The sequence below is a fragment of the Apium graveolens genome, chromosome 9 (assembly GCF_009905375.1).
Source record: "Apium graveolens cultivar Ventura chromosome 9, ASM990537v1, whole genome shotgun sequence".
Classification (NCBI taxonomy): domain Eukaryota; kingdom Viridiplantae; phylum Streptophyta; class Magnoliopsida; order Apiales; family Apiaceae; genus Apium; species Apium graveolens.
In genome coordinates, this window is record NC_133655.1 from 209178360 (window position 1) to 209250448 (window position 72089).

Consider the following 72089-nt stretch of genomic DNA (forward strand, 5'->3'; position numbering starts at 1 on the left):
GTAATAATTATAAGCCTGTTCCTAATGCTCCTAGAAAAACATGTCATAACTGTGGAAATTCTAACCATCTGGCTTCTTTTTGCAGGAAAAATAAGAACATAAACTCCTTACTTTCAAAGTCAGAAGTTAAGAGTCAGTCTGTTAGATATATTCCACAAAATCCTTGTTTTTATTGTGGTAGTTTATGGCATTCCATTTATACTTGTAAGGAATATAATAGTTTGTACTATGATTATTATCAAATAAAGCCTTCTTTAAAGAAAGTTAGCATTATTCCTTCTAGTGTAAGTTCTGATACAAAGTCTGATAGTGTAAATGCTGATAAGAAAAATGTTAACATAAACTCTGATGCTAAATCTGCTGCAAATATTAACAAACTTAATAAGGCCAAAGGATCAAAGCAAGTCTGGGTCCTTAAAACTAATCATTATTGGTCCTTGTGATTGTAGGGCAACAGGAAAAACATCCTAGTTCTGGATAGTGGATGTTCAGGACATATGGCTGGAAATAAAGCCCTGCTATCAGACTTTGTGGAGAAAGTTGGCCCAAGTGTTTCTTATGGAGATGGAAACATGGGAAAAACTTTGGGATATGGTAATATCAATCTGGGAAATGTCATCATTGAAAAAGTAGCTCTGGTCTCAGGATTTAAACACAATCTGCTGAGTGTTAGTCAAATCTGTGACAGAGGTTATCATGTGGATTTCTTTGAAGAACACTGTGAAGTTGTAAGCAAATCTATAGACAAAGTTGTTCTGAAAGGATACAGGCATGGTAACATTTATGAAGCCAAGCTTTCAACAAGTTCTGATGGTTCTGCAATCTGTCTGTTAAGTAGAGCATCAATTGAAGAAAGCTGGAATTTGCACAAGAAACTCTCTCATTTAAATTTCAACAATATAAATGAACTAGTCAAGAAAGATCTTGTGAGAGGACTGCCAAAATCAATATTTGCTCCTGATGGCCTGTGTGATTTATGTCAGAAGGCAAAACAAAGAAAATCTTCTTTCAAGAGCAAGACTGAATCATCAATTCTTGAGCCTTATCACCTACTACATGTTGATCTATTTGGTCCAGTGAATGTCATGTCTATGGCAAAGAAGAAATATGTTATGGTCATAGTGGATGAGTTCACCAGATACACATGGGTGTATTTCTTTGACACAAAAGTGAAACTGCATCTATTTTGATTGATCATGTCAAGCAACTGGATAAATTGGTCAAAGATTCTGTGAAGATCATAAGAAGTGATAATGACACTGAGTTCAAGAATTTGATCATGGAAGAGTTCTGCAAAGACCATGGAATAAAGCAGGAATTTTCTGCTCCTAGAACTCCACAACAAAATGGAGTTGTTGAAAGAAAGAATATAACTCTTATTGAAGCTGCACGAACTATGCTTGATGAAGCAAAGTTGCCAACCTACTTTTGGGCTGAAGCTGTGTAGACTGCTTGTTTTACTCAGAATGCAACACTCATTAACAAGCATGGCAAAACACCATATGAGATGGTGAAGAAAAAGAAGCCAAATCTGAAGTATTTTCATGTATTTGGATGCAAGTGTTTTGTTCTTAAGACTCATCCTGAACAGCTATCCAAATTTGATCTAAAAGCTGATGAAGGAATTTTTGTTGGATATCCACTTTCCATAAAAGCATTCAGAGTCTACAATTTAAGAACAAGGGTTGTCATGGAATCTATCAATGTCTCTTTTGATGATAAGAAGATTACAGGACTTGAAGATTTCAGTGATCATGATCAGCTGAGATTTGAGAATGAAGTTTTAAATTCTGATACTGTAAATCCTGACAGACTAAATCCTGATACTGCAAACTCTGATGAATTAAACTCTGATGTTATTGAAACTATAGTGACTACGCCAAATAAAGATGCACCTTTGTAGGGGGAGCATACTGAAGATATAACCACAGTTCAAGAAGCATCAGAACCTACAACAGTCTCTTCAAGTTCTGATAATTCTGGAAGCTCAAGTGCTGATATTTCTGGAAACTCAAATTTTGAAGGATTCAACTTAGAGAGCATAATTTCAGGGGGAGAATCAGAAAATGTTGATGAAGACAGCATGGATCATGGGGGAGCATCCAGTTCTAGAGAAAATCTTTCATCTGCAAGGAAGTGGACTAAAGCATATACATCTGACTTAATTATTGGAAATCCTGATGCAGGTGTCAAAACTAGAACAGCTACATTAAATGAATGTCTTTATCACACTTTTATCTCTCAGACTGAACCAAAAAAAGTGGAAGAAGCTCTTCAAGATGCTGATTGGGTGCAAGCAATGCAGGAAGAGTTAAATGAATTTGAAAAAAACAAAGTCTGGACCCTAGTGCCAAGACCAAAGAACATATTTGTTGTTGGTACAAAGTGGGTGTTCGGAAACAAAACTGATAGTGATGGCATAATTATAAGGAATAAAGCAAGGCTGGTTGCAAAAAGATATTCTCAACAGGAGGGAATTGATTATGATGAAACATTTACACCAATTGCTAGATTGGAAGCCATAAGGATATTTTTGGCTTATGCTGCTCACAAAAAGTTTACAGTCTTTCAAATGGTTGTGAAAAGTGCTTTTTTCAATGGAGAATTGGAAGAGGAAGTATATGTTGAACAACCTCCAGGTTTTGTAGATTCTAAACTTCCAAATCTTGTCTACAGGCTTGATAAAGCACTCTATTGCCTTAAGTAAGCTCCAAGAGCATGGTATGAGACTTTAGCTCAGTTTCTTCTGGAAAGTGGATTCAACAAAGGAACTATTGACAAAACATTGTTCTACCTCAACCATGGAAAGGACTTACTTTTGGTGCAAATATATGTTGATGGTATTATTTTTGGTTCTATAAATGACAGACTTTGGAAAAAGTTTGCCAAATTGATGCAGTCAAGATATCAAATGAGTATGATGGGGGAACTTAGCTATTTTCTGGGCCTTCAAGTCAAGATAAATGAAGAAGGCACTTTTATTTGTCAATCCAAGTACACCAGAAATTTACTGAAGAAATTTGGAATGCAAGATTGTTCAAGTGCATCCACTCCCATGGCCACTGCAACAAAATTGGATAAGGATATTGGTACATCAGTAGATATTACTGATTACAGAGGTATGATTGGCTCACTACTCAATCTAACTGCCAGTAAACCTGATATCATGTATACTACCTGTCGTTGTGCAAGATTTCTAGCAGATCCAAGAGAACCTCACTTAACAGCTGTGAAAACAATTTTCCAGTACCTTAAGGGTACAGCTGATCTGGGATTATGGTATCCTAGAGAATCATACTTTAAGCTAATAGGTTACTCAGATGCAGATTTTGCAGGATGCAAAATTGACAGGAAAAGCACAAGTGGAAGCTGCCAATTTCTTGGAGGCAGATTAGTTTCTTGGTTTAGCAAGAAACAGAAGTCAATTTCCACATCAACTGCAGAAGCAGAATACATTGTTTCCAGAAGCTGTTGTGCACAGATTCTTTGGATGAAGAATCAGTTACTGGATTATAGGTTTGAATTTTCTAAAATTCCTATTTACTGTGATAATCAAAATGCTATTGCTATAACAGGTAATCCAGTTCAACACTCAATGACAAAGCACATCAGCATTAGGTACCACTTCATAAGGGAACATGTGGATGAAGGTACAGTGGAATTGCATTTTGTTCCAACAGATCAATAACTACCAAATATCTTCACAAAACCACTGTGTGAAGCTACTTTTACAATATTGGTAAATGAACTTGGAATGGTTTCAGGTTCCCTCTCTAAATCTGCTTAGTTTATGTTCTGATACATCAGATTTTATGATTAGTATTTACAGATATTACTATCTTTGTGTATTCTGTGCTTAAATTGAAATTTGCTTAAGTGCTGTGTCACACCCCCAACTTAAACAGCAAAATAAATATAGCTATTACATCATTCTAATGAAGAATACACAACCAAATCCAAGATCTTACAGTTTAGGATTTGGAACAGCCCAACACTACCAACTATTACATCTGATTTACAAATACCGAGTCCTCACACAACTATTATTACTTATTCTACCTAAGCTCGAACATAAGCATCGGCATCACAGGTCTTACGGGCAGTCTGCTTGAATCTAACCATAGCTGCTAGCTGTAATATCAGGGTAAAGCAAGGAGTGAGCCAAATGCTCAACAAGTGCTAACAGTACGACACAAAACATAAATTGAGATATACTTTTAAGAATGACAATGGAAAGACATAACCAAAGGTAACGAGAGATAAAACTATGTGAGATGATATCATTTTGCTTGTATCAAATAAATTTTAAAATCATGTCTTAATCAAAATCATTTTATGACGCTACGGATTACAACCGGTGATCAGCCGCGAAGTAATCCCGAACCTCGCTGGGTTCTAAAACATTAACGGGAATCCCTAGGCAACTTTTAAGCCTAATATAAGTGTGGAAAGGACTCGCGTCTCAGTCCAGATCCACTATTCAAGAAAACATTTATCCCCCTTTGGGACTGAAAACCCACATTTTATTTATTTCAAAAGCTGATGCCGAATTGTAACAAAATCTCTTTTAACAGTAAATATTTTTACTAAGGGATTATAGATCAACTCGAAACATGGGAAATATGGTACTAAATCTCAGGGCCATGATTCACAAAACTTTACTCTATTGGGGTAACCAAAAGGGTTTTCATATGTCAGAATTTGGACAGGAAAATATGGTGAGACTAATGGATAATATGAAGGGGTAATACCAAACTGGGCTCAAATCAATGGTTTCTCGTCAAGGTACAGATGTTGGATCATTAAGAAGATAAGCTTCACGAATACTATGGGTGTTAAGGTAATGATCTCTAGCTCAGGATGTATATATATATATCAGAATTGTCAAGCTTTAGGATAGGAAAGAGGGTATCAATCAATGAGGAATCATGTTGGTAAGTTTCTGACTATCAGAGTTCAAGGTAAGGTTCTATACGGGTTCAAGTATCAGGATGAGATATCAATACTTAGGAATCATCAGCATGTTAATCAAGAGGATCAATCAAGTAATATAACAACTCTTTATTTTATCATGGCATTTAACTATCATGAAAAGACTTTTGAACTACTTGCAATACATACTCGAGGGTTCATGGCATTTCTATATAATTCAAAGATAAGCGAGAGATACGCTTAATTTAAACATATCAAAATGACTCAGGATAATTGCATCGATATATATGAACTGTTTATAGTAAATACGAAGGTCAAGTTGAATCACTTGCCTTGAGATAGGCTGGTCTGGTCTGACTGGTAGGAGCAACTGGAGCTTCACTCGACTTTTATGGAAAGTTTTCCCTCGTCTCGAGATCCTACATAAATAATAATCCTCATTATAATATATTTTCACTAACTTAACCTATTTACAACTTGAAATTAAACACGGATGGCACTTAGGCCTATACGCACTTAATTTATATTCACTTTTAAATTACAATTAAACACACATAGCCACATATTCAAATATCATATATTAACACCAAATAACACCATATATACCGTAATGCAACACTAGGCTTGGATGATCTCGACTCACCACTTAAGTCACTTGGTCGCTAAACTAGACAAAGTCTTCAAATTTTGGCTCCCTAACTCGATGTGCCTTTCCTAAATTATCCAAAACCTATTGACCCTCACTTGTGCCTTTTGCTCTACTGACCTTATACCATCTTACAACTATGGTGGTTGACCTAATACTCACTTCTAAGTGTTCTAAAATTATGTGATAAGTGATAGTGCTCACTGGTGCAAATTTCAGAATGACAACTATAGTTTCTTGAGTGCATTAGGCACTCTTAAACTACAAGTTTTAATTCAAAACTTTTACACAAGACTCTCCTGACCTAAGGGCATCTCACAATCTTGATGTGGCTCAAGGGCCTGGCTTGGGCCTTCTTAGGCCTAAGCTAAAAGTCCAAGGTTCCCCTGCTTTTCTGGGCAGAAAACGCCCTGACTTGAATTAACTTGTGACACATGGTTCTAACTCATATCCTATGAACTATGGCTGGAAACACTTCTCTAACACTCCCTCTAACTAAGGCCCAATAGGGCCTAATGAGGGCCTACCCATGACATGGTTAAATCTCCCTATTTTTAAGTTGCAACAAAACTGTCCCCTGCTGGACAGATTTTGTTATTCTACTTGTGCACCTAACCAAATGACATGCAAACCTCCAACCAACTCCTAAAACCTTTTGTATACTCCCAATACTAACTTCTGGTGGCTTGGGCCTCAAAGTGCACACCAATGACATGGTCAAAACTCACTCTAAACCTCAGGGTACTAAACTGATTTTCTGCAGAAACTATAACTCTCATTCTCCAAGGTTTTTGACTTGACAAACTCAACTAACAACAACTCAATACTTAAACCAAGACTTATACATGGTATTCTACTGAACTAACTCCCTTATTCTCAAAATAACCTTGGTGAGATCATCCTTACCTAAGGTACAATTATGGCAAAACAAGAGAATCTACACTTCACAAATCACAAATCTTCATGCTTTTGAAACAACAAGGTATACATTTTTATAAAAGATAATCACGAATTATTACCATGCAACAAGAAGCATAAATCAATATTAACACAGTATACCTACTGAAATTAAGGCTCACTAACAAAATCTTTCCAAATGATCAAAATCTTACAACATTCTAAGAGAAATCCTCATGCATGCATGCCTTCGGGTTTTTCAAACCAAAACAACACATTTCCTACATATATTCCATCTTAAAATTGACATGCAAGCCTAGCATAAGGTATACCTAGATGATCACTTAGCATGCAAGGAGTTTTATCAAATTTTCACCACAAAATTCAAGTCATTATCACATAAACATGCAAAAATTGATCAAAACAACAAGAATGATTTCGAGGACCATTCATTCGGCTCCTATATGGTCATGGCCGAATGAAATGGATGGAAATGGCCATTAAATCATCAAGAGTTTCCTTCTCATGACTTGGCACTTATCCATTCATTGTAGTCCTCTCAAAAACAACCTTAAATCCATAAGAATCAAGATTGTATTTTGAGTTTCACTAAAACCTTTACATGCAACCTTTAAACTTAAACTTTCTACTCAAAACTCTTTGAAATATGACTGATCATGGTATGGGAAGTAACATTTATTTGTATAAAGAGTAGAATCTTGGTCGAGGAATGAAGAAAAAATGGGGAGGGGTGGTTCTCGGCTAAACCCGAGAGTGAGAGAGGGAGGGCCGAGAGTGAGGGAGGAGGAGGGAGAGAAGAATGAGTGTGGTGTGGGTGATGAGTGAAAATGATCATGTCTTTGCTTGTTTTTATGGTATTTGATTTGACAAAATTTGAGTGGAAAGGAGAATTGACAAGTCTATCCCTCCACTTATACTTGGTGCATTTTGCATGCAAGGGTAAAGAAGAAAATTGGCTAGAGAAATAAGAGTTAGTGGGGTTGGAATTGTCCTCTTTGTCCTTGAAAAGAATGAGAGGGTGGTTTGCATGCAAGGTCTTTCTTGTAATTTGCTAAATATGACAACTAAAATTTATAATGATTTATTTTTATAAAATAAAATACAAGTTCAAAAATTATAAAATTTATACCATAAAATAACTTGGATTTTTAGAGACTTTATAAAATTATTTTCAAAATTTGTGAACAAAATACCTTTTAAAAGAAAATTTTTCCAAAGCTTAGAATATTCCTTATAAATCAAAAATAAAGAAATTAAATAAACTCTTGCTTTGAAAAATCATATACTACACAAAGCGAATTTATAATGCAGAAATTTTCACTCACACTAGCGTACAATCATTGAATATATTTTCATTTGACTTTAATATTATACCAAATCCACAAATAATATTACATAAAATGCCGTTCGTAACATCCTCTCCCCCTTAAGGGATTCTGTCCCCAGAATCTAAGAGAAAAGATGAGGATGCCGGGAACGCATATCAGACTCTAACTCCCAAGTCGACTCTTCGACCTTAAGGTTCCTCCAAAGTACTTTTACTAACTTTACTGACTTATTTCTAAGACTCTTTACTTGCCAGTCGAGTATTTTAACCGGTTGCTCCACAAATGACAGGTCTGCCTGAATTTCTACATGTTCATATTCTATCACATGGCTAGCGTCAAGATTGTACTTCTTAAGCAACGACACATGGAACACATTATGCACATGCTGATACTGAGGTGGTAAGGCCAACTCGTAGGCCACCTTTCCTACTTGACTCAAAATCTCAAAAGGACCTATGTATCTAGGTGCTAACTTCCCTTTCTTGCCAAATCTCATCAACCCTTTTCTAGGTGACACCTTCAGCAACACAGCTTCGCCAATTTGGAATTGAACGTCCTTACGCGCTGGATCCGCATACTTCCTCTGTCTATCTTGAGCAGCAAGCAACCTTTTCTGAATTAACTTGACCGAGTCATGCAACTGTTGTACCAAATTCGAGCCGAGAATTCTTCCTTCTCCTACTTCATCCCAACTTGTTGGTGATCTACATTTTTGCCCGTACAAAGTTTCGTATGGTGGCATGCCGATACTGGAATGATAGCTGTTGTTGTAAGAGAATTCAATCAACGGCAAATGGTCATCCCAACTTCCTGCAAAATTGATTGCACAACTGTGCAACATGTCTTCAATTGTTTGAATCGTCCTTTCACTCTGGCCATCAGTCTGCGGGTGGTACGCCGTGCTCATATTCAACTTTGTGCCAAGACATTCCTGAAATCGCTTCCAGAATCTCGAGTTAAATTGGGGATCTCTGTCTGAAACTATTGATACGGGTACTCCATGCCTTAGTACGATTTCGCGCACATACAGATGAACCAACTTGTCCAGTGACGACTTCTCATTTATTGGAAGGAAATGCGCCGACTTCGTAAGACGATCAACTATAACCCATATTGCGTCATGTCCGGATTTCGTTCGCGGTAGTCCTACTATAAAGTCCATAACGATATTTTCCCATTTCTATTCTGGAATCTTCAGGGGCTGAATTAATCCGCTTGGTCGTTGATGTTCTTCCTTTACTTTCTGACAAGTATAGCACTTCGCAACCCATTCTGCCACGTCTCGCTTCATATTTGGCCATCAAAAGTTCTTCTTTAAGTCTCGATACATCTTGGTGCTTCCCGGGTGGATTGAAAATTTCGAATTGTGGGCTTCATGGAGGATCTCACTCTTTAATTCAGGTACATGGGGAATCCATATTCTGGATGAAAACATTAGTATCCCTTGCTCATCCCTTTGAGTATTAATCTCCTCTCCAGATAACTGATTCTTCTCTTTTTCCATTACTTCCTCTTAACACTTCTTTATCTTTTCCACTAGTGTTGGCTGAAAGGTCATTGCACGACAAACTTCCTTAACTTTTCCATAAGCACAAAGTTCCAATTCCAATTTTTCGATTTCTTCAGATAACTCTTTTGATGTTATCATCATATTCAATCTCTCCTTCCTACTCAGAGCATCGGCCACTACGTTCGCCTTTCCAGGATGGTAATTTATCGAGCAGTCATAGTCCTTGATCAATTCCAGCCATCTCCTCTACCTCATATTGAGCTCTTTCTGAGTAAAAATGTACTTTAAACTCTTGTGATCCGTGTAGATTTCACACTTCTCTCCGTAGAGGTAATGTCTCCAAATCTTAAGTGCGAACACTATGGCGGCTAGTTCCAAGTCATGCGTCGGGTACTTTAACTCATGCGGCTTCAACTGTCTTGACACATATGCGATCACTTTACTATGTTGCATCAACACACAACCCAAACCCTTATGTGAAGCATCGCTGAATATTACAAAATTCCCTTGATCATCTGGAAGTACCAACACCGGAGCTGTTACCAACTTCTGCTTTAACTCTTGAAAGCTATCTTCACATTCTGCACTCCATTCAAACTTTTGATTCTTTCTGGTTAACTTGGTCAATGGCGTGGCGATCTTTGAGAAATCCTTGACGAATCTTCTATAGTATCCGGCCAATCCTAGAAAACTTCGCACTTCCGTAGGAGTCTTTGGCCTCTCCCAACTCATAACTGCCTCAATCTTTGCCGGATCCACTTTAACTCCCTCATCTCCAATAACATGCCCCAAAAATTGAACTTCCTTTAACCAAAACTCACATTTGGTAAACTTGGCATACAACTTCTCTTGTCGGAGTATCTCCAATGCTATCCAGAGGTGCTGCTTATGTTCTTCTTCCGAATTAGAATAAATAAGGATGTCATCAATGAATACCACGACAAATTTATCCAAATACTACTTAAATACCCGATTCATCAGATCCATAAATGCGGCCGGAGCGTTGGTCAATCCAAACGGCATTACTAGGAATTCATAATGCCCATATCTGGTCCTGAATGCGGTCTTAGGAATATCTTCTTCTTTGATCTTTAATTGATGGTATCCCAATCTCAAATCAATCTTCGAAAAGCATTTTGTTCCCTTCAACTGATCAAAAAGGTCATCTATCCTTGGTAGCGGGTAGCGGTTCTTGATCGTTACCTTATTCAACTCCCGATAATCTATGCATAGTCGCATACTCCCATCTTTCTTCTTTACAAACAGAACAGGTGCTCCCCATGGCGACGCAATTGGCCGTATCACTCCCTTATCCAATAATTCTTGTAGCTGGCTCGCCAACTCTTTCATTTCTGCTGGTGCCATCCTATATGGGGCCTTTGAAACTGGTTCCGTGCCTGGAGCAAGGTTGATTTCGAACTCAATTTGTCGATCTGGTGGTAAGCCTGGTAGTTCGTCGGGAAACATATCGGGGAACTCGTTAACTATAGGAATATCTTCCACGCTGGGGCTGCCTTTTTCCGAATCCACTACATAAGCTAGGAATGACTCACAACCTTTTCTAAGTAGCTTCTTAGCCTGAACAATTGTAAGAAATAGTTGCTCTTGCCTCTGCCCCTTAAATACTACCTTATCTCCACTCTTCGTCTTTAAATACACTCTCTTGGTCTTACAATTTATCTGAGTGCTATTCTCTCCTAACCAATCCATTCCTAAAATTATATCAAACTCTTCCAACTTGAAGAGTATCAAGTCGGCTGAGAACTTATACCCCAAAATATCAATCTCACACTTTGGACAAAATTGATTCACAGGAATCTTCTCTTGGTTCGCAATTACCACATTTACTACCTCACCCATAACCATTTTATCACATTGGAGCTTATCAACAAAAGATTCTGATATGAAAGATCTTGTTGCTCCCGAATCAATCAATACTTTAGCTTTGACATTATTGAGTAAAAGTGTACCTGCTATCACTTCCGAATTTTGTACAGCATCCTTCAATTTCAAATCAAATGTCCTTGTTGTTGCTTGCGGGGTTGGGGCGGGTGGTGGAGGTAATGCCAATACCTCAGCTGGCACGCTTGCACTGGTACTTGCCACATTCATCAGAGCTTTGACTGGTCCGGTTGCCTTGCACTCCCTAGCTATGTGTCCAGTCTTCCCACACTTGTAGCACGTAACTCCTGGCTTCGGCATCTTGCACTCATTTTCCAAATGTCCCTTCTGATTGCACCTATAACAGGTCATGCTCAGCTTATTGCATACTCCGGGGTGCCTTCTTCCACAGTGCTTGCATTCCGGTCTCTGGAACCTATTTTCTCCAACTTGCCCTTGGCTTGCCTGGTTGTTCCCTTTTGATTCTTGCCTTTTGCCCGAATTTCCCTTCTTTTGAAAATTTCCGCCCTTCTGGAAACCAATCCTCTTTATATTTCGATCTTGCGAACTTTCGGCTTCAGACTTTTCTCCATAAAATGGAACCTTCCTCTTCTTGTTATCCCTCTCTTTCCTTGACTGCATCCCATTATTCTCAATCAGAGCAGCTTTCTGTACTACTCCCGCATAAGTTTCAAGCTCAAACATAGCCACCCTATCTCTGATCCAAAGCTCCAATCCTTGCTGAAATTTCTTTGCTTTTTCCTCCTCAGTGCTGGTATACTTTGTCACAAACCTTGACAACTCAGTGAACTTCTTCTCATACTCCAATACAGTCATGTTCCCTTGCTTCAACTCAAGAAATTTTAGCTCCATCTGATTCTGCATGTACTTAAGGTAATACTTGTCCAGAAATAACTTCTTAAATCTCTCCCAAGAAACCTGCTGAGTGACTTCCATAGCCTTTACTGATTCCCACCAATAGATGACTTCTCCCTTCAAGAAGTAAGTAGCATACGGCATCTTCTGATCGTCTCCTAACTGTACCAACTCAAAAGCCCTTTCCATCTCCTTGATCCATGTGTTAGCTATCACTGGATCAGTGGTATCATGAAATACAGGTGGATTCACATTCTGAAAAGCCTTGAAAGTGATAATTTGTCTAGGTGGTACTGGTGGTAAAGGTGGTTGGTGTGGCTCACAGTTATCTTGGTTTTCAATTCGTTGTTGAAGAGTTAGTTGTTGTTAAGCTATAGCATTGGTTTACTGTTGCAAGGTTTCCAGTAGTCGAAGAATATTTGGGTCTGTGGTGGAGGTGGTTGTTGGGTTCTTCTTTTTGGGAGGCATGACCCTGAAATAAGAGTTGTGTCAAAACAGATATGAATGATAAAATGATTCGAGGGTATCGCATGGCATTCTCATTTACATATGGGGTCAAGTTTCCAAATTAAGCAGATATGATGATAAAAACATAAAATAATAGTTGAGAGCAAATGGAACAATAGCACATAATTATTGAAATTTTAAAGGTCACAGTACATAGGATTGGGACATAGTCTGTTTCTAGGAATAACAGGCTTATTTAAAGGAAAAACGGAAACAACTGGGGATTCCATAGAGTCTGATAGTATAACAACAAGAAAGGTAAATGGAAAGAACTAAGGCTCCACTCCATCTGAACGGGGCTTGGTAGTCTTTTCCTCTCGAAGCGTCTTCACAATGCTCTGGAGCTCATCCGCCACCGTCTGAATGACATACTGGCTGGTGTGGTCCTGGTGCGCTGGCATCTCCTCAAGCTTAGTGTTAACGTACTGAACCAAGGTCTCAAGTCTCGCAGTCATCTGCTCCTTGGGCTTCCCTTTGTAGTTTCGGCTGTCCGGATACACGTTCTTCAGTCGGTCTATCAGTCGGTCGTACTTGCCCTGAAGTATGTCGAACTCGCGCCTCAACTCAGCATACACGGAGAAAGCAATAGTGTCGTCCGACCCAGAGGATGACGAGGAATGCGCCCTTTGCTGACAACCAATAAGAGGAGTATTAATAATAATTTACTTAACCTACTCTCTCGCATAATATCTATAACCTACACACAAATCCTATAACCTATTTGGGCTGTCCAGGGACTCTAAACCGTAGCTCTGATACCAAAACCTGTCACACCCCCAACTTAAACAGCAAAATAAATATAGCTATTACATCATTTTAACGAAGAATACATAACCAAATCCAAGATCTTACTGTTTAGGGTTTGGAACAGCCCAACACTACCAACTATTACATCTGATTTACAAATACCGAGTCCTCACACAACTATTATTACTTATTCTACCTGAGCTCGAACATAAGCATCTGCATCACAGGTCTTACGGGCAGTCTGCTTGAATCTAACCATAGCTGCTAGCTGTAATATCAGGGTAAAGCAAGGAGTGAGCCAAATGCTCAACAAGTGCTAACAGTATGACACAAAACATAAATTGAGATATACTTTTAAGAATGACAATGGAAAGACATAACCAAAGGTAACGAGAGATAAAACTATGTGAGATGGCATCATTTTGCTTGTATCAAATAAATTTTAAAATCATGTCTTAATCAAAATCATTTTATGACGCTACGGATTACAGCCGGTGATCAGCCGCGAAGTAATCCCGAACCTCGCTGGGTTCTAAAATATTAACGGGAATCCCTAGGCAACTTTTAAGCCTAATATAAGTGTGGAAAGGACTCGCGTCTCAGTCCAGATCCACTATTCAAGAAAACATTTATCCCCCTTTGGGACTGAAAACCCACATTTTATTTATTTCAAAAGCTGATGCCGAATTGTAACAAAATCTCTTTTAACAGTAAATATTTTTATTAAGGGATTATAGATCAACTCGAAACATGGGAAATATGGTACTAAATCTCAGGGCCATGATTCACAAAACTTTACTCTATTGGGGTAACCAAAAGGGTTTTCATATGTTAGAATTTGGACAGGAAAATATGGTGAGACTAATGGATAATATGAAGGGGTAATGCCAGACTGGGCTCAAAGCAATGGTTTCTCGTCAAGGTACAGGTGTTGGATCATTAAGAAGATAAGCTTCACGAATACTATGGGTGTTAAGGTAATGATCTCTAGCTCAGGATGTATATATATATCAGAATTGTCAAGCTTTAGGATAGGAAAGAGGGTATCAATCAATGAGGAATCATGTTGGTAAGTTTCTGACTATCAGAGTTCAAGGTAAGGTTCTATAGGGGTTCAAGTATCAGGATGAGATATCAATACTTAGAAATCATCAACATGTTAATCAAGAGGATCAATCAAGTAATATAACAACTCTTTATTTTATCATGGCATTTAACTATCATGAAAAGACTTTTGAACTACTTGCAATACATACTCGAGGGTTCATGGAATTTCTATACAATTCAAAGATAAGCGAGAGATACGCTTAATTTAAACATATCAAAATGACTCAGAATAATTGTATCGATATATATGAACTGTTTATAGTAAATACGAAGGTCAAGTTGAATCACTTGCCTTGAGATAGGCTGGTCTGGTCTGACTGGTAGGAGCAACTGGAGCTTCACTCGACTTTTATGGCAAGTTTTCCCTCGTCTCGAGATCCTACATAAATAATAATCCTCATTATAATATATTCTCACTAACTTAACCTATTTACAACTTGAAATTAAACACGGATGGCACTTAGGCCTATACGCACTTAATTTATATTCACTTTTAAATTACAATTGCACACACATAGCCACATATTCACATATCATATATTAACACCAAATAACACCATATATACCATAATGCAACACTAGGCTTGGATGATCTTGACTCACCACTTAAGTCACTTGGTCGCTAAACTAGACAAAGTCTTCAAATTTTGGCTCCCTAACTCGATGTGCCTTTCCTAAATTATCCAAAATCTATTGACCCTCACTTGTGCCTTTTGCTCTACTGACCTTATACCATCTTACAACTATGGTGGTTGACCTAATACTCACTTCTAAGTGTTCTAAAACTATGTGATAAGTGATAGTGCTCACTTGTGCAAATTCCAGAATGATAACTATAGTTTCTTGAGTGCATTAGGCACTCTTAAACTACAAGTTTTCCTTCAAAACTTGTACACAAGACTCTCCTGACCTAAGGGCATCTCACAATCTTGATGTGGCTCAAGGGCCTGGCTTGGGCCTTCTTGGGCCTAAGCTAAAAGTCCAAGGTTCCCCTGCTTTTCTGGGCAGAAAACGTCCTGACTTGAATTAACTTGTGACACATGGTTCTAACTCATATCCTATGAACTATGGCTAGAAAAACTTCTCTGACACTCCCTCTAACTAAGGCCCAATAGGGCCTAATGAGGGCCTACCCATGACATGGTCAAATCTCCCTATTTCTAAGTTGCAACAAAACTGTCCCCTGCTGGACAGATTTTGTTATTCTACTTGTGCACCTAACCAAATGACATGCAAACCTCCAACCAACTCCTAAAACCTTTTGTATACTCCCAATACTAACTTCTGGTGGCTTGGGCCTCAAAGTGCACACCAATGACATGGTCAAAACTCACTCTAAACCTCAGGGTACTAAACTGATTTTCTGCAGAAACTATAACTCTCATTCTCCAAGATTTTTGACTTCACAAACTCAACTAACAACAACTCAATACTTAAACCAAGACTTATACATGGTATTCTACTGAACTAACTCCCTTATTCTCAAAATAACCTTGGTGAGATCATCCTTACCTAAGGTACAATTATGGCAAAATAAGAGAATCTACACTTCACAAATCACAAATCTTCATGGTTTTGAAACAACAAGGTATGCATTTTATAAAAGATAATCATGAATTATTACCATGCAACAAGAAGCATAAATCAATATTAACACATTATACCTACTGAAATTAAGGCTCACTAACAAAATCTTTCCAAATGATCAAAATCTTACAACATTCTAAGAGAAATCCTCATGCATGCATGCCTTCGGATTTTTCAAACCAAAACAACACATTTCCTACATATATTCTATCTTAAAATTGACATGCAAGCCTAGAATAAGGTATACCTAGATGATAACTTAGCATGCAAGGAGTTTTATCAAATTTTCACCACAAAATTCAAGTCATTATCACATAAACATGCAAAAATTGATCAAAACAACAAGAATGATTTCGAGGACCATTCATTCGGCTCCCATATGGTCATGGCCGAATGAAATGGATGGAAATGGCCATTAAATCATCAAGAGTTTCCTTCTCATGACTTGGCACTTATCCATTCATTGTAGTCCTCTCAAAAACAACCTTAAATCCATAAGAATCAAGATTGTATTTTGAGTTTCACTAAAACCTTTACATGCAACCTTTAAACTTAAACTTTCTACTCAAAACTCTTTGAAATATGAGTGATCATGGTATGGGAAGTAACATTTACTTGTATAAAGAGTAGAATCTTGGTGGAGGAATGAAGAAAAAATGGGGAGGGGTGGTTCTCGGCTAAACCCGAGAGTGAGAGAGGGAGGGCCGAGAGTGAGGGAGGAGGAGGGAGAGAAGAATGAGTGTGGTGTGGGTGATGAGTGAAAATGATCATGTCTTTGCTTATTTTTATGGTATTTGATTTGACAAAATTTGAGTGGAAAGGAGAATTGACAAGTCTATCCCTCCACTTATACTTGGTGCATTTTGCATGCAAGGGTAAAGAAGAAAATTGGCTAGAGAAATAAGAGTTAGTGGGGTTGGAATTGTCCTCTTTGTCCTTGAAAAGAATGAGAGGGTGGTTTGCATGCAAGGGCTTTCTTGTAATTTGCTAAATATGACAACTAAAATTTATAATGATTTATTTTTATAAAATAAAATACAAGTTCAAAAATTATAAAATTTATACCATAAAATAACTTGGATTTTTAGAGACTTTATAAAATCATTTTCAAAATTTGTGAACAAAATACCTTTTAAAAGAAATTTTTTCCAAATCTTAGAATATTCCTTATAAATCAAAAATAAAGAAATTAAATAAACTCTTGCTTTGAAAAATCATATATTACACAAAGCAAATTTATAATGCAGAAATTTTCACTCACACTAGCGTACAATCATTGAATATATTTTCATTTGACTTTAATATTATACCAAATCCACAAATAATATTACATAAAATGCCGGTCGTAACATGCTGATTGTTTTTCTGATATGAATTTCTAAACTCTGATAGTGATATGCATGTCTTCGTGACTATTCAATCCAATGAGGATAATTGTGCTAGATGCTGAACTAGTAGTCTTTAATATTCTAAAAATCCCATGTTTGAAGTAATTGTTTATGTGGAAATCTTTTAACACAAGCAAATTCTGATATTGAGCTTAGTTAAGTTTACTTTGTGTATCTTATTACTAAGTCAAAAACTAGAATAGTGCTACTTATATGTTAAGTTCTGATGTTAGTAAATCTGGTGAATGTACTAAGTGCTGATAAGCCTCACTTATCAAAAGAAAAAGAAAAGAAATAAAAATCAGGTACTCATTTGAGATCTAGAGTAAAAATGTGGAAGGGAAGACCCAAGTGCATTGCTGGTATTAAGTTATATGCATTAGAAAAGCAAAATAAATATTTTCTTGGTGACTTTTCACACTCTATGATTACTGGAGAAATACTCTGATAATAGCATAAATTCTGATAAGCAATCGTGACTCACTTACACTGAGAAGCCACTGTAAAATGGAATTTCAAAAGATGCATAAAATGAGCACAAAACAGTTGAGGTGGACTCATGCATGAACTCATTCTATAGTAGACTTCAGAATAATGACATATTTTGAGCAAAGTTCTTAGTTATTCATTATTTAAAAGAAGTACTTAAGTGAATCAGACTTTAATCTTTATTTGATAGTTAGCTTACTGCACACACATACACTCCATATGAATAATGAAAATTACTGTGGTGATAAATTTTATTTTAGATGAACAGGTTAAATGTCAGTTGCATAAATTCTGAGGATAAGTTGTGATGAAAATTCTGATGATTAAGTTCTGAAGAAAAGAAATTAGTATTTGTGTGAAGAATTACAGAAATAGGCATTCACTTTTCGAGTTAAGGAGTCATGTTCTGATGACTGTTAAGTTCTGATATAAGTTTAAGTTCTGATATTAAATCCTGATTCTTTACTTGACTTATTTGTGGTTCAATCTGAAACAGTCATATTTAAAATCAGAATATGTTTGGGTGAGATATAAACAGTCAACATAATTTGGGTTAATGGTACTCGTATATGAACATTAATTTTTACTTGTTTCGTGTGCTAATTAACTCCTGTTTTAAGCTTCCAATGGCTTTCATTATTACTCATCGGTCTAGGGAGACGAGACTTTACTTCTTTTCGTTTCACATTCCATGCATCCCTTGGTCTTCCCTTGTCTATATAACTGACCAATAATCCTTCAGTACAAATCAAGCCACGGACTGGGATTTTTGATGATGGTGGTGCTACTGGTACTCCAAGCATCATATTTGAAGTCAATGATGTTGAGCATGTGGTTACTCCTGGAGCAGTTCGTAAAGCTCTCCTCTTACCAGAAGGCTGTACTTTTTCAACAGTGGAGGATCCTGTTCTTCAGCAGCTCATGGCCTGTTTGGGCTATGAGAAAAGTTTGGGCAAGCTTGGACAGTTGAAAAGGGCAAATATCAGGAAGGAATGGAGCTTTTTCTTCGATTGTATCACTAAGGCATTCGCCAATAAGTGCTCCAACTTTGATGCCATTCCAATTATGAGTTAGCAAATCGGGTATGCTCTTATTCATCAAACTCACTTTGATTTTGCAAGTGTTGTGCTAGGATTCATAGGGGATAGGATGACAGAGGATAGGAATGTAGTATACTTTGCTAGATTCTGTCAGCTTATATATAATTTTTGTTGTGCTGATGAACCCCAACCTACCACTGATTCAATTCCACCTTTTAAGCTTGTAAAAAGGGCTTTTAATGATTTGTTAAATGCTGACATTAAGAAGAAAGTGGTTAGACCCTTACAGATACCTCAGTCTGTAAAACAGATTCTTGTAAATGCTGATCCTCAAACCTACACATCTGTTTTCCCTGATGTTCAACCCACCAGCACATCCCAACCACCACACCAACCATCAGAACATACCACACCTACACCTCAAACTTCCCAACCTCAACCTACTCAACCCTCCATCAGGACATATTTTAAACCATCACAGACATCTCAACCTTCATCATCAGCACATCATGTGAGGCATTCATCTTCCAAACCTAAGAGGACAAAGACTGTACCTCAGACACAACAGAAAAGAAGGAGGATTATTCTGAGGGACGAGTCAGACAGTAAGGAACAGGTTCCTGTATCAGGACCTGTTGTTGTAGAAGCTGAGAAGGTCTCTTCTCAGAAGGATGTTGAAATTGGGAGTTCTAGGCCCCTAAAAAGGCTTAGAAAGCTAAATTCTGATGATGAAGCTCCCAAATCTCTAGTTCTGCAAAGAGACATAAAAAGCAAAGAGCCAGGAGGGCTGTCGGTGTATCATCACATTCTGAAGAAACTCTGGAAGAAGGAGCTAAGGAAGGGGGTCAGGAATCTTGTAATATCCGGGATATATCATATAATTAATTTTGCTATTATATAATTATTATGTGTGTTTAGTATATATTCTGTGAGCTAATTGTTAAGTGTTATCTGTACTTGAATATTCAAAAATAATATTAATTGAGTATTTTAATTTTTATATGTCCAAAATAAAATATAGATAATTGTCATATCTTCCTAATTATTTTTATGTTGGTTTATGGATTTATAAGAATCATATGAAATTTCTAAAATCTTTTTCCGGGTAATTAAAATCTATTTTATAAAAACGGGAACCAACCGACGTCACCCGTTATTACGTTTTTGAAACCCGAAACTCTTTCGAGAACTCCTTCCTAACCTAATTGTAATATTCCGAGCATATTCCATGTTTCGACTTTTTCGATCCGGCGTACGGTTTGTCCTGCGCGGGTCCCGGCGCAACATTTTCGATACAATATTCGTTTCGGTAAATCAATAAAATCCGTATTTTCGATAAACGGGAGCTTTTTATTAAACTATCCCAATTATCACTTCGTAATACGTGTAACCAGGCGCTGAGACCAAGACTGCGGTACAAATTGTACTGATTTGGATAATTATCCCGAAAACCGATACCGTTTGGATCAGTTTTTACAAATAAACGTACCGTTTTATATCCGGAATGATCCAACGGGATACTAATTTTCCGTAATTATAAATAGCCTTTTACCGTATTTTATTTCGTATCAAAATCATTTGCAGACAGATAATTATATAATTTTCAGAGAAAAGCCCTAATTACATAAACTGTTCTAAGAATCAAACAGTAAAACGAAGGCGTTACCGATCTCTGTTTTCAAAGCTTGAGTAACCAAAACGAAGGATTTGAAGTGTTCTATTAGATTCTGAGCTTTGTTTCACTGCAGAAATCAAGGTTATTTTTCTAAAAATTTATTTATTTTTGAATTTATTTTATTAAAAATATGAATTTTTGTTCGGATGATTGTTTGTATGATTTGATAATTGCATGTTGTAGAGCTTGTTTTCCTGATGATTTTCATATGTCATACGTCTGATTTGGAGTTCAATAACATGTTCAAATTTGAGTTTGATTTTCGAATTTTAAAATTAGGGTTTATAACCCGTATGAATGTTCTTAATTGAAATTTGGGGGTTTCTTATTCTGTGATAGATTGATATTGTGTTATAGTGGGTTGTATTCTCTGTGAAATTTGTAATCTAGTCGTATAAGTTTCATGAACCAACGAGGTCTGTAGAGAAGGGAGTTGTGTTTTGAAGTTTTCCGATGTTCGCCGGAAACTGGAAAACTTCACGGCCAAATTCTGGCCAACTCAGGGATTGTTAGGATGAATTGATTGCATGATTGTGTTCCTGATGTTGTGTAGATGTGATCTGGAGGTGTTGGTGGGGTGAGGACGCCGGGAACGTGTTCTCCGGCGAACCCGACTGTTTTCCGGCGAAGGGTTGGAAAATTACAGTTTAGTACCCCAACTTTTGAAAACGATGCAGTTAGGTCCCTGAAGTTTCCAGAGTTTGCAAAAGTTGGATTCCTGTTTTAAAAATGTTTAAAAATCATATTTCCTATTTATTTTTATTATAAAAATTCATTTTTAAATTCTGAAAATTCTAAAAATTATTATTTTAATTCTGAAAATTATTTTTAATTCACAAATAAATCTAAATTAATTAGTTAATTAATTTCAGTTAATTTATAATTGATTAATTGGTCAATTAATTCGAAAATTAATTGATTAATTGATTTAATTAATTATTAATTGATTTTAATTAATTATTTAATTAGATTTAATTATTTAAAAATGATTTAAAAATTCTGAAAAATAGTTTCGAGCTTTAAAATATTATTCTAAATTATTTCCAAGGCTCGATAATTATTCTAAAATTATTTCGGAGCCAGAATGGGCCAACCGAACCCTGTTTATTAACCCGAAATTGATCCAACGACCCGTTTTAATTCCGAAAAATGTTTTAAAAATCATTTTAAATACCAGAAAGCCTATTTATGACCCGAGACTTCTTTATAAATAATATATCATTGATTACGTGATGTATTATGTGCTATATGTGACTTGTTAATTGACTATCGGTCTATATATTCGGTGTTTACTTGATTATTGCATAACTTTCAATCCGTTAATCGGATTTGGGTAAAACGAAGGGTAGATAGAAGTATGTGTTGAATAGAATTCCATGAGTAAATTATTGATAGATGCTTATGATATGTGAGCAGAAGAGGCAAGACGTAAGAAAGGGAAACATATAGTTGAAGAGTAAGACAGTTGTGATTGGAAACGAGTGCAGTGTAGTAAGCTAATATCAGGCAAATGTTCTGAACTTTCTCGAGATATTGTAGTACTTGATAATCCTGTGATATTGCAAGTGCTTTGATGCACAGAAACCTAAATCCTGATTTCAGTTATTATTCTTGAGCCATGAATCATATTCTTTCTAATCCATTGATTATTGTATACCCTAACAAGAACCACAAATCTACGATACTACTCCACAAATACATACAAACTAAATACCAAACACTAAAATGAACTATTATATACTCAACCCATGGTATCTTATACTTTGAAAGACCAAATCCTTGAAACCTTGAAACGTTGATTCCTTTATTATCCAATTCTTTCATTACCCAGCATCCAAGCTTTTAAATTGCCTTATTGATCCTTACAAGGATTGAAACCCTTTCATTGTTAAACATTTATTGTTGTTAATGATTTTGGTTATTGTTTATTATTGCATATTCTGTTATTATGTTAGAATTGGATTGTTTTTATAAAATTGTGGACCAGATTCGTGGTCAGACCATATAATGGTCAAGTTAGGCCAATGTGTGCCTTGGATCCAGTAGTTAGAGCAATGTTGTGTGCCTTGCTTGGGGTTAGTGCATGACTGATCAGCAGCCTAACCTTGGTTTTTAAATTAAAAGTATAATATCCAATTCTAAATCATAATCCATTGTTCACTTGATATCATAACCATATTCATCTGATGATCATTATTCTCAGTTTTGTCATTTTGACTTGCTGAGCTAGTTAGCTCATTTGTGCAATGTTGTTTATATTCTTTCCAGTTAAAAAAGAACCAATTGGTAAAGAGGATCCCCAGTCCAGCGCGAGAGCTAGGGGTTCAGGTTGAGAAAGCGGAGCTAGTAGGCTTCTTTTGGAATAATTTAAGTTTGTAAAAGTTTGTAATAATGTTTAATACTCAGTTTGAATTTGAAATAGTTGGGATTTGAACGATTTGTAATATATTAGTTTGTTTGGCTTGTGTGCATACTTTAACCTGTTGCGGTCCGTGGTGGTTGGTAAGTAGGGTCATTGCATATATTATTATTATCTTTATTATTGTTATAAGCAGGTTATAATTAAGGTGTGTGTGTGGACCCCAAACTTCTGACCCGGGTTTGGAGGTCGCCACAGGTTTGGTATTAGAGCTACAGGTTATAAGTCACTGACACAAGCCTAGATTGACAGGAATGGGTAGAGGGATAGGATTAGAAGTAAGGTACAGGATGATAGAACGTCGAGAGGTTGAGTGTTATGGTATAGCCGGTATTAGTATAGTTTGCGTCGTGGTACGAGATTCTTATATTACGATATCATTTCAGATAGCTGAGATGGCCGACTCTTTTATTCCCGTATCAGCTGATCACTCAGAGCCTTCAGTTGGAGCACTAGCATCGGATCCACATCCTGTGATTCCACCAGCATTGGCTGTTCTACCTCCACCGGTGTTGCAGCCCGTACCATTGCAGGCTATTCCACCTCCAGGCATGAGGCCACCTGTCAGAGGACCCCCACCTGCTGATTCAGGCTTTACTAGTCATTCAGTCACAGGAGTACCTTTCCAGTTCTCTTCCTATCCTGTCCCATATCATCAGTTTGAGGCTTGCCTTATGGAGCAGCGATTCCTACAGGGTTAGATCCAGGAGTTATTGCATATCATGCGTACCAGAGAGATGAGGAGTGGTGAAAGGCGACTTAGGGAGAGGCTCCAGGCGTTTCGTAGAGCAGCTGCTGTGAGTATTGCTGAGGCTACACATGAGGACATCACCCCTGATTTCCTAGTGGAGTGGGCTAAGTGGGTTCTAGAGGAGCTTGAGGAGATAGGAGGTCCAGATTTGCCATGAGTTAGAGATTCTGAGATGGAGATGCGGAGCAGTGTTGTTATGATTATGTAGTATGGACAGCAGTGTGTAGTGTGTATCAGTAGACTTTTGAGTTGTATCTATAGACTAGCGATGTTGACTAGTGAGTAGGATACTGTACCCTTTTTGCTTTTACTTTCGAAGCGTCTTTACGCTTGTACTACCTAAAACTTTTGATTTATATATCAGTACCTTTTCCTTTCCAACACTGTCATTTACTTTATTGCACCTATTTTACTTTACCTTATTTATTGCACCAGTGTACCCTGTGATACCATGTACCCTGTTTTCCATAGCTGTTTATATTCTGTAAAGAAGCATGCAATTTACTTAGTTGCAACTGTTTTCAAAAAGAGATATTTTTATTTTACAAAACTTTTCTTTTATACAAAGATTTGATTCAAAAGCTAAATAAATTGATTGATTCTTTACAGAAAATGCCTCCCAGAAGAAATACCCGCACCAACACCCAGAATGAAGAAACCAACAACAATAACAATAACAACCAAGATGAGACAAACCAGAATGTGAACCCAGGACCCATGGACCCAGCAATAGCCCAAATTCTTCAAATCTTGGCCCAACAAATAGTTCACCTGGCACAACAACAGCAGAGACAGACCAATCCCCAGGTAACTTTCAAAACTTTTCAGGCAGTAAACCCACCAGAATTCAAGGGTTCCTTAGAGCCAATTGAAGCAAATGTGTGGTTAAAGGAAATAGAGAAGGCATTTGCCTTGGTAAAAGTGAAAGAGGAGCAGAAGGTTGAATTTGCAAGTTACTATTTGAAGAATGAGGCCACCTATTGGTGGGAGATGGTGAAGACATTGGAAAGCACAGATGTTATTACTTGGGAAAGGTTTAAGGAATTGTTTTTAGAAAAGTATTTTCCTCAGTTTGTTCAGGATCAAATGGAGCTGAAGTTTTTAGAATTAAAGCAAGGGAACATGTCGGTAACAGATTATGAGGGGAAGTTTGAGGAATTGTCAAGGTATGTGTCGTCGTATGTTGATACTGATAGAAAGAAAGCTAAGAGATTCCAGCAAGGCTTGAAGCCATGGATCAGAGGGAAGGTAGCTATTTTTGAATTAGATACCTATGTCGGGGTTGTACAGAAAGCTATGATCGCAGAGACAGAGAGTGAGATGTTCCAGAATGAAAAGGAAAGCAAGAAAAGGAAAGTTGAGGGAAGTGAGGGTCAGTCACAAACAGGGAAGTTTCCAAATTTTAAGAAGGGCAAGTTTCAGCCAGGGAGAAATTTTAATTTCAGGAGACAAAATGCAGGAGACGGAGGCCAGGGCAATCGTCCAGCTAATGTGAATCAGCCGAATCAGTTGAGATTAACTTTTCCAGATTGTCAAGTATGTGGAAAGAAGCATGGAGGAGTTTGTAACAAGTTGAATGTGGTATGTTTTAAATGCAACCAGAAAGGGCACTACTCGAGGGAGTGCCGAAATCAGCCAGCAAGAGAGCCAGCGAATAAGGATCAGCCTATCCGGAATCCAGCAGTGAAGGTTCCAGTCATTGGATTTACATGCTTTAAATGTGGGAAGCCAGGACATATGGCCAGGGATTGCAAGACACCAGCCCCAGTCAGTAATGCATTAAGGATTATGGGATCTACCCCAACAGTGAATGAGACTCCGAGGGCTAGAGTTTTTGACATGTCGGTGAAGGATGCGATCCAGGATACGGATGTCGTGGCAGGTACGCTTAATGTGAATTCTTTATGTGCCAAAGTGTTAATAGATTCGGGAGCAACTCGATCGTTTGTTTCATAAGATTTTGTTAGTAAGTTAAATTGTCCAGTTGAGTGTTTAAATGAAATAATGACGGTGGAATTAGCAAATCAAGAACGTGTAACTGTTAACCAAGTTTTTGGGAATTGTGAGATTGAGATTTCTGGTAGTAAGTTTTGTGTAGATTTGATACCGTTTAAGTTAGGAGAATTTGACATTATATTAGGGATGGATTGGTTATCTAAGCATGATGCTCAGATAGATTGTCGAAATAAGAAAGTAATGGTGAAAACGCCAGACGAAAGAATAGTAACGTTCAAGGGACAGAAGCAGGTAAAGAAGTTCTTAACGATGATTCAAGCCAAGAAATTACTATGAAAAGGATGTGAGCATTTGGTAGCATATGTGATCGACAGAAGTCAGGAGCCAGCAAAACTTGAAGATATTCCAGTTGTAAATGAATTTCCAGACGTATTTCCCGACGAGTTACCAGGACTTCCTCCAGATAGAGAAATTGAATTTGCAATCGACTTAGCACCTGGAACCGAACCAGTATCCAAGGCCCCGTATAGAATGGTGCCCGTTGAGATGAAAGAATTAGCAAAACAATTGCAAGAGCTGTTAGAGAAAGGAGTAATTAGACCCAGCGTATCTCCGTGGGGTGCACCGGTATTATTTGTCAAGAAGAAAGATGGAAGCATGAGATTGTGCATCGATTATAGGGAGCTCAACAAATTGACGATTAAGAATAAGTATCCGTTACCCAGAATTGAGGATTTGTTTGACCAATTGAAGGGAGCCAAGTATTTCTCCAAAATCGATTTAAGATCGGGATATCATCAACTGAAAATCAAACCAGAAGATATACCAAAGATAGCTTTCAGAATAAGGTATGGACATTACGAGTTTTTAGTGATGTCTTTTAGATTGACCAACGCCCTAACAGCGTTTATGGACCTGATGAACAGAATTTTCAAGGAATATTTGGACAAGTTCGTTATAGTATTTATAGACGATATTTTGATCTATTCAAAGACGGAGGAGGATCATGCGGAACATTTAAGGACAGCTTTGGAGATTTTAAGGAAAAGGAAGTTATATGCTAAATGTCGAAATGTGAGTTTTGGCTACAGGAAGTTCAGTTCTTAGGACACATAGTCAGTAACGAAGGGATCAAAGTGGACCCGGCAAAGATCGAGGCAATTACGAATTGGAAAAGACCGAGAACACCCACTGAGGTAAGAAGTTTCTTGGGATTGGCAGGATATTATCGACGATTCGTTCAGAATTTCTCAAGAATTGCAACACCATTAACAAAGCTTACATGAAAGAATGAAAAGTTTATATGGAATGATAAGTGCGAAGAAAGTTTTCAGGAATTGAAGCGGAGATTAATCACAACACCTGTTTTGTCACTTCCAGACGATCAAGGGAATTTCGTAATTTATAGCGATGTTTCTTACAAAGGATTAGGATGTGTTCTTATGCAGCACGATAAGGTGATTGCGTATGCGTCAAGGCAATTGAAACCACACGAACAGAAGTACCCTACTGATGATTTGGAGTTAGCAGCTATAGTTTTCGCTTTGAAGATTTGGAGATATTATTTGTATGGAGAAAAGTGTGAGATTTTCACGGATCACAAAAGTTTGAAATATATATTTACCCAGAAGGAACTTAATATGAGACAAAGGAGATGGTTAGAATTGATTAAGGATTATGATTGCTCGATTAATTATCATCCCGGTAAGGCAAATGTTGTAGCAGATGCGTTAAGTCGGAAGGAAAGGTTAAATATGTTATCCGTACCTGAAGAGATATATAAAGAATTTCAAAAATTGGAATTGGAGATTAGAATTTGCAAGCCTGAGAAAGCAAAAGTGTACGGTATGATTTTCCAACCGGAGTTATTGGAGAAAATAAAGAAATGCCAGAAAGAGGTAATGGATCAAGATATAAATAGTTTGGTAGGTGAGGAATTATGCACGCAACAAGATGATCAAGGTATTCTTAGGTTTTCCTCAAGAATTTGGATTCCACCGGTGACGGAGCTGAAAAATGAAATTTTACAAGAGGCACATAGTTCAAGATATTCCATTCATCCAGGGAGTACCAAAATGTACAGAGATTTAAAGAAGAATTATTGGTGGCCAGATATGAAGAGGGAAATTGCGGAATGGATTAACAAATGCTATACCTGTCAGAAAGTTAAAGCAGAGCATCAGAGACTAAGCATATTGCTACAGCCATTGGAGATTCCAGAGTGGAAGTGGGAACATATTACCATGGATTTCATAGTTGGATTACCAAGGACAAGGGCTAATCATGATGCCATTTGGGTTATAGTAGATAGACTTACCAAGTCAGCTCATTTTTTTCCTATAAATGAAAGATTTTTGCTCGACAAGTTAGTTCATATGTACTTGAAAGAGATCGTAGTTCGTCATGGAGTTCCAGTGTCTATTGTATCTGATCGAGATCCAAGATTTAATTCAAGATTTTGGAAGAGTTTTCAAGAATGTTTGGGAACAAAACTGAATATGAGTACAGCCTATCACCCCCAAACGGATGGCCAAAGTGAAAGAACGATCCAGACAATCGAGGACATGCTACGTGTTTGTGCTATTGATTTTGAAGGAAGTTGGGACGAGCATTTACCCATGGTAGAGTTTGCTTATAACAACAGTTATCACGCCAGCATTGGGATGCCACCTTATGAAGCCCTTTATGGACGCAAGTGTAGATCTCCAATATATTGGGACGAAGTAGGAGAACGCAAAATACTCGGACCTGAATTGGTGCAGCAGACAAAGGAAGTTGTTGAAATTATCCAGAAAAGATTAATAGCCGCACAAGATCGTCAAAGGAAATATGCAGACCAGTCAAGAAAAGACATGGAATTTGAAGAAGGAAGCTTGGTATTATTGAAAGTATCACCGTGGAAAGGACTAACGAGGTTTGGGAAGAAAGGGAAGCTAAACCCAAGATATGTCGGACCTTTTGAAATCCTAAAGCGTATTGGCAAGGTAGCTTACGAGTTGGCGTTACCTCCGCACATGGAGCACATTCACAATGTTTTTCACATATCAATGCTTAAGAAATATAATCCAGACTCCGGGCATGTAATAGAATATGAGCCAATAGAACTTCAAGCGGATTTATCATATGTAGAGAGTCCGATAGAGATTCTAGAGAAAAGAGAGAAAGTATTGAGAAATAAAGTGGTAAAGTTAGTAAGAGTATTGTGGAGAAACCCAAAGGTTGAAGAGTCAACCTGGGAGTTAGAAAGTGATATGAGAGAAAAGTACCCTCATTTGTTTTCTTAGAGATTCTGAGGACAGAATCCTTTTAAGGGGGGAAGGATGTAATATCCGGGATATATCGTGTAATTATTTTTGCTATTATATAATTATTATGTGTGTTCAGTATCTATTCTGTGAGCTAATTGTTAAGTGTTATCTGTACTTGAATATTCAAAAATAATATTAATTGAGTATTTTAATTTTTATATGTCCAAAATAAAATATAAATAATTGTCATATCTTCCTAATTATTTTTATGTTGGTTTATGGATTTATAAGAATCATATGAAATTTCTAAAATCTTTTTCCGGGTAATTAAAATCTATTTTATAAAAACGGGAACCAACCGACGTCACCCGTTGTTACGTTTTTGAAACCCGAAACTCTTTCGAGAACTCCTTCCTAACCTAATTGTAATATTCCGAGCATATTCCATGTTTCGACTTTTTCAATCCGGCGTACGGTTTGTCCTGCGCGGGTCCCGGCGCAACATTTTCGATACAATATTCGTTTCGGTAAATCAATAAAACCCGTATTTTCGATAAACGGGAGCTTTTTATTAAACTATCCCAATTATCACTTCGTAATACGTGTAACCAGGCGCTGAGACCAAGACTGCGGTACAAATTGTACTGATTTGGATAATTATCCCGAAAACCGATACCGTTTGGATCAGTTTTTACAAATAAACGTACTGTTTTATATCCGGAATGATCCAATGGGATACTAATTTTCCGTAATTATAAATAGCCTTTTACCGTATTTTATTTCGTATCAAAATCATTTGCAGATAGATAATTATATAATTTTCAGAGAAAAGCCCTAATTACATAAACTGTTCTAAGAATCAAACAGCAAAACGAAGGCGTTACCGATCTCTGTTTTCAAAGCTTGAGTAACCAAAACGAAGGATTTGAAGTGTTCTATCAGATTCTGAGCTTTGTTTCACTGCAGAAATCAAGGTTATTTTTCTAAAAATTTATTTATTTTTGAATTTATTTTATTAAAAATATGAATTTTTGTTCGGATGATTGTTTGTATGATTTGATGATTGCATGTTGTAGAGCTTGTTTTCCTGATGATTTTCATATGTCATACGTCTGATTTGGAGTTCAATAACATGTTCAAATTTGAGTTTGATTTTAGAATTTTAAAATTAGGGTTTATAACCCGTATGAATGTTCTTAATTGAAATTTGGGGGTTTCGTATTCTGTGATAGATTGATGCTGTGTTATAGTGGGTTGTATTCTCTGTGAAATTTGCAATCTAGTCGTATAAGTTTCATGAACCAACGAGGTCTGTAGAGAAGGGAGTTGTGTTTTGAAGTTTTCCGATGTTCGCCGGAAACTGGAAAACTTCACGGCCAAATTCCGGCCAACTCAGGGATTGTTAGGATGAATTGATTGCATGGTTGTGTTCCTGATGTTGTGTAGATGTGATCTGGAGGTGTTGGTGGGGTGAGGACGCCGGGAACGTGTTCTCCGGCGAACCCGACTGTTTTCCGGCGAAGGGCTGGAAAATTACAGTTTAGTACCCCAACTTTTGAAAACGATGCAGTTAGGTCCCTGAAGTTTCCAGAGTTTGCAAAAGTTGGATTCCTGTTTTAAAAATGTTTAAAAATCATATTTCCTATTTATTTTTATTATAAAAATTCATTTTTAAATTCTGAAAATTCTAAAAATTATTATTTTAATTCTGAAAATTATTTTTAATTCACAAATAAATCTAAATTAATTAGTTAATTAATTTCAGTTAATTTATAATTGATTAATTGGTCAATTAATTCGAAAATTAATTAATTAATTGATTTAATTAATTATTAATTGATTTTAATTAATTATTTAATTAGATTTAATTATTTAAAAATGATTTAAAAATTCTGAAAAATAGTTTCGAGCTTTAAAATATTATTCTAAATTATTTCCAAGGCTCGATTATTATTCTAAAATTATTTCGGAGCCAGAATGGGCCAACCGAACCCTGTTTATTAACCCGAAATTGATCCAATGACCCGTTTTAATTCCGAAAAATGTTTTAAAAATCATTTTAAATACCAGAAAGCCTATTTATGACCCGAGACTTCTTTATAAATAATATATCATTGATTACGTGATGTATTATGTGCTATATGTGACTTGTTAATTGACTATCGGTCTATATATTCGGTGTTTACTTGATTATTGCATAAATTTCAATCCGTTAATCGGATTTGGGTAAAACGAAGGGTAGATAGAAGTATGTGTTGAATAGAAATCCATGAGTAAATTATTGATAGATGCTTATGATATGTGAGCAGAAGAGGCAAGACTTAAGAAAGGGAAACAGATAGTTGAAGAGTAAGACGGTTGTGATTGGAAACGAGTGCAGTGTAGTAAGCTAATATCAGGCAAATGTTCTGAACTTTCTCGAGATATTGTAGTACTTGATAATCCTGTGATATTGCAAGTGCTTTGAAGCACAGAAACCTAAATCCTGATTTCAATTATTATTCTTGAGCCATGAATCATATTCTTTCTAATCCATTGATTATTGTATACCCAAACAAGAACCACAAATCTACGATACTACTCCACAAATACATACAAACTAAATACCAAACACTGAAATGAACTATTATATACTCAACCCATGGTATCTTATACTTTGAAAGACCAAATCCTTGAAACCTTGAAACGTTGATTCCTTTATTATCCAATTCTTTCATTACCCAGGATCCAAGCTTTTAAATTGCCTTATTGATCCTTACAAGGATTGAAACCCTTTCATTGTTAAACATTTATTGTTGTTAATGATTTCAGTTATTGTTTATTATTGCATATTCTGTTATTATGTTAGAATTGGATTGTTTTTATAAAATTGTGGACCAGATTCGTGGTCAGACCATATAATGGTCAAGTTAGGCCAATGTGTGCCTTGGATCCAGTAGTTAGAGCAATGTTGTGTGCCTTGCTCGGGGTTAGTGCGTGACTGATCAGCAGTCTAACCTTGGTTTTTAAATTAAAAGTATAATATCCAATTCTAAATCATAATCCATTGTTCACTTGATATCATAACCATATTCATCTGATGATCATTATTCTCAGTTTTGTCATTTTGACTTGCTGAGCTAGTTAGGTCATTTGTGCGATGTTGTTTATATTCTTTCCAGTTAAAAAGGAACCAATTGGTAAAGAGGATCCCCAGTCCAGCGCGAGAGCTAGGGGTTCAGGTTGAGAAAGCGGAGCTAGTAGGCTTCTTTTGGAATAATTTAAGTTTGTAATAATGTTTAATACTCTGTTTGAATTTGAAATAGTTGGGATTTGAACGGTTTGTAATATATTAGTTTGTTTGGCTTGTGTGCATACTTTAACCTATTGCGGTCCGTGGTGGTTGGTAAGTAGGGTCACTGCATATATTATTATTATCTTTATTATTGTTATAAGCAGGTTATAATTAAGGTGTGTGTATGGACCCCAAACTTCTGACCCGGGTTTGGAGGGCGCCACAAATCTCTGATCCCAACAGAATCAATTGTTGTTGAATTACTTGTTTTAGCACAACCAGAAACTACTCAAGACAGACTGCCTACTCCTCCTGTGTCTCCTGTAAATGAATCTGTACATACTGATTGTGCCTGAGGTTCTGTACTTGGAAGCTCCGCCAGCTCAAATCACTCTACCAACAACCCCAATTCTGGATGCTGATTTTAATGAAGATATTCCTACTACACCTATTCTGAATCTGGATGATGAAAATCAGGTTTTAGGTGGGCATCAAGATTTGGCTGTTGATCATAACTTAGTTGGAGATCAGAACTTAGAGGCTGATGTTGAAGCCTCAATAGCCACTCATACTATTCTTTTATCAGAAGAAGCTAATGATTTTGATTCTATAAGTTCTGATGCTGTTAATGATGAAGTTACTAGTGAAGCTGCTGCCACTGTAGATGCTGATGCAGCTGGTCCATCTGGGCATGCACCTCCACAAGCTCCTTCAAAAGCTGATCTTGTTAAAAAGTTTATTAGAGGAGATGCACCAGTACCTTGGAGTGAAACTCCTAGAGGAAGGGAGTGGACCAAGGAATGGAACAAAGTTGATTTCATTCCTATTTCAAACATATTTGCTGAGCACTTGGCAAAGGCTGATGAGATGCTAGTCAATGATGATTTCAAGATACAACTCAGGGTTACTGCACTCAGTACAAGACACCTTCAAAGTCAATAATTTGTAACTCAGGCCAAGGTAGACAAGATTCAAGAATCCTTAAATCAGCAAGATATGGTTGCCAAGCTGGACAAGAAAAGGTTTTTCAAACCTACCTTTGACAGAATTGAGTAAATTGAGAAAAATCAAGAGAAGCAATAGGCCCAGCTTGATGATATTCTTAAGAATCAAGCTTCTCAGCAATCTCAACTCAATGAGATCCAATCCTCAGTGGAATTGCTTGTCTCTCTTCTTTTACCTGCTGATGCCAAAAATGGGGAGAAAGTAATTGTTAGGAATGTATGTGCATTAGTTTGATGATATGTTTAACAAAATACTTAAGTAGAAATTTAGTGTCTGTAGCCTCAACAGATAAGACCACTTTGGCTATCCGTTGATGGTGTAGCTTTACTTAGAAATAAGTCTAGTGTTGTAGCATATTTCAGTCTCTGTATTTAAAATGTAATTCTTGGAAGTTGAGAGAAACTATGAGTCATGTTGACTACTAGATGATATGCAGATAGGAAGGCCAATTGTAAATACTTCATGCCTTGTAATTTTGTATAAGTGAAGTGGTATCAACGGATGACTTAAAGACCTTCAACGGATGAGAAGCTAAGCTTCAACGGATGTCTCTAAAGCTTCAACGGATAAAGTCATCAACGGATAACATCCTTCAACGGATGAAAGCTTCAACGGATAACATCCTTCAACGGATGAGTGCATCAACGGATGAAAGCTTCAACGGATGTTCTGATGATTAGCCGTTGATAAGGGGTAGTTGTACCTACAAACAGAGGCACATGGGTTGATAGAGACAACTGAGATGTGGTAGCCGAATTTCAGGAACAACAGAAAAAGCAGCCGTTCTTCTTTAGTACGAAGATGCAATAGTCAACAAAGTACTGGAGTGAACAGGAAAAGAAGCAAGTGAAGATCGTATTTTATTACTGTATTTTATATTGTTCTTCACTTGTACACTTGGTAGTATATAAACCAAGTAGAAGCTAGTAATTAGAAGAGAGATTTTTCAGAGCTGTTTAGAAAAATATTGAGAGAAAATTCATCTAGTTTGTACTAGGATGCAGCTGTGATCAACATTGTTTAATCACAGATTTTCTAAAATACCATCTCTGGTGGAACAACAAATCCACCAGAAAAGTTTTTAAGGTCTGTTGTGTTCTTTACATTTGTGCTTGAATATATATTTGTCTGTATTAGCTTAAAGCAATTCACACACTTGTTCTTCTTGAACACACAACTTTCATAAACTGCTCAAAACTTGAAAAAGTTTTGAGATTTACATTCAACCCCCCTTCTGTAAATCTCATTGTTAGTCCACTAGGAATAACAATTGGTATCAGAGCAGGCTCTTGACATACAAAGAGTTTAAAGATCTTGGAATCTAACAAAGATGAGTAAGAAGGATATTGGAGTAAAAATCCCAGTTCTTGACAAAGACAGTTATCACCATTGGAAGGTGAAAATGCACCTTCATCTACTCTCCCAAGATGAAGGTTATGTAAACTGCATTGAGAATGGTCCTCACATTCCCCACAAAGTAGCAACAGTTGCTACAGCCACAGTTGCTGTTGGTCAATCCATTCCAAAACCTAGAGCAGAATGGACAATGGAAGACACAGAAGAAGTCCACAAGGATAAGAAGGCTATGAACATTTTGTTTAATGGTCTTAACATGGATATGTTTGATAATGTGATAAATTGCACAACTGCCAAAGAGGTTTGGGACACAGTTCAACTACTGTGTGAAGGTACAGAACAAGTGAAAGAAAACAAAATGCAGCTTCTCATTCAACAGTATGAATACTTTCATTTTGAAGAAAATGAATCTTTAAATGAAACATTCAATAGGTTCCAAAAGCTGTTGAATGGACTGAAGCTGTATGGAAGAGTGTACCAGGTGAAGGATTCAAATCTTAAATTTTTAAGATCCTTGCCAAAGGAATGGAAACCCATGACTGTCTCCTTAAGAAACTCTCAAGATTATAAGGACTTCACTCTTGAAAGATTGTATGGAATCTTGAAGACTTATGAACTAGAGCTGGAACAAGATGAGGTATTGGAGAAGGGGAGAAAGAAAGGAAGTTCAGTTGCATTGGTAGCTGAAGATGAGAGGAAATGCAGACAAGAAACTGCGAGATCTACATCAAACTCCAAAGATGGTATAAGAAATCAGGAATCAAGCAAGGGGAAAGAGCAAGTTGCTGAAAATGAAGACAACTCCAGCCAAGATGACTCAGATGGTATTGATGAGCATCTTGCATTTCTGTCCAGAAGATTTGCAAAGATGAAATTCAAGAAAAACACTAGAGCCACTAAACCTCACAAAAACACTGTGGACAAATCCAAGTTCAAGTGTTTCAATTGTGGTATAAGTGGACACTTTGCAGGTGAGTGCAGAAAGCCAACTTCTGAAAAGAAGAAATTTGAACAAGTAGATTACAAAAAGAAATATTTTGATCTACTCAAGCAAAAGGAGAGGGCTTTCATTACTCAAGAAAGGGACTGGGCAGCTAATGGAGATGAAGAGGATGAAGATGTGGAGTATGTCAACCTTGCTCTCATGGCTGATTCTGAAGAAAATGAAGTTAGTTCATCAAGCAATCAGGGAAATGGAAGAAATCTATGGTACTTGGACAGTGGTTGTTCAAGACACATGACAGGAGATTTCTCCCTGCTCACAGAGTTCAAGGAAAGAGCTGGCCCTAGCATAACCTTTGGAGATGACAGCAAAGGGTTTACTATGGGATATGGCTTGATTTCAACAAGGAATGTCATCATTAATGAAGTTGCATTAGTTGATGGTCTCAAGCACAATTTACTGAGCATCAGTCAACTATGTGATAGAGGGAATACAGTTTCCTTCAATTCTGAAGCCTGTGTTGTCACTAGTAAGAAAGACAACAAAGTGGTTCTAACTGGAGTTAGAAAAGGAAATGTGTACATAGCTGACTTCAACTCTACAGATGCAGAATCCATTACTTGTCTCTTCAGCAAAGCAAGTTCAGTTGAAAGTTGGCTATGGCACAAGAAGCTATCTCACTTGAATTTCAAGACAATGAATGATCTAGTCAAAAAGGACTTAGTTAGAGGAATCCCTCTAGTTGAATTCTCAAGGGATGGTTTGTGTGATGCTTGTCAGAAAGGCAAACAAAGGAAAGCATCATTCAAAAAGAAGCTTGAAACAACAATTGATGAACCATTACAGCTGCTACATATGGATTTGTTTGGACCAGTCAATGTATTGTCTATTGCAAGAAAAAGATATTGCTTAGTGATTGTAGATGATTTCTCAAAGTTCTCATGGGTCTATTTTCTTGGATCAAAGGATGAAGCAAGTGAAATCATTATCAATCACATCAGGCAAGTCAACAATCATCCTGACTTGAAGGTTAGAAATATCAGGAGTGACAATGGAACTGAGTTCAAGAATTTGACATTAAGGCTGTTCTGTGAAGAAAATGGAATCATGCATGAGTTCTCAGCTCCAAGAACACCTCAGCAAAATGGGGTTGTTGAAAGAAAGAATAGATCTTTAATTGAAGCTGCCAGAACAATGCTTGAAGAATCAAAGTTACCAACATATTTCTGGGCTGAAGCTGTTAATTGTGCCTGCTTCACTCAGAATATTTCTTTGATCAATCAAGCTAAAGGCATGACTCCTTATCAGTTGTTCAAGAGAAGAAAACCAACTCTAAACTTTCTTCATGTCTTTGGATGTAAATGCTTTATACTGAGGAATCAATCTGACCATAAAGGGAAGTTTGATGCAAAGGCTGATGAAGGGATATTTGTTGGTTACTCAGCTGGAAAATCTTATAGGGTCTACAATCTAAGAACCAACATTGTTATGGAATCTGTGCATGTTGTGTTTGATGATAAAAAGATTGATGGACTAACAGATGAGGGACATAATGAGAGACTCAAATTTGACAACATTGAGATATATTGTGATGATAGTGAAGAGGAGACTGATGGAGATGACACTTCAAAAGGGATTCAAAACATGCCCCTGGATAATGCACAAAATACTGCATCCGTTGATAGAGGCAATGCAGTATCCGTTGAAAGACATAGTGCATCATCCGTTGAAGTACAAAATGAAGCATCTGTTGATCATAGTTCATCAACGGATAATCGATTTACATCATCAGTTGATAGAACTCCAAGTTCCCTACAAAGGACCAACAACTCAGGGGGAGTTTCAACTAGTCAACACTCTGTCTCACATCATGACAATACTGAGGCCACCTCATCTAGAGCACATCTTCCACCACAAAGGAAATGGACCAAGAATCATCCCTTTGAACTGATCATTGGTGATGCATCATCTAAAGTGCAAACAAGAAAAGCCACTCAAGATGAATGTCTGTATAGTAGTTTTCTGTCTCAGGAGGAACCTAAGAAAGTGGAAGAAGCTCTATTGGATCCAGATTGGATATTAGCTATGCAGGAAGAGCTGAACCAATTTGAGAGAAACCAAGTATGGAAGCTGGTACCCAAACCAAAGAACAAGAGTCCTATTGACACAAAGTGGGTATTCAGACACAAGATGGATGAAAATGGCATTATCATAAGGAATAAAGCCAGACTGGTTGCTAAAGGCTATTCTCAGCAAGAGGGAATAGATTTTGATGAAACATATGCTCCTGTTGCAAGACTTGAAGCCATCAGAATATTTCTAGCCCATGCAGCCCATGCCAATTTCAAAGTCTATCAAATGGATGTCAAGAGTGCATTTCTAAATGGGAAATTAGAGGAAGAAGTCTATGTAAGTCAACCTCCAGGATTTGAAGATCCAAATTTTCCAGACTATGTGTATTATCTGTTGAAAGCACTCTATGGACTGAAGCAAGCACCTAGAGCCTGGTATGAAACCTTATCAAAATTTCTTTTGGAGAATCACTTCACTAGAGGTACTGTTGATAAAACTCTCTTCTTTAGGGATGTTAATGGCTCTAGTATACTTGTTCAAATTTATGTAGATGACATAATATTTGGCTCTATAGATGATAAACTTTGCAAAAAGTTTGCTAAGCTAATGCAAAGTAAATATGAAATGAGCCTAATGGGAGAACTAACCTATTTTCTTGGTTACAAGTTAAACAAGTTAGTGATGGAATTTTCATTAGTCAAACTAAATATATTTATGATCTTTTAAAGAAGTTTGACTTAATGGAATGTTCATCTGCAAAAACTCCCATGGCCACTGCCACCAAACTTGAATTAAATAAGACTGAAAGGTCTGTGGATATTACAAGTTATAGAGGCATGGTTGGTTCACTTTTATATTTAACTGCTAGTAGACCAGATATAATGTTTGCTACATGTCTTTGTGCTAGATTCCAAGCTGATCCTAGGGAGTCTCACTTAATTGCTATCAAAAGGATTTTCAGATATCTCAAGGGTACACCAAATTTAGGTATTTGGTATCCTAGAGAATCTGGCTTTGATCTAATTGGTTATTCAGATGCAGACTATGCAGGTTGCAAAATAGATAGGAAAAGTACAACAGGCTCCTGCCAATTCCTGGGAAACAAGCTTGTATCATGGTTTAGCAAAAAGCAAAATTCAGTCTCTACTTCTACAGCTGAGGCTGAATACATTGCTGCTGGAAGTTGCTGTTCTCAAGTGTTATGGATGAGGAACCAACTCCTTGACTATGGACTTCATGTTGATAGAATTCCTATATTTTGTGACAACACAAGTGCCATAGCCATAACAGAGAATCCTGTGCAGCACTCAAGGACCAAGCACATTGATATCAAGTACCACTTCATTAGGGAGCATGTCATGAATGGTACAGTGGAACTACATTTTGTTCCAAGTGAACAACAAATTGCTGACATATTTACCAAGCCACTTGATGAATCAACATTCACAAGATTGGTAAGTGAGCTAGGTATGCTTAATTACTCTTAAAATTCATGTCTTTATTGCAATTTGATTTGAAGCCTGAAATATATTAGTTGCCAAGAACAAATTTGACTTTTAACATAGTTTATTCCATCAACGGATGTTCCCTATCCGTTGAAAGTCAAAATTGCTCTATCAACGGATAGTCATTATCCGTTGAAAGACAAATACATTTCTGGAATTTTTATCCGTCAACGGATAAAACTGAAGTACCTTTCAACGGATGACAATTTGCCTTATCCGTTGAAATGTCACATCAATCGATTCAGGTGTTTAACAGCCGTTGATTCTATTCTCTTAACCGTTGATACTCATACATACATCTGTATGTATTCGTTTTAAAGGTAGTTTTTAGAATACTTACAGTTTATTCTTAAACGGCTGAAATTCACTAACGCATATTTATTGATAAATCTTTCTTTTATATTTTTGTTTATTAAATTGAGAAAGCATATAAGTCCTTCTGATTGTTCATTTTTACTTTACGCTTTCTTGAAATTTCAAGCATTTACCATTTTCTCTCTGCAAAAACTTCAAGTTATTCTCTGCAATTTCTACTCACAAAAATGGCACCAGTCGTGAAGATTATGTCTCAATCTGGGTTCATCTATGAAAAGAACAATTTCATAGCTTTGGTAGAAAAGAATGAAGCCCACTCAGACTATCACAAAATGATGGACTTCATCAAAAACTGTAAATTTAGCTATGCAATGCTGGAAGCCCCAACAATTTTCTGTGAAGTAGTTGAGGAGATTTGGACAACTGCTGAGTTCAACTCCATGGATATGACTATCGCCTTCACTCTCAAAGGTAAAATTCACTGTATTAACTGTGATGATTTGCAAGCATGTTTTAAATTGCCTGAGAACAATGCCATGACACCACACACTGATAGTGATGTATCCAGCATGTTAGATTCCATAGGTTATTCTCTTAACTCTGCTAATTTAGGGAGTATTAGAAGAAAAGGCCTTAGGAAAGAATGGAGTTTCCTTGGGGATGCCTTTATAAAGGTTTTCTCTGGGAAAATTAGTAATTTTGATGCCATAACTTCATCTCTGGTTAATATGCTCTATATGCTTGTTTCTGATAGGTATTTTAACTTTAGCAACTATGTGATGCTAGAATTAGGTACTAGATTGGGTAACAAAGCTAATAGACCTAATAACATCTATTATGCTAGATTCTTTATGTTATTGGCTAACCATGTTGCTGAAGGTTTAGTCATAATCAATGAGAATAATAAACTCAAGTGCTGGGCACAAGAGAAAAGAGTTCTTGCAGACTTGAAGAGAATGGATCTTAACAGCAGTGTGCCATTGGTATATTTACCAATCATGAATGCACCTCAGGTAGGTGAGGTAATTGCTTCTACAACTCCTACTTCTTCCAACCTCTCTATTTCTTTATCTTCTAGTGTGGCCATGAAATCTGTGATGCCCCAACAGATTTCTACCAAGGTCACCAAAACTAAACTTTCAAAATCCAAGACAAAGAAATCCACCTCTGTTGTTTCTCAAAAGACAACAGTTGTAACACCAACTATTAACCCTGAGGTGAGTGAACAGGGTGTGAGTGGTGAGGGGAGGGGTGAACATCAAAGAAACCCCCAGGATAAGGAAGGAAAGTTGAGTGCTTCCCAAGCTAGCCAAGCCACAGCTTCTCAAAAAGCTGTGGTGGTTGAAAAGGTATCTAGCACATCCCTAGTAGCATCCTCCCAAAAGGATGTTACTATTGAAAATAGTTCCAAACCAGGAACACAGAACAAAAGAGGGAGGGACACTAAAGCCAAACACTCACCAACAAAAGCCTTTATTAGAAGAAAGAAGGCCAGAACCCAATCTTCTACACAGGGTGCACACACTGCACAGATACATCCATCTGTATCTATGCCTTCTCAAACTCAGTTTGATGTGACTCCAATAAATGTGGAGTCACAGCCCCATTCTCTCACAATAATCACACATCAATCACCAAACACTTCATCACCATCTCTGGATGTGGATATGTTATTCCCATCAATTCCTGATTCTCCCTCTTTACAACTCAGGGAGAAGCCCCACTCAAATACAGGTGATCATCATCTCTTAGATGATTTGTTGGATCACCCGCAAATTCTTTCAGATATAATTGAAGGATCTGTGTCACCACATCTCAAATCAATCTACACAGATTCAACAGTTATATCACTTTCAATTTCAACTTCTTTTCCTTCTTCAACGGATATCACTCATCCGTTGACAAGTGGTTGTTCTTCAACGGATAAGCTTAACAGCAGTTATCCGTTGATAACATCAGTTTCATCTTCAACGGATATTCCACATCCGTTGACAGTCTCTACACAAATAAATGAATTAATTCCAAGTGTAGAAGACATGAATACTGTGCAATCACTCTTAGGATTGAGGGAAGGGAGTGACAATTTGAGTGAGAGGCTGGGTTGCTCCCAGGCAAAAGGAGAGATTGAGAGCTCAAAAATGCATGCTATTTCTTCCAGCATGGCAAAAGTAAGTGAGTGGAGTACCACCTTAGTAGGTGAAGGTGAGGGAGTGAGATGTGTGAGCCAGGGGGAGCCCCTGATGCAAGAACATAGAGAAAAAGAGAGAAAAGCAGGTACAGTAGATACAAGGGTGGAACCAGCCATTGCTAATGAGTCAATGATTGTGGATGATGCTGAAAAGGAAAGACAATTTCAGCAACATTACAAAGCTGTAATTGATAACATTTCCTTGGATGCTGACACTTTTACTCATCCTGTGACAGCCTATCATCTGTTGGCTGCTCAGGGCAATGAGGAGGCAGAAAGGTCACTACATCTAGTGCACACAACACAATCTCTTCAAAGGGATAAAGCTGCCATTCACAAAATGCCTTCTACAGCTGGTGAGCCATCTGAGGAATTTGGAGCAAATTCTGATGATAATGACTCTATTTCTTTTGATGGAAGCATGAACTTAGGGGGAGATGAAGGCCCTAGTTCAATTCCAAATCTACCTGAATGGGCCTTGACTAAGGAATATAGATCAGGGGAATTCAATGTCTCTTTAGTCAAACAAATCAACACTATTCAACAGGCCATTCAGAATACTTCACATGCAAGTATCAAGGCTATCCTTCAAGCTCACCTGGACTCACTGCATCTCATGAAGCTGCAGCAAGTGAAGCAGAATCTGAGTATGGATGATCTCAGGAAGGATATTGCTGACTTGAAAACCTATACTTCAGAAAAATTGGATTCAGTCATGCCCTATGGTACATTGCAGGACTTGGTTTTGAGATTGAAGAAAGAATCTGTTACTGAAAAACGGTTGGCCAAGTTAGAAGACAGAGTTCAAGTTATTGAAGATTCTGTGGCCACCATTCTTCACAATCAACAATCTCAAACCAGTCTCCTAATGCAGCTGGCAAAAGCACAAGGCTTGACCCCTCTCCTTGATGATAACAAAAAGGGGGAGAGTAAAAGGGAAGGGGAAGGAGAGCCATCTACAAAAGTCAACATATCTAAAGTGCTAGTTCCTGCCATCACTACTTCTCCAATCATTCAAATCAAGGGCAAGCCTGATGGAATTGATTTGATTCAGCTAGCAGCAGCTGAAATTCAAGTGAAAGAGCAAAGGAGGAGAATTGATGAAAGGTTGCAACTGTTGTTTGGTTCTACACAAGACAAATCAACATCTGTGAAATACAGCACAAAAATTGAACCAATCAACATGGAGCTCATGCCAGTAGGGAGTCATAAGGATGGAGAAGCTTCTTCCAAAGAACTACAAGCTATAATTCTCAAGCCCAATGAAAGATCCAATAAGGACTCAACAAAGAATCCTTTAAAAGAAGTGGACTTTCCTCCTCCAAAAGCTGATGAGAACAAGATTTTAGGCAGAAGTATTGCTTATCTCAAAAAGACCATGGATGAGGCTGTAAGGAGAAATAGAGCTATTATCATTAGAGAGGGAAAGAGCATATGTGTGATGCAAGGACATCCCAAATTCTCAATAGCCAAGAAGGAAGAAGACAAGCAATTAAAGGCTGACAAAAGAGCACAAGCAAAGCTTGAACAACAGCTAAAGTCAAGTCTAGTTGAAAAAGAAAAAGGGATTGAAGTCAGGGGTGAAGACAAGACTACAAACCTAGATGAGGTTTTAGGGAGTATATTTGGTGAGAGTGTGGAAGAAAGAGAGGAATGGCAGAAGGGAAACAGAAGAAAGGCCAAGGCACATAGAAGGAGTGGAGATAACACTGAAGTAACCAAATCTATATCTAAACCACTACCTTCCATACCTGAACCCCTTGTTGCTGATCCCACAATAAACATCCATGGTGAACCAATCATTCCAAAAGAGGAACCTATTGATTGGGACACTATCAAATTGCCTACCTTTCTAACCACTCTTCCACTACCAAAGAAACAGAAAAGAAAACCAAAATCTACACCTCCCATAACCTCTAAGAAATTCACTCAAAAACAAAAACCTAAGCCTAAGTCACCCATTTCTAAAGATGATTATGTTCACATCAGTGACATAAAAGAAATTTCAGACATTGAACTCTATCTGGATGAGCTGGAGGATGTAAGGGGAATAGCTGCCTACAGACAGCTACCAGAGAGATTAGTGTTCAGATATAAAGGAGCTGGGGAAAGAACATGGCCTCTCCACAGGATTCTGGATGAAGGCTACTCTACCTTGATTAGAGTCTATTCAGCTATACAAAAGGATTCTGGCTTTACCAGAACTGCCAAGACTGAAATTCTCAACAAGATAGCCAATATAAGGAAAACTTGGAGGGAGCCCAATGCTTTACCCAGGACTTTACTCATTCAAGAAAGGGAAATGAAAATTCACAAATCACCTCATTGGTTGATGGAATTTAGAGATGATAAAGGAGTCAGAAGATTTTTCAGACTTGAAGACCAACTCAAGATTGCCAGCAATGAAACTCTCAAAGAAATGCAATCTAAGTTGGATGTCAGTGTTGAAGATGAAGCTGAATTCTTCAGACAACTCCAACTCCAAATTGAGGAAAATGACAAAAGGCTAGGAAAGAAAACCAGGAAACAAAGAAGAAAAAGATGATTTGCTCAGACTAAAGGAGTGTCCTTGGAAACACTGTAAATCTTCAATTACCTCCTAGTACATACACTTTTGCAGCATTTTTAAATTTCTACTTAGTTTCAATTCATATATCTGTTAAGTGTTTTGTTATCATCAAGTTAACCCTGAATTTATGCCTACAATTCTTATAGACATAAATAGGGGGAGATTGTTAGGAATGTATGTGCATTAGTTTGATGATATGTTTAACAAAATACTTAAGTAGAAATTTAGTGTCTGTAGCCTCAACGGATAAGACCACTTTGGCTATCCGTTGATGGTGTAGCTTTACTTAGAAATAAGTCTAGTGTTGTAGCATATTTCAGTCTCTGTATTTAAAATGTAATTCTTGGAAGTTGAGAGAAACTATGAGTCATGTTGACTACTAGATGATATGCAGATAGGAAGGCCAATTGTAAATACTTCATGCCTTGTAATTTTGTATAAGTGAAGTGGTATCAACGGATGACTTAAAGACCTTCAACGGATGAGAAGCTAAGCTTCAACGGATGTCTCTAAAGCTTCAACGGATAAAGTCATCAACGGATAACATCCTTCAACGGATGAAAGCTTCAACGGATAACATCCTTCAACGGATGAGTGCATCAACGGATGAAAGCTTCAACGGATGTTCTGATGATTAGCCGTTGATAAGGGGTAGTTGTACCTACAAACAGAGGCACATGGGTTGATAGAGACAACTGAGATGTGGTAGCCGAATTTCAGGAACAACAGAAAAAGCAGCCGTTCTTCTTTAGTACGAAGATGCAATAGTCAACAAAGTACTGGAGTGAACAGGAAAAGAAGCAAGTGAAGATCGTATTTTATTACTGTATTTTATATTGTTCTTCACTTGTACACTTGGTAGTATATAAACCAAGTAGAAGCTAGTAATTAGAAGAGAGATTTTCCAGAGCTGTTTAGAAAAATATTGAGAGAAAATTCATCTAGTTTGTACTAGGATGCAGCTGTGATCAACATTGTTTAATCACAGATTTTCTAAAATACCATCTCTGGTGGAACAACAAATCCACCAGAAAAGTTTTTAAGGTCTGTTGTGTTCTTTACATTTGTGCTTGAATATATATCTGTCTGTATTAGCTTAAAGCAATTCACACACTTGTTCTTCTTGAACACACAACTTTCATAAACTGCTCAAAACTTGAAAAAGTTTTGAGATTTACATTCAACCCCCCTTCTGTAAATCTCATTGTTAGTCCACTAGGAATAACAGTAATTAAGTCCAAATGCAAACCTATTAAGACACTGAAGGGAAAGGATGATGGGAAAGATGACCAGGGAAACTCTGGAATGGGTGGAGGTCATGGTCAAGGTAAAGGTCTTTCATCAAATAGAACTGGAACTACAAGTCAAAGAACAAGATCTGATACTGGGAGAAGAATAAATTCTGATACTGGTAAAAGGATAAGTTCTGATGAACATCTGGAACTTGATGAGGAAATTTCAAGACAGTTATTTCTGAAAGAAAATCCAGGAATGGACTTTGAGAGTCTAAAGGAAGAAGAAGCTAGACTTAAGTTAGAAAAAGTCAACTCCAAATCTGAAGCTTTTGTTGTTGAAAAGAAAATTCCTAAGGCTAAAGGCATTGTGATAAAAGAAAGGATAAATCCTGAGGCAACTAAGGTCAAATCACAAATGGAGATAGATCCAAGGTCCAAGGGCAAAGAAAAAGTTGGTGAACCTGTAAAGGTTTATGTGCCTGCTATGCATGAAGAAATATCTGATGAAGATGCTAATCTTACTCTGATTTCAAGGAAGATTTCTCAAACAACCTCTGACATGGCTCAAGTTGTTCAGAGTCAAGATATAGTAAGTTCTGATATGATATTGAAGCAAGCAACCTCTGACATAGCTCAAGTTGGCTTGATATCAAAAGATAAGGAAAAGGAAACCTCTGACATTGCTCATGTTAAACCTTCAAAGTTACTCCTACCAGGATTCACCAAAGCTAAACAGACTCAACCTTTGAAGACTGCAACAAGTGGTTTTGAAGCAAGAGTGGTTACAGGAAAAGAAGCAAGAGATAAATCTGGATTAGGTAGTGCTGATGAAAGAAGAATACAGAACACTGTTAGTGTATACTGAAAATATTTATTTGAAGTATATACATTTATTTCTGGCCAGTTTAATTGAGAATCATTTGAATGTTTACATGTTGTCTAATATTATATATTATGAACAATCTAGTATCAAATGGGATACAGAATATTAGATTGTTAAATACGGTTATATAATATAATAAGGTTCACAGCACAGGTGGTGTTGGACAATCCACTGGTATGGCCGTAGTATTATTTAGATTAGTTTATATTGACTAATAAATAATGCTAGTATACTTTATGTATATTGAATAGGATCAAATTTAGAATTCTTCCCTTAATACTGATTAAGAAGGAGAACTAAGATTCTATGTTATTATTAATGCTTAGGTTCTTAATCCGGAAATAGTAATTGACACGTGTATATTATTTACATGCTTTGATTTATATATGAAATAATTCTTTTGAATTATATCATTATATTTTGGGTGATGGAATTATATACATGGTGGATATTATTTATTGAAGGAATCCATGTCCTGATAATATTCGGGTTAATGATGTCCCCTTGAAAGCTCAAAAAGATTTAATTATGTGAAACCCTGCAGGTGGAATTTATTCTGGCATAATTAAATAAAGGTTGAGTGGATGATCAAGGATAAAAGATATTAATTAAATAAATTATCAGTAATTTATTTAATTAATGGACATGTGATATTTTAAACATGAGGAATTTAATAAGCAAATAATATTGGAACTGAATTAATTAAATTACGGTATTAGGAAAGGTAGTGCAAATATTAATTCTTTAGTGGATTGAATTAATATTTAATTACATTGGGCTAGGCTCAAGATGTAATTAGAAGGCCCAACCTAATTATCCATGGTCCCTATTGTAGCCTATATATATTCTTATTCTCTTCTTGCTTGGCAATTGGGTGAAAAACATATTGTAGCCACCAAGGAGCAAGAAGAGAGGATAACTTGAGAAGACGGAGGCCACACTTCGCTCAAGGGAATTTGGGAATACAATAGAAGAGCGTGGAATCAACCATTAACAGGGTAATCCTCTTTTCGTAATCTTTATCGTAAAACGTAGTAACACCCTAAGTCCGTGGTTCCCAACAATTGGTATCAGAGCTATGGTTGAAACGGTCCATAACAATCTCAGATGGGCTCCAGAAGTGACCTAGGAAGAGGCAGATGGGCTTGCTCCAAAATGGGCTCAAGGAAAAGGCACACGAGCCTTCCAGTATGGGCCTAGGGGGAGCAGATAGCCAGATAGACTTTCAGTATAGGTCGAGGGGGAGCCTGATCACACTGAAGGAGGCAGAATCGACTGGTGTCGGGCCCGATGTGTGAAGGGGGAGATTGTCAGGAGTTGTCCCACATCGTTTGTGGGAGGGGCAGTTTGCTAGTATATAAGCAGCCAGATAACTCCATTAGTATGAGGCCTTTTGGGAGTGGCCCAAAAACAAACTCGTGCGGGCTCATCCCAAAGCGGACAATATCATACTAATGTGGAGTTAGGCCTGCTCAGCAAGCCCAACAATTGGTATCAAGACCCTGGTAATGGGTTCTACGTTTTATGATATAATGTCCATATCGTAATTATATATGCGTGTATATAGTGTTTTGCTTGTATTGGTTTTGATGCAGGTTGTTAATCCACTATTATGGCCATGTATATTTTAATTATGTGTTTGGATCCCACGTGGTTTAATCGTGGTTAATTTTTGTTTTGGTTTCCACGTGGTTTAATCGTGATTTAATATATATGGTCATAGTTTTCAAAACTATTAATCGAATAAGGGTTATTCAATAACTTTATATTAATTATTGAATATTATTTCGAATATTATTCGAGGGCTTATGACTCCCTTATATTATTATTGAATATTACTTGGATATTCATTCGAGGATGTATGACTCCTTTATTTTATGAATATTATTTATAATATTCATTCGAGGTATTATGACTCCGCTTATTAATTAATAATATTCTTTCATTTATTAAAGAATAATGTTTCGATAATCAAACTTATTTTCGATTATTTAAATAAAGATAGTACTTTTGTATAAGTATATCTTTGATTATTAAATTTTCATTCAAGTAAGAGTTTTAAAACCTCTACTTCAATTATTTTGATAAAGATTATTCTTTATGGGAATATTAATTAAATAATAATATTCAGTTATTTCTTTTATATTGAGACTGATTTACTTCATTAAATCAGCATCATTCCAAACACTCTTTAAAGGGTTTTCAAGTCTTTAAAATGATTTTCAAAAGTTAGAGCGGATCCCAAAACTATTTTTATATTTAAGATCTTCCTTTTAAAAAGGGGATTTAAATACTCGCTCAAAACCTGGGGGATCCGGCTCGGTGGTGTGTTTTATATTCGCAACAAGGTTGCTGTCTTGATAAAAGAGTTTTTGATTACTTACCCAATATTCGGGAAGTAAAATTCTTGGAACAAGTTAATCCATTAACAGGCATCGCCTGGGAAATATCGGTGAGTTTTCCTTTCCAACTAGATACGACTTCTTGGTGGAGCCGTATCAACAAGTTCTACTTGGGGAAAGGGGGAACGAGCTTTACGTTTCAGAGTCATGGATTTCATCTGAACTAGGAGTGGTGTAAGTGGTCGAGTGGCGCCGGCCCAGCCTTATTATATTGGCCCAAATGGCCTGGAAGTTCCGCTAAGGCGGTCCATTCCTTAGGAGTTCAGTGTTCGGTTGACAAGTAAATCCGACAGGTTCTCCTCTACATGTAGAAAATGGTGGGGTTGTACTACTACGACTGATCATCGTAAGTGGTCTTCCTGGCGCGGCAAACTCCCGTAATGAGCTCATCATCCATTTGGATAATTCTGCAATACTACCCCTAGCATTTCGATCGAAAGGCTACTAATGGGTGGTTGCCGAAGCATTGACAGGGTCAAACATTTTTATTGGTGTATCCATTGAATGAAGTATCTCGTAACTTCATTTCTTTTCAAAATATTTCAAAGATCAAATATTTTCAAGTTTTATTTGTGGTCTCATCTATGGGATGACCTCGTAAATCTTATTATACTTCGAACAGTAGTAGTTCAAGTAGATTTCTAAAAAAAATGGTATAAGTATAGTGAAGTAATTGGTAACTTCATCTTCTTTTAAAACTTATATCCAGTAAGTAATTACCTTACTCATGATAAAGAATTCTAGTAAGTATCCATTTAGATACTTGTATTATTGTTATCACTATATATTATCTTGCGAGCTGTAAGGCTCACTCTTGCTTTATTTCTTCATCACACAACAACAGTTAGGAAAGATGGCCAGACTCCAGCAGACCCAGCGCAAGCGCGTGGGAAGCGTCCCGCGTCTTCCCGTTGATGTTGTAGCTGCTATAGCTGCAGAGGTAGATCTATTGTAGATCAGACCATCTACTTTTGAGAATCAATTATGTATAATTATAACTTGTGGCAGATAATGGCAATTAACTGTAAATTTATCAAGTAATCATTTTGGGTTGTAATAACTTTTAAATTGTGGATTCAAAGACTTGTTCTTATTTCAATTTCATCTCTGAGACTATAACGGGTTGTGGTGTGTGTTAGTGTGGGGTCACAGCATAAGGTTATTATTATTAATTAAGTGAAGTGATATTGTGGAAAGAAAGACCGTGACGACCCGGATCCCCGACCCCGGATCTGGGGGTGTTATAGAAGTGGTATCAGAGCTAAGCGTTATAAACCTCAGAGATGATGGGACGTTAAGATAATAAGTTCACTAAGATAATAAGAACTCTTGCCAAGTTCATAGTCGGACTACCTAACGTAGTACTGACAGTTAAAACCCTTATGAGAACCCTTATAAATATCGTGATAGGAGCGTAGTTCGTTATCGTATATGGTAGCGGGACACCGAACCCTGAGGTTGAGGAGCAACAACGCGATGATGTTTTATTAATTATTGGAGATCGGATTGTGGATCCGATAGAGTGTCCTAATGCAGGACCAGATGATGTTGATATTGAGGATGTAGCGGTTGAGGATGTTGTCCTAGAAGGGATAGTTGTTGAGGAGGATCCCATGGAGGATCCTGACAAGATTGGATAAAGGACCACTGATGAATTGATGACCATGGTTAGGTCGACTACCAGAGGTCGGATTGGCCGGTCACTACCGGAGGTTCGTTCAAGTTTGTAAAGATAGTAGCCCCTTTAACGCGGTTTACTCGTAAGACTGAGAAGTTCGAATGGACAGAGAAATGCGAGAACAGCTTTCAAGAACTGAAGCAGAGGTTGGTGATGGCCCCTATGCTGGCGTTGCCGGATGGAAAAGGAGATTTTGTGAAGTGTAGTGACGCTTCGCACAAGGGCTTAGGGTACGTGCTTATGAAGCACGGTAAGGTAATCGCGTACATGTCAAGACAATTAAGGTAATATGTTCATTCGATATCCCCGCCCATGAGCTTAGGCTCGTGGCAATAGTTTTACCCTAAAGATTGGAGGCACTACTTGTATGGAGAGAAGTGCGAGAATTACCTCAGCCATAAGTGCTCTAGTACATTTTCACGTAGAAAGAGCTCAACATATGCCAGAGGAGGCAGTTAGAGCTAATCAAGAATAATGATTGGGAGATTCTTTATCATTCGGGGAAAGCCAATGTGGTGGCTGATGCCCTTAGTAAAAAGGAGAGACTCAAGATGATAATGCCTTTGGGAGAGTTTATAAGAGATTTTGGAAATAGTAGTGAAGGTAACCGGAGTCGGTACCGAAAAGCTGTTTGAGATTGCAATAGAGACCGAATTATTGGAAAAGAGCATATTGTGCCAGAAAAAGTGATGAATGAAGGCAGAGAGCCAACAATTAGATATAATACCGAGAAAGATGATAAAGGAATAATGAGGTATTCCTATAGAATTTGGGTTCCAAATGTTCAAGAGCCTAAAGATGAAATCTTAGATGAAAGCTAGTTTGAGGAATAAGATTTAGAGAAAACCCTGAACGTGATAGTCAGGGAGGTCGCCATCAAGATAGAAGGAACCCATAACATAATGAAGTGGAAAATGAGGATTGTAAATTAAAAGATGACCCCAATTATGGGGAGTAGGATGAAACATTTCATACTAAGGAAACAGAAAGTCGAGTAAGGAAAGGAGACCCAAGACGGTACTCCTATACGGCAATTCATGGACCTGTCTAGACAGAACTTAGACTATTATCCCCAACCACCACCTTGAGGAAACAATGCGATAGGAAATTCTTTCAGGACCTGTAAGTCTCTAAGCCCTCAGAGTTCCAAGGAACAGGTTGACCCAGTCGAGGCAAGAGCCTGGCTAAAGGAAATATAAGAATCATTGAGATTCTAAATGATTGACGAATCTCAAAAGACTATTTTTGTCACTTACCCTCCTAAGAGAGAGGCCACCCGCCGGTGAAAGACCAAGAAAGGCACGGAGCCAGAGGTTAGAATAAACTGATTTAAGTTCAGTCAATTGTTTTCGGGAAAGTAATTCCCAAAGATAAGGAGATAGTGTAAAAGCTTTGGAGCTAGAACAAAAGTGGATGCGTATGATGAATTATGAATCTAAGTTGTAAAAGTTATCAAGATTCGTTCTGAGGACACGAATCCAGAATGACGGGATGTTTGGAATCAATACTTATGTTGTGTTAGTTCATGAAATAATAATAAGAGAAAGGAATATAACGGCAATAGAGTTTGAGGAATGATAAGGGAGTTGGGTATGAGGAAACCCTAAAGACTCGTAGAAATAGAAATAGAAGAGTATGTAATCGTCAGGATGAGGGTGATTCACCATGAGTTAAAATTGATGGTTGAGGGCATAAGAGATACATATACTTTATCCCCTTTAAGTTGGGAGGATTCGAGGAAACCTTGAAATAGTTCGAAGGATAAATAATGAGACGCGGATAGACTGAGGAGACAAGGAAGTAAGAAATTAGGAAAAATTGGATGAAGGAAGTGACCTTCAAGAATGTGAAGTGTAAGACCGGTGGCTCGATACCCAGAAAGGGAGACGCCAGGTATGAAAGATATCCCAACATTGAGGTAACTGTTGAGATAAACAACAAAAGTAAATAAGGAATTATTAAGAAGAAGTTCACGTTGAACATGACCAATATCTTCCAGAACATCCATGTTATCATTACCAAATCAGGAAAGAAAAGCGGATGACCATTGTTATCTTTTGGAAGCCATATGGATTGACCCCAATTTGAATAAGGATGCTATTATGAAGTTAGGCATAGACTATCGAGGTGGGAATGATGAATAAAATAATCTATCAAGGATATATGACTTGGTTTATCCATGGATGGATGCATGTACCTTTTCAAAGGTGGAATTAAGGATAGAACATCGGTAACTTAAAATGAATCCTAGGGGAATGCATAAAGGTTGGCATTTCACCCTTAATAGGGATAGTGTGAGTTTTGACAAAATAAATTGGAAAGGATTAAGGTAATAACAACCTTTAAGAATCAGTGGAGAAATTTTTCAGAAGTATATAGACAATGATTCTGGTATTAAAAAAATGGTATCTTGATATGCCCTGTATCTAGGGAATACAGGAGGGACGATTCAAGGATAACCTTAGAGGTTTTACAAGGAGAAAGGTAATATTCAAAATTCTCAAAAATAGAAATGTTGATAAAGGAAATATGACGTAATTATAATGATGCCAAGTGGGGCACGTGTTAAACCACGAGAAAGTATGGATCGAACCAGTAATGGTCGAAATTATTCAGGGCAATTAGGACTTAAGATAAAAGATGTTCTAATTATGATTGAGAGTCAGTCATGACAGTGATTAACCTCTAAAGACTGAGGCAATAACTTATAGAAAAATGGTGATTTTTTTTTTACTCATCAGATTTTAAGGAAAGCATTTTCACATAAGCTGTGATTGAAATAAGGTAGAAAATTTATTTGGAGGTGGTTAAAGTGACATTGACTGTAAGGAAATTTTACTATCAGGAAAGGCCAAAGAGGTGGCCGACACTTTAAAAGTAAGAGGATAATTATAGGCGCTTGTGCCAAAAGAATACAGTGATGATGGTTAAAACTGTGAAGGTTGTATTATGGTTTGGAAGAGTGACATTCCTTCTGATGACTGTGCAATACCCAACCGTAATAGTAGTTGGTAAAGGTTTAATTCGTGTAATCGCCAGGAACGGGCTATCTATCTTAGGAGGTACTATCTTGAGAATAATCTAGGACCATGTTTCAAAAAGGACTAAACGAACCTTTGAGTTAAGTCTTCTATTTAAGGCATATGACTAAGAATGGTATTAACCTGCTATCGTTGCTTTGATTGAAACTCTTCTGCAATTTTATCTGCTTCATGTCATGAAAGTACGTCAGAGTTTGGAGTATTCTTCATGAATTGTGATTGGTGGTTATGTTAACTCCTTAGGAGAATTAGATACGAGATGTATGGACTCTGTATGGTTAGCTATTAAGACTTCATGGAAAATGAATGACTACAGTAGGTCAGTGGTGGACCATAGTAAGGCAGCAATGATTCTGCGAGTAATGAGCTGATTACAACCGTGAGAGTTGTATTGGAATGGATGTTGAGATTGAATACCACTAATCGGGTAGTGGTAGTGTATAAGTTATCATTGATAGACTAATTAAGTAGAGTATCTACCTATTGAATATTTATTCTTTCTTATCAATAGAGAGCCCTATTATTATACGAGGAAGGTTGCGATGCAAGCATAGAATTCTAGTAACGATGATGTCTAGAATGAGATCCCAGGTTCGATTTTCGAAATCGAGGGAGTTTCAAAGGTAATTGTGTATAAGCTAGAGGAAGTGCATGGGTCCATAGAATGATGGACGGAATAGCAAATATTTAAGCATGTGAAATGTGATGCGATAATACTCGATGTTGATATAAATACATATATGTTTTGTTCTCCTATGATAAACCTCTATAGTTCAGAGGTAGATTCCAAGCCAGATATTTTATGGCAATATTTTTTACATATATATACAATTCTCTTCAGTTCACTCTTTTCTCTTCTTTTCATTTCATGTAAGCTGAGAAGAACAACCCTTCCAGAAGGGGAGGTATTGCCGAATGACTATCTATCTTTGTAATAGAAGCCTAGTAGGATACCACATGTTGTTTAATTGCTTGTCAAGTACTAAAGGCTGGCCACCTTCTGTACTAACTATGCGATATAACAAGTGTTCATGATCATAGTGATCTCTCAACAAATTCCTTTACTTCTATTTGATTGATCAAATTTTGGAAAATGGAAACAACTGAAAAAGGAGTAATAAAGTGGTGGTAGTATGCGGAATGGAAACACATTCATGATACTAAGGTTGACGTGGTTATTAAAAAGTTATAGAACGCTAGCGAGCAAAAGTATAACTAGTATAATATTAGGAACGGAAGGTAGTAGCGACTACGAACTGGGAAAAAGGATGGGTAGTGAGAAGCAAAAGTTATAATGATTAGAAGCTATGATGAGAGTCTGTGTAATAGACTTTAAAGAATTTGGAATGATCACTTAACGCGGATTAAGTTATCTTACGACAATAGATCATATGTCAGTATTGAGGTATCGCCTTATGAGATCCTTGAGGGAAGACAATGTCGATCTCCCTTATGTTAGGATGAAGTTGTAGAGCGCAAGATGCTCGGACCCGCAGTAGTCCAAAGGACCAGGGATATAATAGATCTAATCAGAGGACGACTGGTAGTAGCCAGGAAGGACATAAGAAGTATGTCGATTTGACACGAAAGGACAAAGAATAGGAAGGAGGCAACCTTGTATTGTTAAAAGTATTCCCTTGAAAAGAATTAATGAGATTCGGAAAGAAAGGAGAGCTAAGTCCACCAATTGTTGGACCCTTGGATATATTAAGACGTTTTGAAAAGTTAGCATATGAGCTAGCCCTACCCCCGAAAATGTAGTAAGTTCATAGCGTGTTCCACATATCAATGTTAAGGAAGTGTAATTCGGATGCCAGACAAATAGGGGCATATGAGTGCATAGACACGCAACCTGATGTAACCTATATGGAGCAACCAAGAAGGGTTATAGAGTGAAAAGGAACAAGTGCTTAGGAGAAGGGTTATCAAACTAGGCGGAGTTTGGTGGTAGGACCACAATGTGGAAAAATTTACTCGAGAGTTAGAAAGTGCAATGCTAAGAGAGTATTCCTATTTATTATCAATTTGATTCCGGGACGGAATCCTTTTAAGGAGGGGAGACTGTAATAACCCCAATTTTTGGGAAATTTTTGAAACCCTTATGAATAGTGTTTTTGCTGAATGAGAAAACTTTTCCTGCCACACTATGTAGGGGTTCTGTTATTGATCTTCTGGGATATTATTAGTACTCTATGTGGTATATAAGTGTATGTAAAGATCGTCAGAATCCAATTTCCGAACACTTGGATTTTTCCCGGAAATCCACTAGATACGGAAAGGATTGAGTATAAGGTAACAGGATAAAACGGATTTAAATTAAAGGATTATAATAGAGGATCATAAAAAGGAATATAATGTATTGAGAATGGTTAAGGGAACCTAAGTAATAAGATCCCGGGTATGATCCTTCAAACGATAAACGAAAACGAAAGTTAAGCGAACCGTATAACAGATCAGCGGTCATTAGGCAAACGATTAGGAAGTTAAGCAAAGGGATTAGAGGGAGTGATGTCACCCAACCAATGAGAGGAGGACAAAGAGGGAAAGATGACATCACAACATGACATAGGCATGACATGGGAAGGAAGGAGGTGTGGTTGAATGAGAACCACACAAATTCAAGGGCAACAAGGTAATTAACTAAATCAAACACAAAAACAAGCCAACCAAGCCAAGCAAAATCATTTTTCATCAAAATCAAAAAGCAACCAAGGCATGGTTCATCTTTGCTCTCGGCTTTTTACTATTCAAAAGGCAAGGAAATTCAAAAATCAAAGATCCAAGCTTCCTAAATTGGTGAGTTAATTCCCTAATCATCTTTATGCTTAGTTAGGGCTATATCATGAGTTTAAGCCATCAATTCCTTCTCCATCTTCTTCATTTAATCAAAGAAGAAGACTATGAATAGTGTTTTCAAGTTTTTAACTTGAAATTTTTCTTGTTTTCCTTGAAGATCCAAGCATTCCTAAGACTTCTCAAAGCTTCTTAAGGCTTCCTAGCTCCTCCCACCACTTCAAGGAAGGTATATCATCTCCAAACCCTAGATTCCTATGTATTATAAGATGATTTTGATTAGTAGGGTGATATTGTAGCTTGATGTTGTTATTTAGAGTTTGGGATTTGAAATGGTATTGATTTGGAATGGTAAATGTTGTTGTTTTGATTAAAAGAACTTAAGAATGGTTAAAGTTAAGCTTAGGCATAAGTATGAATGTTAAAATTGAATTGGTTGGGGTTGTTATGATGTGATAAGGATGGATGTTGGTTGTATGTTGGATTTGAGGTTGAATTGGGTTGGTTTTGAATGGTTTAAAATTGGGAAATCGCGTAAACATAGCCGTCGTAACGTCCGATTTTCTTTAGACTGTTTTTGTGCATAACATTAGGACCCGAAAACCTCCTGCTAGATTATGACCATTGCCATGTTTAGATAGCTCATGTTACGAGCTTCATTTTGATATGTAGTTCGTTCGATTCCGATGCACGGTTTAGGAGAAACGACCGTTTCAAGTAACGGCATTTCGCGAACGAAACTTTTCCCCTCGGCTTACTTTGAAACATAGGTTAAAGACCAAAAAGGGTTAATTAATGTATGAAACATTTATGGTAAGTGTGTTAGGCAGTTGTTAAGACACTCGCGAAGGAATCGCCTTAAAACTCGTAAAGGTTAAATTATTAAAAATGGTGGAGCCGAGGGTACCCGAGTGACTTAAGCAAATCAGTAAGCGCAAAACAAGCGTTAGAGTCTAAGTTAGTTAAAGTATAGATTTACAAGTGACTTTGGTTTAATTCCAACTTGCTTGTTGTTTATAGGTTACCAGACTCGTCCCGAGCCTTTTATCACCCCAAGTCGCTCAGGCAAGTTTTCTACCCGTTATACTGTTGTTGTGATGTATATATGTATATGCATTATCTTGCGATAGATGCATGATGTTTATATTAGCAAATGTTGCAATATATTGAAGCATGCTGCTATGGTATATATATGCATGCCTGTTTCATATTCTTTCCATATATAATTGTTGATTCACTTGATAATACCTATGCTAGAGGATAGCGGTAATTTGCATATACCCTTAGTATAGGGACCCAAAGGTGAAAACATTTTCTAAAACCGGGAGTCGAGGATCCCGAGTAGATTTTGTATATATGTATATATATATATTTATATATATATGGTCATAGTTTTCAAAACTATTAATCGAATAAGGGTTATTCGATAACTTTATATTAATTATTAAATATTATTTCGAATATTATTCGAGGGCTTATGACTCCCTTATATTATTATTGAATATTACTTGGATATTCATTCGAGGATGTATGACTCCTTTATTTTATGAATATTATTTATAATATTCATTCGAGGTATTATGACTCCGCTTATTAAGTAATAATATTCTTTCATTTATTAAAGAATAATGTTTCGATAATCAAACTTATTTTCAATTATTTAAATAAAGATAGTACTTTTGTATAAGTATATCTTTGATTATTAAATTTTCATTCAAGTAAGAGTTTTAAAACCTCTACTTCAATTATTTTGATAAAGATTATTCTTTATGGGAATATTAATTAAATAATAATATTCAGTTATTTCTTTTATATTGAGACTGATTTACTTCATTAAATCAGCATCATTCCAAACACTCTTTAAAGGGTTTTCAAGTCTTTAAAATGATTTTCAAAAGTTAGAGCGGATCCCAAAACTATTTTATATTTAAGATCTTCCTTTTAAAAAGGGGATTTAAATACTCGCTCAAAACCTGGGGGATCCGGCTCGGTGGTGTGTTTTATATTCGCAACAAGGTTGCTGTCTTGATAAAAGAGTTTTTGATTACTTACCCAATATTCGGGAAGTAAAATTCTTAGAACAAGTTAATCCATTAACAGGCATCGCCTGGGAAATATCGGTGAGTTTTCCTTTCCAACTAGATACAACTTCTTGGTGGAGCCGTATCAACAAGTTCTACTTGGGGAAAGGGGGAACGAGCTTTACGTTTCAGAGTCATGGATTTCATCTGAACTAGGAGTGGTGTAAGTGGTTGAGTGGCACCAGCCCAGCCTTATTATATTGGCCCAAATGGCCTGGAAGTTCCGCTAAGGCGGTCCATTCCTTAGGAGTTCAGTGTTCGGTTGACAAGTAAATCCGACAGGTTCTCCTCTACATGTAGAAAATGGTGGGGTTGTACTACTACGACTGATCATCGTAAGTGGTCTTCCTGGCGCGGCAAACTCCCGTAATGAGTTCATCATCCATTTGGATAATTCTGCAACACTACCCGTAGCATTTCGATCGAAAGGCTACTAATGGGTGGTTGACGAAGCATTGACAGGGTCAAACATTTTTATTGGTGTATCCATTGAATGAAGTATCTCGTAACTTCATTTCTTTTCAAAATATTTCAAAGATCAAATATTTTCAAGTTTTATTTGTGGTCTCATCTATGGGATGACCTCGTGAATCTTATTATACTTCGAATAGTAGTAGTTCAAGTAGATTTCTAAAAAAATGGTATAAGTATAGTGAAGTAATTGGTAACTTCATCTTCTTTTAAAACTTATATCCAGTAAGTAATTACCTTACTCATGATAAAGAATTCTAGTAAGTATCCATTTAGATACTTGTATTATTGTTATCACTATATATTATCTTGCGAGCTGTAAGGCTCACTCTTGCTTTATTTCTTCATCACACAACAACAGTTAGGAAAGATGGCCAGACTCCAGCAGACCCAGCGCAAGCGCGTGGGAAGCGTCCCGCGTCTTCCCGTTGATGTTGTAGCTGCTATAGCTGCAGAGGTAGATCTATTGTAGATCAGACCATCTACTTTTGAGAATCAATTATGTATAATTATAACTTGTGGCTGATAATGGCAATTAACTGTAAATTTATCAAGTAATCATTTTGGGTTGTAATAACTTTTAAATTGTGGATTCAAAGACTTGTTCTTATTTCAATTTCATCTCTGAGACTATAACGGGTTGTGGTGTGTGTTAGTGTGGGGTCACAGCATAAGGTTATTATTATTAATTAAGTGAAGTGATATTGTGGAAAGAAAGACCGTGATGACCCGGATCCCCGACCCCGGATCTGGGGTATTATAGAGACTTTCGGATAAGGAAGGCGGCTGATTGAAATGAAAGAAGATCAAGACAAACGCAAGAAGAGATATGCATGAAGAAGGAATTCTATGAAGAATATAATACTTGGTAGAAAAGATAACTAGTTGATATATTTTAGGAAGCAGAATTATATTCCATATCAATTAGAGATTATCTTGTAACTGTGTAGTATATAAACACAGACATAGGGTTTACACTATATGTGTTATCATAATCGAAGTTATTATTTATTGTAACCCTAGCAGCTCTCGTGATAATTTGTTCATCACTGAGAGAGGACAGTTCCATATTGTAACAGAGTTTAATAAAGCTTGTTTTCTGTTACTTGTGTTCTTTAATTCGATTTGATTGTGATAAACACTGTATTCAACCCCCTTTTACGGTGTGTGTGACCTAACAGAGTTTACATCAACCTAATGTACTTAATTTTAATAGTTACATCAAAATTATACCCCGTACCGGATATACAAAATAATATATAAATACTTGACAAAATTATTTTTAATACATAATTCACACATGTTAAAATTATTAATTAGAAACTAATAAGACAAAACATAATTAATCATCTTAGGTCAACAAAATTATGCCAGAGATTTAATATTGTAACAAAATCTTTCAGAGTTTCATATTTTAATATTAAGTATCGGTGATTGCAATTAATTAGAATAATATAATCAATATGAACATACAAGTTACAAAATAGAAGAATAATCATTAATCAGATAAGACACCAAAATCATGCATTTCATTGACAATACCCAATGACCTAACCATTACACTAGTTAATATACACAGGTTTATAGTAAAGCGGAACAAGGGCATATAAATTTTAATCCACTTTCACATATTTGACATGGACGATGCATGTTAAATATAAATTAAATAATGAGCATGACATACACACAGTGGCACAGAACACGTCTATGTGGTTAATAAATCAGAGATAAGTTTCACGTACCTCTTGAGAAAATCGGATGAATTTATGTTCAACTTTTTATTGTTTCAATGGGTTTATTATATAGATACACAAAACCTAAGTTTAACAAGGAAAATAATAAAATTTCATTCTAAAAATTTACAATCTATCCAAGTAATTCCTAAAATAAATATTCTATACACATAAATACCAAAATTAAAAGATCTCAATTTTCTAATTTATTATTACACTTATTTCCACAAATACCAAATCTTAGCTTGCACAAAAAGTTTCCATGAAAATTCTAAACAAATATTTATCTAATTAATTGACAACTAATATTCAATAAAAAAAATTACGGATTTTACATAAGCATAGTAGTATTGACAGAATCAAAGTTACTTATCTTACCAGAAAACACTTTGGTAACTACATCACACAAGAAACTCCACTTTTTCCTAAGACCTAGCCTCCTAATCTCACTTAATTTAGTAGTAGGAAGTGCATAGCCCATGGAGTTAAGCAAATTAACTATATCAGCATCTGCGTGTGGATTAGTAGTGGTGTTATCTGGAATCTTAAAGCATGCTTTGATAATGTCACAGTTAATGCAGTGTTCCTTACCTTTTCTGGAGAGAGTGATGGTTTTGTCACTATCCTGATAAACAACAGTTGTCCACATTTCTTTCACAACTTCACAGTAGATTGTGGGTGATTCCAACATGGCATAATTAAGCTTGCATCCTTTCACAAAATCCATCATTTTGTGATAGTCTCCAGATGCTGGAATCCCTTTGTTCACAAGTGCCATAAAATTGTGCTTCTCATAGATAAATCCTGACTGAGACATGATCTTGACTACTGGTGCCATTGTTAGAATAAGATAACTTGCAGAAAGATAGAGGTTTTTGATTTAAAGAAGAAGAGAGTGGTTAATTGCAGTAGAGAAAGATAAAAGAAAAGAGTGAAATGAATTTAGCTTTTATACTATCTCAGAAATAAACTGTCAAAAGTAATAAAGTAAAATAAAGTAACCAATCAAAATAGCCTAAAATAGCCGTTTAAAATAAAATAAACTGTCAAAATTTTATCAATTATCCGTCGTGACATACTTATAGACTGTAAGTATATCTGATGGATACTGTTCAGTACTTTTAACGGCTAGGATGTAGGCAATTCGACGGATGAGAATAAAATAGTTATCCGTCGGGTATAAAATAATACAGAAAAATAATTGATTTCAACAAAAATATTCTATCTCGACGGATGATCAAACTCGATGGATAAAGAGCATCCGTCGAGATGCAAATTTTGACTTAACCGAAATTTCATCTAAAATAGAAAAATCAATAAATTTCTGGCTGCATTATAACTTGTAAAATTATCAGAAATAATTTAAGAGTAATTAAACATACCTAACTCACTTATCAACCTAGAAAAGGTGGATTCATCAAGTGGCTTGGTAAAGATATCTGCAAGCTGCTTTTCACTTGGAACAAAATGAAGTTCCACATTACCATTCATCACATGTTCTCTAATGAAGTGGTACTTGATGTCTATGTGCTTTGTTCTTGAATGTTGTACTGGATTTTCAGTGATGACAATTGCACTTGTGTTATCACAGAAAATATGAATTTTGTCCACTTGTAGACCAGAGTCCAACAGTTGGCTTTTCATCCATAAAATCTGTGCGCAACAACTACCAGAAGTAATGTATTTAGCTTCATCTGTAGAAGTAGAAACTGAATTTTGATTTTTACTGAACCAGGATACAAGCTTGTTTCCCAGAAATTGACAGGTTCCTGTTGTACTTTTTCTATCTATTTTACAACCTGCATAATCTATATCTGAATAACCAGTTAGATCAAAACCAGAATCTCTTGGGTACCAAATGCCAAGTTTTGGTGTTCCCTTGAGATATCTGAAAATTCTCATAATAGCTACTAAGTGAGATTCTCTAGGATTAGCCTGAAATCTAGCACAAAGACAAGTAGTAAACATTATATCTGGCCTACTAGCTGTTAAGTACAAAAGTGAGCCAATCATGCCTTTATAGCTTGAAATATCCACAGACTTCTAGGTAGTGTTTAATTCAAGTTTAGTTGCAGTGGCCGTGGGAGTTTTTGCAGATGTGTAATCCATTAAATCAAACTTCTTTAGAAGATCATAAATGTATTTGGTTTGACTAATGAATATTCCATCACTAACTTTCTTAACTTGTAAACCAAGAACATAAGTTAGTTCTCCCATCATGCTCATTTCATACTTACTTTGCATCAATTTGGCAAACTTTTTGCAAAGTTTTTCATCTGTAGAGCCAAATATAATATCATCTACATAAATTTGAACAAGTATACTAGAGCCATTAACATTTTTAAAGAATAAAGTTTTATCAACAGTACCTCTTGTGAAGTGATTTTCTAAGAAAAACTTTAATAAAGTGTCATACCAGGCTCTAGATGCTTGTTTCAATCCATAAAGTGATTTCAATAGATAATAGACATATTCTGGAAAATTTGGATATTCAAAACCAGGAGGCTGACTGACATAGACTTCCTCCTCCAAATCTCCATTCAGAAAGGCACTTTTGACATTCATTTGATAGACTTTGAAATTGGCATGGGCTGCATAGGCTAAGAAAATTCTGATGGCTTCAAGTCTTGCAACAGGAGCAAAAGTTTCATCAAAATCTATTCCTTCTTGTTGACAGTAGACCTTAGCAACCAATCTAGCTTTGTTCCTGACAACTATGCCATTTTCATCCATCTTATTTCTAAATACCCACTTGGTGTTAATTGGATTATTTCCCATAGGCTTGGGTACCAGCTTCCATACCTTGTTCCTTTCAAATTGGTTAGCTCTTCTTGCATAGCTAAAATCCAATTAAGATCTAACAAAGCTTCTTCTACCTTCTTTGGTTCTTCCTTAGAAAGAAAGCTGATATATAGACATTCTTCTTGAGTTACTTTCCTTGTTTGAACTCTAGAAGATGCATCACCAATGATGAGATCAAAAGGGTGATCTCTAGTCCATTTTCTTTGTTGAGGTAGATTTGCTCTAGATGAAGAGGCCTCATTGTTGTCTTGATGTATGACTGAGTATTGATTATAAGAAGCTCCGCTTGAGTTTGTGAATCTTTGATTTGAGGAAGAGGTTCTTTCTATAAGTGATCTGTTTTGACTCTCAGCTTCTCTCATTGTTCTTACGGATGATGCACTTTGTATCTCGATGGATGAAGTTGATTGTCTACTGACGGATGAAGCAGATTGTCTACCAATGGATGAAGCATTCTGTAACTCGACGGATATTGAATTATGTGATTTATTAGTTATAGAATTTTCTGCATTATCCTTTGCCACTATTTCTTGGTCACTTTCATCATCACTGTCATCACTAACCATCTCCACATTATCAAATTTGAGACTTTCATGGAAATCTCCATTTTGTAGTCCTTTAATCTCTTTATCATCAAACACAACATGTATTAATTCCATAACAATGTTGGTTCTTAGATTGTAGACTCTATATGCTTTTCCAACAGCATATCCAACAAAAATTACTTCATCTGCTTTGGCATCAAACTTTTCATGTTGATTAGTTTGATTTCTTAGAATGTAGCATTTACAGCCAAAGACATGTAAGAAATTTAGAGTTGGCTTCCTATTCTTGAATAATTGGTAGGTTGTCATGCATTTTGCTTGAATAACCAAAGAGATATTCTGAGTGTAGCAAGCAATATGCACAGCTTCAGCCCAAAAATATGTTGGTAACTTTGATTCTTCAAGCATTATCCTTGCAGCTTCAATAAGAGATCTGTTTTTCCTTTCCACCACTCCATTTTGTTGTGGAGTTCTAGCTGCAGAGAACTCATGCATAATCCCATTCTCTTCACAAAATGATCTCATCACAGAATTCTTGAACTAAGTTCCATTGTCACTCCTGATTCTTCTTACTTTAAAGTTAGGATGATTATTGACTTGCCTTATGTGATTGATGATGATTTCACTAGCTTCATCTTTGGACTTTAGAAAATATGTCCAAGAAAACTTTGAGAAATCATCTACAATTACTAGGGAATATTTTTTCCTTGAGATGGACAACACATTGACTGGTCTAAACAAATCCATGTGCAATAGTTGCAAAGGTTCTTCAATTGTTGAATCAAGTTTCTTTCTGAATGATGCTTTAATCTGCTTTCCTTTCTGACAGGCATCACACAATCCATCCTTATTAAACTCCATTTGAGGGATACCTCTGACCAACTCTTTCTTGACTAGCTCATTCATGGTCTTGAAGTTCATATGGGACAGCTTCTTGTGCCATAGCCAACTTTCATCTTGACTTGCTTTACTGAGAAGACAAGTGACTGATTCTGCATTTGATGAGATGAAGTCAGCTAGGTACACATATCCTTTTCTCACTCCAGTAAGAACCACTTTGTTGCTCTTTTTGTTTGTCACAACACAGGCTTCTGAATTAAAAGTGACTGAGTTGCCCCTATCAAAAAGTTGGCTGATACTCAACAAATTATGCTTGAGTCCATCCACTAGGGCAACCTCTTCAATGATGACATTATCCTTTGATATCAAGCCATATCCCACAGTATATTTCTTGTTGTCATCTCTAAAAGTGATACTTGGGTCAGCTCTTTCCTTGAACTTAGTGAACAGGGTAGAATTTCCAGTCATGTGCCTTGAGCAACCACTGTCTAGATACCAAAGATTCTTTCTATTTTCCTGCAAACATCAAAACCAAATCAAGTTGATTTTGGTACCCAAGTTTCCTTGGGTCCTGCCTTGTTAGCCTTTTTTTTTGGTTTCTTAGGTTTGATCTCATTTGACTTGGGGATCTCAGATTAATCCTTAATCATTTGAGTTGGACCTTTGAAACCAGTCATTGAAATAAAATTATCATGCATATTTTGGTTTACATGAAAAGTCATGCTATTTGCAAACATGTTATTCCAGTAAGGCATGCTAAATGGTATTTGTGGCATACTAAATACAGCATAATAAGGATTAGGTGTAAATGGCATATTAGCAAATCGTGCATTCATATTCTGAGCAGGCATAACATTCATAGGCATTGCAGAAATGGCCGTCATGTTGTAAAAAGAAGAAGGCGCAATCATGGGAGTAGGCATAACAATCTTGCAATTAATAGACAAGTGATTAACACTACCACACTTAACATAGATTTTTCTTGGTACATATTTATCAGGTGTGTAGTTGTTATGTTTGTTAATCCCTACCTTCCCATTTCTATTGTTTTTCTTTTTAGCTTCTGTTTTAACCTCAATCTTTTTCAGCCTGTCATTCAATTGCTTGATAGACATATGACCAACATTAATTTTTTTTTCTTTTCTAACTTGACTTGATTCTCCTGGAATAAAGTTTTTAGAGACTGATCCATATTTCTCATTCAATTTAACTAACTTAGCTTTTCTAACTGGTTTACTCACAACCGACATATGTGGCTCCTTGTCTCTCGACGAATAATCCTTTTGATTATCCGACAGATGATTTTCATCATCCGTCGAGTCCACATCTGTAAAGAGTCCTTCAACCAGATTGGAGTCAAGCTTCTCTTTGCTCTTTTTCCAGGCTGCATCACAAAAGGATTCTATATCTTGAACTTTAGTAATTTGAGCATGAACATCTCTAGATGATTTCCATACTTTAATTACTTGATGTTCTCTCTCAAGCTGTTTCCTTAAAATCTCTTCTTTCTTCAAGGACTCAGTTAATTCATCCCTAGCAATTTTACACTCAATTCTCAATTTTTCAAATTCAATAAATTGAGACTCTAGCACATTATTCCTCTCACTTAAAAACAAATTGTTTTCTTTAATTTTAGCATTATCCTTAGTGAGAGACTTAAGTGTAATACACAGGTGATATAATTTTGTATACATGTCATTTATTGCATCATTACACTCAGCTTTAGATAAATGTGCTAAGTTAGTGGTGATTACCTGATTGCTTGAAGAACTGGTCTCTGTTTCATCTGATTTGGCCATTAGGGCTAGATTGACATAGCTTGTTTCTTCATCTTCATCCAATCCAACTGCAGCCCGGTCATTCTCCTGTGTGATGAAAGCCCTTTCCTTTTCTCTGAGCAACTCAAAGTATTTCTATTTATAATCAACAAGCTCAAACTTCTTTTTGCTGGAATCAGACTTTCTACACTCACTAGCAAAATGGCCTGCCAAGCCACATTTGAAACATGTTTCTATTTGGCTTGGCTGCTCCAAAATTCTTCTTGAATTTGAGTTTGACAAACCTCCTGGATAAAAATGCTAGATGCTCATCATCTTGGCTCAACTGATCTTTATTCTCAGCTACTAGCCCTTTACCCTTGCTTTCACAGACCTTTAAAGTAGATTCAACAGCTTCTACCTTCACCTCTTTCTCCTTCTCTAACTCAAAAACAAGTGCTATGGATCCTCCTTTCTTCCTTCCTTTCTCTATCCTTTCATCTTGCTCTATTTCAAGCTCATAGGTTTTCAGGATGCCATATAGTCTCTCCAAGGTGAACTCCTTGTAATCTTGTGAGTTTCTCAATGAGACTGTCATTGGCTTCCACTCCTTTGGGAGAGATCTAAGGAACTTGAGGTTAGAGTCTTTTTTCTGATAGACTCTTCCATGCAGTTTTAGAGCATTCAAAAGTTTCTGAAACCTACTAAAAATATCAGTAAGTGACTCACTTTCTTTACAGTGAAAGTGCTCATATTGTTGAATCAAGAGTTGCATCTTATTTTCCCTTACTTGCTCAGTACCATCACAAATAATTTGTATTATGTCCCAAACCTCTTTGGCTGTTTTACAGTTAATGATGTTATCAAACATATCACCATCAACACCATTGAACAGTATGTTCATGGCCTTCTTATCTTTCCCAACTTGTTCAATGTCTGGATCAGACCACTCATGCCTAGGTTTTGGAACTGATGGTTCATTCCCTGTAGCAGCTCTCATAGGGACATGAGGATCTCTTTCAATGCAATCCACATAAGCTTCATCTTGAGAAAAAAGATGTAGGTGCATCTTCACCTTCCAGTGGTGATAGTTGTCTTTATCCAGAAATGGAATTTTAACTCCAACATCCTTTTTGTTCATCTTGTTGATTGTTGTGATCTTTACACTCTTTGTATTTCAAGAGCTTACTCTGATACCAATTGTTATTCCCTAACAATACAATAAGAATTATAGAAGGGGGTTGAATGTAATTCTGGCTACTTTTTGAGATTTTAAAATTGTTCTAACTTAATATATATAACAGTGTTTGATTTGCAATAGTGCCGAATAAAAGAGTAATATAAATCAAAAAACTAAGTAATAAAACACAAGTTTTAAAACTTTCTGGTGGATTTGAAAGTATCCACCAGATATATATATATATATATATATATATATCATATTGAGAACTATGTGAAGCTTTAAATAGCTCACAACTGCTTTACAAGTTGAACAAACACAATTACAGAGAAATTCTTATAGAATACAGCTTGATATGTTTCTCTGAAAATAAGCTTGCTTAGTTGATTGTTCTACTGGCTACTCTTGATTTATATATCACCAAGTTACATGTTAGTAAGACAAGATAATAAAACAAAATGTATCTAGTCTAACTCCGTGCTGCTTCACTACTCTATTCCAGCATCTTTGAAAATCTTCATATTTGCATGAAAATGGTAATGCTTCTTTGTTCTCAAAATCCTGCTTAACAGGCTGCCACATTCCTTTTCCAAATACCCGACGCATGTGACTGTGTAGTCACTATCAACAACTATTTTGAATTTGATCATCCGTCGGGACTATGTTGGTCATCTGTCGGGAATATGTTGATCATCCGTCGGGAGCCTTGTAAATCATCCGCCGGGAGTCTATCTGTCACTTGACTCTATTTCACTTATACAGAATTACAAGACATCTCATATTTACAATTAGTCAACCTATTCTGCATATCAATCTAGTAGTCAACATGACTTAGAGAACCCTACATAATCTACTAGACTAAAACATGTTGTTTGCAGAAATGTGATACAGTACTTTTTTGTTACATAAGCTACACTCTCGATGGATGTCAAATTGTCATCCATCGAGACTATAAAGTTCATCTGTCAAGACTATATTAGATCATCCGTCGAGAGCTACAAAATTCACTAAGTCAAATCTACTAAGTTGTTTTGTTTAACTTATCATCAAGTTCACAACATATTCCTAACATAGATGTCTGGGTATTTATAGTAAAAGCAAATGACTTTTCGAGAACTCAAAAATAGGTGTTTGGAATTAGTCTATCGAGAAGTCATTTTAAGAAATGAGAAACATATCGAGAAGTCATTTTATATTACTCTTATGGAGAACTAAAAATGACTTATCGAGATGTCAAATAGATACCCAGTTTGTCCAAAAATGGACTGAATTAATTCCAACTTTTATTTGAATAAATTCAAAGTAAAATTAGAATAAATTTTTTTAAAAGTATTTTACCAAAATAATTTATTAAATTAAATTATTTCAGTTCTGAGTTATTGATAAGTCTAAAAATTATACTTGTAGAGATCTCTGTGAGTTAACACTACTAGAAAACTCTACAAGGACTTATCGATAAGTCATAACAAAGCTTATCGAGAAGTCACTCGAGAAGTCAGTAAATTGGCTTATCGAGAACTCAATCGAGCAGTCTTAAAATGACTTGTCGATAAGTTAGTAAGACTTATCGCGAAATCAGTTCTCCATATACTTTTGATCAACTCAATTATGCCTTGTGTTAATTTCACATATTAAGAATGTAAATTAACAACTAAGCAGTTTACTTAGAATTTGAAAAAAAACAATTCTAATCTAAAATTTTTGTTTTGAAAAATAAATATGCAGAAATTTCTGAAATATTTATAATTTATATTTCAGTTAGTTTCTAATTAAATCAAATTAATTTTGATTTACTGGAAATTAATCTGCTGCAACACATTAGCTGAGTTCTTGCCTTAGGATGAAGAATTTAGCATTCCAATTTTACCTACAAGTCTAGTGAAGGTTGCTTCATCCAAAGGTTTAGTAAAAATGTCAGCTAATTAATTTTCTAGTTGGAACAAAAATGAGCTCAATGATACCATTTGTAGCATGTTCTCTAATAAAATGATACCTTACATCAATGTGCTTTGTTCTAGAATGATTAACTAGATTAGCCACTATAGATATAGCACTAGTATTGTCATACATGATAGGAATTTTGTGTAACACTAGTACTCTATCTGTCAACCCTGCATCCAGCAAAATCTACATATGTTTATCCAACAGTTTCAAAACCAATGCCCTTAGGATACCATAATCCCAAGTTTGGAAGTCCCTTCAAATATTTGACAATCCTCTTCACAGCCATCAAATGTGATTCCTTTGGATTGGCTTGAAATCTTGCATATAGACATGTTGCAAACACGATGTCTGGTCTACTTGCATTTAAGTAAAGCAATGATCCAATGATTCCTCTATAGCTTGAGATATTTACACTCTTGCCTTTCTGTCCTCATCCAACTTTGTTGCTGTAGACATAGGTGTAGAAACAGGTGAACAATCAACCATGCCAAACTTTTTCAATAAGTCTTTAACATACTTAGTTTGGCTGATGAAGATTCCATCACTCCTTTCAATGACTTGTATTCCAAGAAAGTAACTTAATTCCCCCATCATGCTCATTTCATATTCACTCTGCATAAGCTTAGAAAATCTTTGGAAAAGCTTTTCATTAGTAGAACCAAAGATAATAGCATCCACATAGATCTGAACTAGAATCATATCTTCACCATATTTCTTGTAGAAGAGAATCTTGTCTATAGTACCTCTAGTAAAACCATATTTTAGTAGGAATTTTGACAATGTATCATACCATGCTCTAGGTGCTTACTTTAGTCCATATAGAGCCTTGAGTAATTTGTACACAAAATTTGGAAATTCTGAATCTTCAAAGCCAGGTGGTTGTTGCACATAAACTTCTTCTTCTAACTCACCATTTAGGAAAGCACTCTTAACATCCATTTGATACACCTTAAAATTTGAATGTGCGGCAAATGCTAGAAAAATCCTTATTGCTTCAAGTCTTGCAACTGGAGCAAAAATTTCATCATAATCAATTCCTTCTTCTTATGAGTAGCCTTTTACAACCAACCTTCCTTTATTTCTTGTAACTACACCATTTTCATCCATCTTGTTCCTGAACACCCATTTTGTTCCAATAATGCTTCTATTCTTTGGTGTAGGAACTAACTTTCAAACTTTGTTCCTTTTAAACTGATTGAGCTCATCTTGCATTTCAGATATTCAATCAGGATCCATTAGAGCTTCTTCGATTTTCTTTGGTTCTATTTGAGATAGAAAGCATGCATGTAGGCACTCATTAGCAGTTGCACTTCTAGTCCTCACACCAGCAGCAGGGCACCAATAATTGCTTCTCTAGTGTGACTTCTATCCCACTTCCTTGTATGAGTTTGTTGACTTGTGCCTTCATCATTTTCTTCATTATTGGTATGACTACTAGATCCTTCTTCTCTTTCTCCCCCTGAATTTGTGTTGTCAAATTCAGGTGTTTGAGATGAGCTTCCATTCCCATGATTTTTATGTTCAGTAATCTCTTCATTCAACATCTGTTATGTATTGACTTGATCTTCATCATCAGAATCACTATCAATGTTGAGGTTTTCAAATGCAAGGGCTACAACTTCATTTTCATCAAGGCATTCCAAGCCTGGACACTTGTCATCATCAAAAGTCACATTTGTGCTTTCCATAATTTTCTTTTGATCTATCACATAGACCTTGTAGGCAGTTCTCTCCAATGAATATCCCAGAAAAATTGCTTCAAAAACTTTTGAGTCAAATTTTCCCACATATTCAGAGTTGTCTTTTAAAATGTAACACTTGCCTCCAAACACATAAAGATGCTTTACAATAGGCTTTCTTTTAGACATGATTGAGTAAGGTGATATGCCATGAGCCTTGTTAATGAGATATCTATTTTGAGTGTAGCATGCAGTGTTAACAGCCTCTTCCCAGAAACTTGTTGGCAACTTGGCGTCTTGTAGCATTATTATAGTAGCTTCAACTAATATTCCTTTCTTTCTTTCAACTACTCCATTTTGTTGAGGTGTTCTTGCTGTTGAGAATTCTTGAACAATTCCTTTTATTTTTACAGAATTCACTCAATATTGCATTCCTGAATTCTGTTTCATTATCACTTTTCAATCTCTTCACACAATTTTGATCTTCAGCCTATTTTTCTATCTTATTTATGTGCTCAATTATGATGTGTGGAGTCTCATCCTTAGAATTCATGAACTCTACCCAAATGTACCTTGAGAAATCATCCACCATCACAAGTGCATATTTATTTTTTAAAATAGATAAGGCATTTACTCGTCCAAATAAGTCCATGTGAATAAGTTGCAATGGTGCACTTATAGAATTCACAGTTTTTGACTTGTGACTTCATCTTTTCATTTTTCCTTTCTAACAAGCTTCACAAACTTCAACTTGAGCAAACTCCAGTTTAGGCATGTCTCTTACTAACTCCT